Source organism: Beta vulgaris, chromosome 3, assembly GCF_026745355.1.
Source record: "Beta vulgaris subsp. vulgaris cultivar EL10 chromosome 3, EL10.2, whole genome shotgun sequence".
NCBI classification, from domain to species: Eukaryota; Viridiplantae; Streptophyta; class Magnoliopsida; order Caryophyllales; family Amaranthaceae; genus Beta; species Beta vulgaris.
Genome location: NC_079204.1, coordinates 38,985,965 through 39,057,017, shown reverse-complemented (window position 1 = coordinate 39,057,017; position 71,053 = coordinate 38,985,965). Strand labels below are relative to the sequence as shown.

Here is a 71,053-nt window from a genome sequence, read left to right as displayed (position 1 = left end):
ACCAGGCAAATCCAGGTGATAGCCATTGGACTGTTGTTAAGAATATTCTAAAGTACCTTAACAGTACTAAAGAAAAATTCTTAGTGTATGAGGAGAGGGTGAGCTATGTATAAAAGTTCATACTGATACTATTTTCCAAACAGATAAGGATGATTTTCGATCACAGTCGGGATTCATATTTTGTTTGAATGGAGGAGTAGTGAGTTAGAAAAGTTCTAAGCAGACCACTATATCATATTCGACAACTGAAGTTGAGTATGTTGCTGCATCAGAAGCAACAAAAGAAGTTGTTTGGATATAAAGAATTTAATTTCTAAATTAGGAGTGAAATCTAGTATTGCTAGTGTTTGGATGTTTATTGTGATAACGCTATAGATGTAACACAAGCAAAAGAATCAAGATCACACCAAAAATCCAAAAATGTACTCAGGAGATTTCGTCTGATTCAAGAGATGGTTGATCGAGGAAATGTTAGGATATGTAAAGTTCATATGGATAACATTGTTGCAGATCCACTTACTAAGCCACTTTCTCAGCAAAAACATGAGAGTCATACTTCAGCTATGGAAATTAGGAACATTGGAGAATGACCTGTATTTGTACTTAATATTGAACGTTGTTCATTATTGAAATAAAAGGCTTATGTTTATTTTATAAAAATTATATTTTTTAGAGTCCTGTTTAGTATTAAACAAATGTCAAAAGTTTTGTATAGGATATTGAGTACGAGGACTCAACGATGTAATATAACCCTATTAAGTGAACTATAATAACTGATAGCCTTGTCCCTAATCAGGACATTAAGTAGGTACATTAATGACCTACAATGATTAGTTTATATATTGATTGATGATCATGTTTCATGGATCATAGGGGCATTGGATGTCTAATCAATTATATTAATGTGAATTGGTGAATACGCATTGGATTTGACCTACTTAGAGAAATTTTTAAGAGTTGAATGTCATAAGTTTCTCTAAAATATAAATGAGTTTATTCCTCATACTTGAGTTTACCACTGATTCCTTACATTGATGACTAGTACACTTTGTTACTGTCAAACGTGTGGTAAAAGGAGACTATAAAGGCAATGTACATGTTACTATGAGTCATGTGAAGGGTATAGGGTAAATAAGATGGAATTGTCCTCCTATTACACAAGAATGTTGTTTTGGGCATCTCGGAGAGTTCAGCATGTAAAAATGCATGGTCGTGTTCGAATGGATTGTGATTTAATCATGGGTTTGACAATTGAACTTGAAAACTGAGAAATATTGACTTCATAAGGATGACAAGTTTTCTTACCTTATGTTCAGATATAACAATAAGATACAAAGAAATTGTAAAGCACCACTTGCTCTAGGACAAGTGGGAGACTGTTGGAGTATGTCCTCCGATCAACTGCATAACTCAATGTTATAAATAGTTATATAAATCCAATTATGGTTTGGGTAGTCATGATGCTTTGCTAGAAGCCAATATTGACTTGTAATATTAATGAATTATTAATATTTACTACTGAACTATATTGGACCTACAGAGTCACACATAAACTACAACATTGATTAGTTAGTCTTTTAGATTAATATTATATGATAATACCAATATGTTCTTTTGATCATAAAACAAATAATCTATGGGTAGTATCTTACTATTTTGGATCAAAATCAATTATAGGATAATTGATTGATATCACTAATTAATTGATTGAGAAAGTCAATCAATTTATGGTTTGATATCCTCTTAATTGAAAGGAAATTAAGTCCTTCCTTTTATAAGTATGCAAAGCAAAATAAATAAGGATGGAAGAATATTTTGACTTACTACATCACATTTACTACACTATTGCAGTGAGATTGCAAAAGGTGAGAAAAGAGTTTCTCACAAAGTATTACAAAAGTTCATACAAAACAAAATGGCTTGTTTTGAGTTCTAGTAAACCAAGGTATAATCAACATTCCGGTGGTGGACCTTTTAGAGAAACTTAAATTGACGTTCTTAAACATCAACGGGGCACGCTTCAAAGGTATAATTAATTCACCCCTTTTTGTAGATTCATTATAGTATTTTAAGGTGTTCTTGCATTGGGGAATGGATTTGTATAAATTGATTACTTTTCCACATGGTAAATCTGGTATCAGATCCAGGTTTCGATCATAACTTGTTGCCGACCTCAAATGGATAGCTTTGGCTTGGTGAAGGTTGAAGTTAGGAATAGTTGCCCCCGGAAGTTGATTCGTAGGGGCTGAGGGTTTTTTCTCAGCTACCTGGACAATTTATATTTTAAGCATCTTGTTATGGTCTTTGAGCTCTTGAAACCTTTGCTCATGGCTTTGGAGAATTTGGTTCATGGCTTGGAGTTGTTGGAGAATTTAGAAAGAAGTTGGCTTCGGAGATGGGGTAGGTTCGGGAACTCGGTGCGTAGTTGTAGACACATAACCGTTTCTCCCCATTTAAGGGTCTAATGATAAAATATACGCAATATTAGTTAACACGGCCTAATGGAAAAGCAGTCCAAATAACCAGGCCATGTTGTGTCTCGAAATAATATTCTAAAAGCCCAATTAATTATTTATGATGATTAATTGTAAATTAAACCCGTAAAATGTTTTAAGTCCATTTTAATAGCCCGATTATATATTTATTATTTTAATAAAATTTTCATAAATGCTTTAATTATATTTAGTAAACACTTTGAGCATAAATTAGATTTTGTATCCCGTAAAATTCAATCGACTTCTAGGGATAAATATAGCATCTTCAAAGCATGCGTAGAATAAAAACGAATATGCTGGAATATGTGCCAGACGCGACGGATACGCTCAGCGCGCCACGTGCGTCCAGCGCATTGGCCAGATCGCGTCAGGCGCGCCAATGAGCGCGTAACACTTTATATGATTATTCTTTTGCTTAAAATCTATAATGAATCGATATTTAGTATAGGGCAGCAATGGGCAATATAGTTCCTGACAGTATTGTACCCTCACCCCCAAACTCAATTTTTGGGTCCTGACCATCTATGGAGTCATGATGGGCAGATCTACATTGGGTAAATTCCTAAGATGTCCCTACCGTTTCAATATCCAATTAGTTTTATGATTCTTCCTTTAAAGAATGATTGGCGACTTCAAATTGAATTTCAAATAAAATATTAATAATGGAGTAGTCAAATAAACGCAATCACACCGTGTATAGGCTTAAAGGAATAAAAAAATCCACGTCTACAATTGGATGACTTCAGTGGGGGGAATCTACACGACCACCTATCATAAGGCCCATCCTCCACCACAGCACTACCCATCTGACACTCAGTTCGTCATCTTTGAAGAAAAGGGTCCAGTACCTTCAAAAGATATCTTAGTGAAAATCATATTCCTACCAATGAACCCCTTTTTGTTATACCTCTCCATGTTCTCAGAAGGATCAATCAGCCTCAAGTGTTCCATCAGTCAAATCTGCATCAACATATACAATATTATTAATAATAATATTAACACAACATTATTATTTCTTCCTACCCCTTTGTGTTATACCTCTCCATGTTCTCCGAAGGATCAATCAGCCTCAAGTGTTCCATGAGTCAAATCTGCATCAACATATACAATATTATTAATAATAATATTAACACAACATTATTATTTCTTCCTAACGAGTAATAATACAAATACATTACTATTTTATTATTGCTTCCTAACGAGTAATAATACAAATACGGTACTATTTTATTATTGCTTCTTACAGAGTAATAATTTGTGAAACGATGTTCCCAACAAGCACTATTAAAAGTCCAACATATCGCTTCATATAGAGTAATTGTCATACCTTACATGAGCCCAACGCACGACCTTGCGCCAGACATAACTCGGCGTCCGGCGCACACTACTGTTCGATCTTTTGTTGTTTTGTTTTATTTTTTTATAGGGATGTAATATCATAATTCCATTATTCATTATTGACATAATAATAAAACAAAATATTCTTTAGTTCATGACTAGACTAACAAAATATTTTTAATTGCAATAGTAGGGGGCTCCCTGAAAATTTCCCTTTTGGGTCCTTGTTCCCAACATCCAGACAAGTAATCATCTCCCCTACGCAGAGTGGCATTGGCGTCCGCTCTACCTCCAGTTGCTCTGCTACAGTAATCAGGGAAGAAAACCCAGCACCATTGTCCCCATTCACAATAAGAAACGACTCAACAGGCAAAATACCAATGCCCGCATATGATATGTCTGCTAGGCTTGTTAGTAATAGGATTATACGCTGCTGTCAGTCTGGTTCAATTCACCTGCCTCCCATACACTATTTCCGACATCAATTCATCTTTCAGATCCATGTACCGCTCAAAATCCCTAAAGAAATAATCATCTAAATTAGGGAAACATGGTAGTTGACTATGAGGCCAATCTATTATGGCACCAAATTTCTCAGGCAAAATAGTCAGTTCATGATTCCCAAAACAAAAACAGTGATGGTTAACATCCTAGACGTTCACAGCTGCAAAGGAAATTATAATCCAGTTGCACAAACCTGAGGGATGTCGGCACATGCAGGTGTCGCTTTTCCAATTCTTATTTCTCCGCATTGGTCAACACGGATAGCCCCCACTCAACATTGGTTCGAACGCCATAGGGAACAGTCAGAATTTTGCAAGGAAGTGTTATAGAGAAAAATTGCAGAGGGAAATAATACTGAAATCGCAATACTGAAATAACACATAGAGTCTTCTATTTATAATAACTCCGCGTCCCAACTCTAAGCGGATTCGGTTTCAACATAGCACACGGAAACCACATCACGCGCTAAAACCTTCACCCGGCGCAGGGTAGTGCGTCGGACTCAAGACATTGCATCAGGCGCAAGAGCGTGCGCCAAGCGCACATATTCCTTAGTGCATATTGATTCGGACTATCATGCATATCACACGCTTTTGACCACTCCTACCCACATTTTTGGTTCATTCAAAACCCACCTTCCCAATCCTTTGCTTCCTTCTTTTCTTTTCTTTTTTGTTAGGAGAAACATTTTTTTAATGATTTTTTCTTCCCCTCCCCACCCAACCCAACCCAACCCAACCCTATTCAATGTCCTTTTATTTTCTTTCTTTCTTTTTGTTGCGAGAAGGTCGGCTACGCTCCATTCAAACTGTTCTTTTACAAAACAAAAACATGTTTCGTTTGAGTCAGTTGCATTCCAAAATAACGTCAAGACACATTGAACATGTTGTCGTGCATCCATACATTGCATTTTAGAATATGAGTCACATTGCTAGCAAAAGTTCATCAACAACATAAAAAAGAAGCACTAATAAATTGAGAGTTTGAACAAAGGCCCAATACATATCAATGTGCAAAATATATGTATCATAACAAAATGTAGGTCACAAGTACCCAAAAGAAAACAATGCAGACATCTAAGAAGAAGATGGATCCTACTCCCTTGAAGAGGAATCCTCCGGTTCCTCGATCTGGCCCCACTCGACTCACCCATCTGATAAACTATACCGAGTTGCATGAAAGGATGGATATGCGGCATCTGCAACATAGGAGGCATCTGTTGCATCCGCAACATCTGTTGTTGCCTCTGCAACATATGTTGCATCTACTGCATCCACTTCGAAGATGTCTAGGAATATGGATCGGGTCTGACCACCCCCCCCCCCCATGCATTCCATACCTCCCATGCTAAACTGCCCAGCAAACGATCCCATCTGAGGCCTCTCAGACTACAAATCCCGAGGAGTCTGGGTCGAAACCCTAGACTGAGTCGATACCCTCGCCTCGGGACGAGTCCCACTATCATGAGGACGAGGCTGCACAATATGTCATAAAGCATTAAAAAACAGGTGCAATAAAAGAAAAACAACAATCAAAGCACAGTATGTCAGTCTACCTGGCTATATGCACATCGCTACGGTGATAGGACATGCTCCTCTTCAGCTTCGCTATCCCATGCTTTAGCGAGTCAACCACTCGGAGGATCTGGACGACAGACTCTCGAGGAACCTGAAAATAAACAATGCATAAAACAATTCAATCAAAATGAATAAATGAAAGTTCCTGTCTTTCGACACTTACCGAGCTCACATGGGTTGGTATACCACGATCAACATTCTCCTCTGCCTCTGGGGAAACATCAACCGTCTCCTCAACAGGTTCAGAATCCCCAACGTACCGAATTCTCAGATCCTGAACAAACGAGACACGAGCCGCAACAACTCCTGCCCAAAAGAAAACAATAGGAGATAATGTTTTGATCATGTCAAAATAAGCAAACTCAAACAAATACAAACACATACCTCGTCAAAATTAATAGGAGGGGACAAGCGATGCAAGAGGTCAGTCTGGTAGTCATGATCGCGAAAAACAAAGTTGTAGTAGCTCTCCCGAATCACTGCCCCTCACTCGATAGCCCGAACGAGGGAGCCCCTGTCCATCATAGTGACATGGGGTCCTGAGGCGCCAGTAACAACTGTGAAACATCATATTGATGCCTCACCCGCTCACCTAGATACCACAGGGGGTCCCCCTCCCCATAGAAAGTGACCCTCTCATGGGTAGAAGGCGAGCTCTTTAAGCCCAATCAGGCACATCTGGATACAACTCCTAAGGGTAAAAAGTAACATGCAGAATAAACAAAAGTCAACATTTGCTACATACACGAAGCGATAAAGGTGGTTGATTATGATTACCTTATCGTCCTTAACACGCCGGATCACCTTTCAAACACTCTCCACAACACCATATTGCGCCCTCCTACTCCGCGCCCAGTAGAGGCCGACAAGGAAAGAACGATCCAATACCCTTTCCGACGCCAACCCCATAAAGTACTCATAAAACCAGATCTGCAACAATAAGATCACATCAAGTCAATTAGGATAACAAAATAAAAGACGGACTATGTATACGATCATACCTCAGATGTCTCCACGGATCGAAGAGGGAGACAGATCCATTATCTCTCAACTGCCTACAAGCAGCCTAGCTCGGCGGAGTCGTAGGTCGACACTCGAGATAGGTTCTCCAGAGGTTTTAGGTATTTCGTCGAAACACGCAATCCCCTGACAGTGCGCAACAGGCCGCAAACATCCAACCATAGCACAATGCGTACAATCTACTCCTCGGAAGGTCCTTGCATAACAAGTCCTTTGGCCACCGCCGACTGAGAAGCATAGGACGTGCCCAAAATAAGAGTATCAGCAAACGGGCCAATCATATCTTTTATCTTTGTCGAGTTGAACGACAATAACTAACCCAATGACACTCGGACGTCGGTGAAAGACAAATCGGAGATCAAAGAGAAATCCAGCGGGGTGATGGTCAACTCTCCCCGAAGCGTGTGAAAGGTGTTGATGGAATCCCACCACCCACTCCAATAAGCTGCGAACCACGGTTTGGGAGGAATGAACATCTTCCATACTCTCATAAACATCAATAAAGCGGGATAACCTACTCTGCTCAATCAGGACAGCTCGATCCCGGACCTTTCGGAACTTCTTGAGCAAGTCGAAGTCGAAAGCCCCTAAATGACGAGTCTTACACTCGTCCTGAAAATATAAGTACAATTAATAAAGGTGCATAAGCCTTAAACTAAAACGAGGTCGGAGTAAAACAAATAGCCTGAATTTTTAAGCAGGCTCAAATATTTTGTTAGTTATATTAAGTCTTCATCAGGCTTTGATCCTTTAAGTAGTTAGAATTCTCTCCAACATCATACTAGGACAAAAGTGGATAAGAACCATCATTCTTAGTAGTTAAAAAAGCTTGTGGATAAGCACTATCATTCTTAGTGCTTAAGATAGCTTGTGGATAAGCACTATCATTCTTAGTGGTTAGGAAAGCTTGTGGATAAGCACTATCATTGTTAGTGGTTAAGAAAGGTCAAAGAGGATAAGAATGATCATTATTAATGGTTAATAAAGCTTTGACAACCAATAGATAAGTTATAAATCCCTTGAGAGACTATTCCTTAAGATTATGAAAATTGTTTGGAGATTGTTTTATCGGGTAACGATGAACTTCTAGTTAAAGAGCCTTTCGGGGTTGAATCCGAGCTCAGAACCTAACCAATCTTGATATCGGAGATTCTTGGGATGTATTAAGGTTAAAATGGTCGTTTATGCCTATGAATTACGTGGCTCAATAGGGTAGATTGTCTACATAGTAAAAACTGGCCAGCTGAAATTACAACTTAGACCTATGCTCAAAGAAAGCTGCTTAGCAACTACTTAAGTGTCGATCTCTCAAAACCCTTTGTATGCATGTAATCCAACACCTAAGGCTAAAACCTAAGCAAGATCCTCCCAGAAACCGACCTTGCCCAGAACCCATTTCCCTCCTCCGTGGGTACTGCCAGAACAGACTATAAAAACTTGTTCTGGGTTTTCGTCTCTTTTCTCTTATTTCTTCCTCTTGGAAACCCACTTTTCATTACATATAAACTCTTCTGGACATCCATACCAAGTAGTTCAAGGCTTTTTTTTCAATCTTTAGACCTTAAACTCATATAGAAAACCTTGCTGAAAGATCACATAAGTTGTTGTAAGTTCAACAGATTACACCTCTTGTGTTTAAGCTTAGTTTTTCATATCTAATATCTTGTTTAAACTAATCTTTAGCATTTTTACATATTCAGGGAAAGTTGTAGGCGTAGATAATCAATTGGATTTAGAAGTTTCATTGAGTTAAGCATCTTTAGTGAAGGTACACACTTAGTTTGGATTGTAACCTAGAGATTTTTCTACCTGTAGTCAAATGATTGTTTCTTTCTATTTCGAAGCATGATTGTGAAATGAAATATATTTTGATATGCATATTAGTATGTGTTCTTTGAATATGTGACATGGATTTGGCATGCTATGGTTCACTTGAGATGTTTTACTTATCCTAAGCTAGGCTCAAAAACACGAAATTGCCATGTTTATGCTTCTTAATGGAATGTGTTTAGTACATGGACTTGTATAGTAATAGATAATTAGTAATATCTATAAAATGTATGTCTAAGTATTATTTAAGTCTCTAAGACATAATTGGTTAAGTTCAATTAAAGTTATTACGTTAAAAACTAATTTCAAGTATGAAAACCCTAAATCTTCTCAACTATCAAATAGGGTAATTGAAAGGAGTTGATACGAATTTTGAGTATTAAGGATGAGTTGATAAGAATTTTGAGTATTGAGGATTAAAGTATGAATCATTAAATATCTTAAATTAACAAATATGAAAGTGAGGTGTGAACATGCACCCGAGTTAGGGCGGGTAGAATCCCTAACTATTGCCTTCCAAAAAGGGCAAATTCCTGGCATTATAGGACATGTCCGGTTAAGTCTTGCAAGCAGAACAGTAAAAGGTGGGGCGACGACCCTCAATAGTTTGGAGACAGCTAATACTGTGTGGTACCCCTCCCCATTCGCGTTCATGCCAAACGATTTGATTTTGTGAAACTATAGTAACTGAGTTGAATGTGATTATTTGTTATTATAACTATGTGTTAGTTTTCAATACACCTAAACTTGTATTTTCTATTATACAGTGTGTACTCATATTTGCTGATAGTGTTGCCATTTCTGTGGCTTGTCACTTGGTGGGTGGCAGAGTCAAACTTTGTTGCAGGATTGTGTTGGGAGCCAGAATCGAGGTGAGAGCAAAGTTATGATTCGAATTGTGTATTATGGGATGAAGTCCGAGATTTAAGTTTGTGTATAGAAGAGTTTATTCAGAATTACTTACAATATAGATTATTCTTTTGCTGTGGAATTTGAGATTGAATGACTATGTAATTGAAGTCTTATATAAAGGATTTTGTTTTGTGACCCACAGGTCCATGATCGTTTTATAGGTTATGTTTCCGTTGCTAGTAAATATTTAATTCTAGATTTATTAAGCGTTGATTGTGATTAGTAAATCTTAAGTGTGTTTAACTAGCAGCTCGAGAATCGGGCTGCTACATAATAATAATAATAATAATAATAATAACAATAATAATAATAATAATATTATTATTATTATTATTATTATTATTATTATTATTATTATTATTATTATTTCACCTTTTCCTCTAAACTCAAAACTTATTTTTAAAATTATTATTTTACAGAATGGAGTCGAATTACTCAGTTTTTATTTTTATTTTTGGGAGTTGTCTCTCTCTTGTTGTCGTCTTTTCTATTACTTTGCAGGTTGGACTTGGTGATGGAATCTCGTATGAGGAGACTTAGATAATTCACCTAGATGACTTATTTAGTGTTTATATCATGTAATTATTTATTTTAGTATCATTTAAAAATTTGGTTGTAATATTATTCTTAGTTTCAAATTCTCTTTTATAAGGAACTTGAGTTAATTAATTTTGTTAGTTGTTCATTTACTCTTAGAGAGTAAATAGGCGGTAATATCCTCCAAGTTTAAATAATTGTTTTTTAAAACTATATTTATTTGATCATATATTTATTTAAATTTTGGAGGGTGTTACACTTAAAGCCTCACATGATGAAGCCAAATATGAAGCAACATTAACAGGTTCACTACTATGCTTGGCAGCAGACGCCAAGAAGGTTTAGTTGTCGACAAACTCACAACTAGCCGCTAGCCAAGTTAAGGGGGATCAGAGTATGAGGCTAGGGAGCCGATGAAGATGAAGTATCTTGAATCGGCAATGAAGGAGATAACGTCAGGACTACAAGGATTTGAGATTATCGTCATTCTTAGAACGGAAAACAACCAAATTGATGCTTTGTCAAAGCTAGCAACCTCATCATTGATCGATATTGAGAGAACCTCATAATTGAGGTACTAAAAGGAAAAAAAAAGCATTGAACAAAAAGTGACGGTCAGTATGATCAAGAGAGATGATGAGTGGTACACTAATATTGACATGTTGAAAATGACGGGATAGTTGCCATTGACAAAAAAAGGCAACAAAGGTTAACAAAGGTGCTAGTTGGTTCATCATTTACCACAAAAAGGGATTCCAACTGCCTCTCATCCAATCCTTTAAACTCAACTTCTAATGTTTCGTCCGTAATCATCATCCATAATCACTTAGGAGATCTTATTGATGCTCGTACTTTCGCCTTATTTATCAGGTATCATTGTAGCTTTTGCATAATCATATCAATCACCTGCATATAGAAAGTGATAATCTCTTGATCATCAACGCCATAAAAAATATTTGGGCCCCCACCTGGGTAGATAGCTAACATCATCCATGACATCAAGCTCCTTTTCTTACCTTATGAAAAATAATTTTTTTTTGAATCTAGAGTATGAAAATTCAAATTGGCTTGAATCAGATACAAATGCTAATTGATTTGGATTCGGATTGGTGAATTGAAATCTAAATTTTATTCAAATTAAATTAGATTAAGCCCTAATCTAAACCGTACAATGAATTTCACCCTACTCATAAGTCCTAACATCTTTTTTTTCTTACCTTATGAAAAATAAAGAAAATTTGAAAACAGGGTGACACAAGTTTTTTTGCGGGTAGACCGTAGATTTATAAAAATTTAGAATAAATGAATTGAAAACAAACAGATAAGGCAAATTAAGGGTGACTCTGTGTAGGTTCGTCTCCATTTTCCTTCAACCAGAGAACATCAGTTTGCACTTTGCAGCAGCAGTCACCACCAAAACAAAAGAAAATGTTAGCAAATTCACCATCTCTAACTCATGTTTGTCCACATTCTTACACACTTCCCTCTTATCATTCAAAAAACTGCAAGCTTCTTCTATCTGCTTCTGCTTTATCTCGCTTTAAACCTTTCAAAACTCTTCCTTCTCTTAATTTGCTTCTCCAAAGAAATTTCCATGGCAGAAAGTTCAATTTTAGAGCTCTGGCTGAAACCCAAGTTTCTGAGTCTCCCCAAGATGCTCTGCAGCCTCATTCTGTCAAAATCCCTTTTGGAGATAGACATGTAAGTCCCAGTTTTTTTATAAGCTTTTTATTTTTTATTTTTTTGTGGGTTCTTTTTTGTTTTGTGTAATTATAGGAATTGGTTCATTGTGTTTATCTAATATGAGACGGTCTTACCGTGATATTGTCTCACTATTTCTTTTGTTTACGTTACTTTTTAGGTGTTCTCTTTAGCTTAAAGTGTAATTTAAGAAGGTATTTTTCTTTTGTAAACAAATTATTGTCTGTGTGATAAACAAGGAGCATGAGAAAAGCTTATTTGTAAAAGACAATTTTGAACATTAATATCTTTACTTATGTGTAAGTAGAAATTATAAAACCTTCATATTTTGATAATATATTGCCAGACTAGCTAACAAGACCCTACATAACTATGTTTTATGTATAAATGATGCAACTATACAAGAAGGACAGTGTAGTATGTGAATAGTGTCAAAAGTCGTACAACTATAAGAAATGGAGGTAGTATGTTTTCCAAATAATGCTGACATATGGGCATTACTTGATTTATTGGCTTCTGTAGCAGTACATTGTGTAGACTTATTTATTGCCATCAAAAGGGCTATCTTTTGAAGTTCTCTACTTTGTATAGCTGAACCTCTTTCTGAAAATTGCTCTTTGAATACTTCCACCCATATGTGGAAACTGGATAGTACATTGACCAAGCTGAGTGACCTTAATCACAACATTCTATTTTCTAGATATAATCTCAGTTAATGAATTGCGAATTCCTGATTTGACTAATTTCTAGCTGCTACAAGCAATCCAATTATAAGCTTTGATTAATTTGTGACAAATATGGGCTGTTACATCAAAGTTAGTTTGTTCTACAAACCATTGCAAATCCACATGCGGCATGCCTGTTATATTGCATAATGTCTATGTTGGAAATTCTACAGGACCTTACATTGTGTAGGTGGAGATACTTAAAATGAAATGACTTAATGAATCACAGGAACCTAAAAGTTCTCCAAAAGTAGGTTTCAAAAGTAAAAGTTTGCCTAACCTCTTATACTCAAAATAGATAGTCTACTTTTTTACCTTTTTCAATAATAGTTTTATATTGGATACAAACACCAAGAATGATTATATGCTTTTTAGGTTTTTGAGGAGATTGTACGAGTTTTATGAACGCAATGGCTGTGTTGTTCAATTTGAGTTTATGTAGTACTCCAAGACCCTTGTGAAGGTCATTCCAAGCGACAGATTGAAGACTTTATTCAAGAGATCCTAACAAATAGACAAGCCTCCTAGTGTTTGGACGCAAATGCATTACTCACAAAAGAACTAGGATTTGCTGTCCACTTTGTTGGATGTGTACAATCAAATCCATTCTTAAGTATCGGGGCTGTGAGAGAGCTGAAGATACCAATAACTTCCAGTGGCACTCTTAAGGTGCTTAGATGCTACTCTAGATGCAACCAACATGAAGCTATATTTCTTGAATATGTGAGTAAGAGATCTCATCATTCATACATTATAATGGGTAGATTTCTAGTAACAAAAATTATTGGCAAACTATTAGGTACAGAAAGGAGCATGTGTGCTCAGATTATGTGGAAGCAATGAAGGGAGACACATGCTCTTGAGTGCACTTGAAAGAAACATTTCAAGGTCTAGAGATTTTTGAACTATAGGCCAATACTTTTTTCTGTTACGGAGGTACTTTACTGGGGTCGTCACTTTTGAGTGCTTGGTCTAATGCACTTGTATTTTTCTTAGCAAATAGCCGGTGCTTCCTCGTCTAATACTACATCATCCTTGTTTGCGAGCTATTGCAACATTGTGGAGCATCGATGAACCCATATGTTGTGAACTTAACTCATGGTGGCCTTCAGGTCGATTATGAACTATAAATCTAATAATAGCTCATTAAAATATTTGGCTGCTTACGTATTTTGAAGAATTAGATGGTCATTCCATATCACACTAAAGTCAATGGTTATTGCATATCGCATCAAGGGTCCATCCAGTATGGCCTCTTTGTTATGGGAGGGATGATAGTTCATCCGACCCACTACCTTACTGTAGATAGCAGCCTTTTAAACCATTAGGTTATGCTATGTTGACTAAATAGACTTGCAATCTTTTAGGGTGTCTCCCCTTCCCCAACTAGTATCTTTAAGTGCCATAATGGTTTTGTTGAGCTCAAAGCCAGCCTCCTTTACGTTTATGGAATCATGAAGCTATGAGCTGGTGAAATGCTCCTTTAAGAAAGGTTCAGAACACTTAGAAGAAGTTAGAAGATATAAGATAAGAAACAATAAGCTGAATAGAACAAAAACATATATATGTTCAATATGTTTATTTTCAATAAGGGACAATATCATCTTGTTTCCTTTAGAAATTTGGGAGAGAAAGAGAAAGTGCACATGATGTTGATTTGAGAAAATGTCAAGGACATGGTATTCCAAGTTCCAACTGACACATTTACACAATCTTATAAACGTTTAATTGTTGACAATTTTATTGTTGGCATTAAGTGGTTTATTATGGTAGATTAAGCACTGTACATCATTTTGGGATTATGTTAATTGATCCATTACATTAGCCCAATTTGTACTTATACTTCCTCCGTTGTTTTTCTATTGCGCCAATTGAGTTTTCACGCTTGCTAATGCACAACTTTAACTATTAAGATCTTTCATTACTTTTTAGTAAAAATTATAAAAATTTGGTAACTTGGAAGTATATATCGAGACGAATTAACAAGACCCCACATGACTATATTTTTCCTTACGTAAAAGTCACAATAGATAGTGAAAGGGTGGTAGGTGAAGTGCAAATATCCAATTGTTGTATAGAAAAAAAAAGGTGGAAGTATGTAATTGGAGCCTTATGTAACTTTTAAGAGCCAAATGGATAGAAGTTCTAGAGAAGAAAGTAAAAAAGTGCATTGGAGAATGAGGAAGAATTTGAAACACCTGGCAAGTTAATATGCTCCCACAACTACCAATCTTTAGGATTCAAACTAAAGAAGTATATCATTGAAGAGGTTCATTGATTATAAATCAAGCTGAAAGTGTTTTTTGGATGTTGTACAGATCTTGGTCGAGACAGGTCATATGGGTAGACAAGCTAGTGGTGCTGTTACAGTGACAGATGGCGAAACGGTTAGTTCAAAAATTCGTCTCCGTGCTATTGCATTTGGTTGATATTTTTCTGTTGATGAGTAATGAATATGGTTTTTTGGGTACTGATGTATAGTCTTCGTATGCATCTATTTGATTTCTTATCCTTTTTGGTTATTTTATCTGTAGTTTTTTTGCCAATATTCTATTTTTTTCCGCAGATGGTCTATACTACTGTTTGTTTGGCTGATATTCCTAATGAGCCATCTGATTTTTACCCTCTTTCTGTGAACTATCAAGAGCGGTTCTCCGCAGCCGGTCGTACAAGGTAATCTTCCTTTATTTTCTCAGTGTTTAATCCAAGGTAATATATATCTGAAAGCACACAGTCTTTGATGGGGGGCTTTCTTTTCTCTTTGCCTCACATTAGGTCTGTTTTGTCCTCAAGAAATCACTATGGAATTCTCCTTGCAATTTTTCGATTCTCTGGAAAGTACTTGTTCCAGGACACTATACTGGCCTAGGTTTTTATTCTTTTGTCATGCTCCTTCAAAAGGTCCTTATAGTTGTAATCCGAACTTAACCGCTAGATATGTGGTCTAAGCCTTCCCAGAAGGACCTTTCAACTCTGTTTGTGGCCATTTGTAAAAAATTTGACGTGCCTTATCTTATCTGGCTTTGAATTATCCTTTTGCAGTGGCGGATTTTTCAAACGTGAAGGAAGACCGAAGGACCATGAGGTATGTAGCTCTGCAATTTGATTGATAAGAACCTTCCCGTGTTTATTGACACCACCATCTTATAATTATTAGCTCGTGAAGTTTACTCATTTACTCACGAATAGTCAAATAAGTCTTCATTGACGAATCAATAAATTTAATATCTACTGCATCTGGTTCTATAGGAACTTATTCATACTTGTTAACTTCTGGAAACATTGAATTGACGATAAATGAAAAAGGTTTTTTTCACAATTTACGAAAGGTTTGAAAAATTTGAGGTGTCTTGCCACACAGACATATGTTTATTCAACCTATGAATTATGGTTCCTGCATGATGTGGCGTACTAAAACTCAGACATATGTTTATTCAACCTATGAATTATGGTTTATCTTCATATCCTTTAACTTCATTGTTTAAAAGTGAGATCCCCAAACTGAAGAATGTTGTAATCATGTACTTTACATATTCACATTTCATATATACAATGTTTTCTAGAAGATGACTTCAAATATTTTTGAGATGTGTAACATAACTTTTATTGGGTATCAAAAATTTATTTTCATGCTTTTATATTACATTTGGACAATGAGAGTGGTAATTTCTTGTTTTTATCTATCTTTTCTTTTGAATTATAATGCTTGAAGTTGAAGAACGTTATCAGGGTTTTAGAGACCTTGAATTCATATGTCATGTGGCCTAGGTAGGCCTACCTCAACATGTTTGATCATGATCCTTTCAGTATGATTACATAGGTTGAACTGATGGACACTATGCAATGCTGCTTGTTATTGGTTAGTCAAAATAGGAACACATTAAATGGTTCGGATCATTTTCACTTGTTACATTGTCTTTTTTTATTTTTTTATTTTTATCAAAGGTATAAAGAAATATTATAGAAATTGTGGAGAAGGGGAGTTCCAGAAATCATGAAGGAATAATTTTTAGAACTTTGTGCAAAATGGTGTTCCAACATGCTGTACATCTGACAAAAGTAACTGAAAAACCTGACAGCTTTAGTCCATGAGGAGGTTAACTCTATGCCACAGGATTTTATGAAATGCAATCCTATCTATTGTGCTCCATTACAGATTGCTAGTCTCTGAATAGAGAAATGTTTTCTAAAATACTGGGACTTTATGGTTTTATGAACTGTTCATCATAAATTCAAACTGAAGCGGATCTATTTTGATCAAAACGTTTTGGGTGGACCAGGGCCACAATAATTTATTGTGAACCCAAACTAACTTTATCACACAGAAGTCAAATTTGACTATATTAGAAAAAACGACTAGATCACACGAAAACTGACTATATCAGAAAATTAACTATATCATACAAAAACTGACTATATAAAAGGTGATTATATTATACAAAAATTGACTATATCATATGGTTTCCGGTGCACAATAAGTTATTGTGAACCCTGTTCATTCATGTTTTTTACTATTTGATTATGTCGTGGCCCTTTTCTGCTTCTTATATCATATGATCGACTGTGGCTTAACTTGCAGGTTCTAGTTTGTAGATTGATTGATAGGCCATTGCGTCCTACTATGCTTAAGGGATTTTACCATGATACTCAGGTGTTATCTTGGGTATGAAATTCTCTTCTAAGTGCCTTCTCATCGTGATTTTGTCCTTTACACTGCAATTACCATCTCCGTCCCAAATGTATATCTGGAGTTTTCTCTCTCTGGAATAGTCCTCTTTACTTATTGAGGAAATATCTCATATTAGTTGATCATTGCTTCTATGAAGTCATAAGGTTACAGAATTATTTGGCTGGCGGATGGTAAGTGTTCTAAAATATTTGAACTCTCGAAATTATAGAATGCAATGCGTATATAGAAAGAGTCTATATTTAAAATTCAAAAATTTCTTTTGTTTCTTTACTTTGTTTTATGAAGAATGCTTTATTTGTGTTTAAGAATTGTTGGCATGTTTAGTTTATGAGAAATTTGATCTCAGAATTATAAATCTTTAAGATTATGAAGAAAGAAAATCACTGATATCAACACTACAAGTGGTAACAGTAATGGTAGTGGGTCACGAATCATCGAAGGGGTAGTGTATAATGGGCGGTGAGCGGGGATGGTACCCGTAGGTACCAAGCGGAACCAGATATGCATCAAAATGAGGGGGAAGACCCTTTTGAATTTGCAAGATCAAAACTGATGAGAATAGAGGAATATAACCATTTCTATGGGTCAGGGATCATAATCCCTATACTCGTCCGGCAATCCAAGTGTATACCCTGGCCAAGACTCTGCCACGCTATGAACCATGGATAACCTTCCGCCTCACTTATTGGAAATTGTTAGCTTTATATGTAGCAACATCATCCTTGTTGGACGATGATACCACCATGGAAACACTTAGCAAAAATTTGATAAGATGGGACGGGACACATGAGGAAGTGATAAATGAGATGGAAAGAACTAAGCAGGCGGCAGGTACTCGTGACATGGGACTGGGAGCTGATTATTGGATATAAATGTTCAATCGACTAGCTTTACATGAGTATAGTAGGACAAGTGAAGGGAGAGGGTCTACCCTTACTCCTCCTAGCTCTGCCTCTAGCATGGCTCCTCCCCGACCACGAAGGTCGGAAGACTCCGCTACTAGCATAATACTTCCCCGGTCATGAGACTGTAGGGGATCGAGTGGGGTTGTGTTTCAAGGTAGTAATTCCCGTGCTAGTGATCGAGATTATGTTCCGAAAACCCCCTCGTCCAGTAGTGATGATTGTGGTTATGCGTATGATCCCCGCAATATCCGTTAGCTTGGACGGAAGAGATGAGTTAGTTGAGCTGGGAGAAGTTTGGTTCAGTTGTTGCCTTCATTTTAAGAAAATAGTTATGTTTAGGTTGTTGGTCATGGGTCATATGGTTAATTTAGTTCCGTACTTCCGTTAAGGGCTGCAAGTGTATGTACTACAGTCAAGAGTTATGTCACGTTGCATGTATGGAAGTTATGTATTAGGGGAATTCTATTTCCTTTGGAGTATCTAAGTGATGAATGGAATATGTTATCTGAACTACTTGTGAACAAACTATTTACAATCAATCAATATTATTTGATTGGAATTACTAAGAACCTAGAAATGCTATCTTATAGGTTATGGCATACATTGAAGTAAGCAACGAAATCCAGCAAAATGTAGAAGGGTCCGAGCAAGATGGCTCGCTCAATAACTTAAGAGAAGAACAAATTTGCCAGTTAAGGGAAATGAATACCCGATTACCGGCGATTCCAGAGAAGTAGGAACAAAATAAAGACAATGATGAAGGTAAATTTTATAAGCGGCTCGCGGCTCGCGGCTCATAAGTGACGAGGATATAATGGTGAGGCAGATAAAGTAAAATTTGAGGACTCGGTAGCTAATATGGAAAAGGCGCTGGAATCACTCATTTAGTTTAAGAATTCAATTACCAAAACAAGAAACTTTTTAACTATTAACACATATACTTTCAACCTCTCAATCACCATCTAATCTACCGCCCAATCAAACTAACACCATTCAAATACACAAATTCTTATGAAAAATTGATTAAACGCACTTAACTAGTTTTCAGTATAGGAAAAGAACACCACTTTCACTTGTTTCCTTAACATGCAATGGTTACACCTTTTTAATACCAGTATAGTAGCTAATAATAATCTAAACCAAGATATTACATCCTCAAAGATCGTTCTTAAGGGTTTTCCCAATAATTTACACTAAACTAGTTCTCAAAGGGGGTTGATTTTGTGTACCTTCTCCTCCAAAGAGTGTAACTCAACTTCTTCTTCTCCTTAAGTTGTGATTCTGACTTCGTTAGGATCCTAAAAGACAAAGTTGCATTCATACAAAATTTCATAAGAAAATTCCTGATGGAAGTACCTTGATTGAGCCAAAAAATTCAATATACTTACTGTTTCCTTAGTTGAAGAAGATGAGCCTATTTCTTGAACTTGAAGCTCGACTTTTTCCCTTCCCAGTATGCACATACATATAGAGAGTAAGAGTAAGGATTAGGCCTTGCGTGCAAGATTTAAGAAAGAGAAAATGGGAAAAACGAAGCTGGAAACCAACCCCTCCATTATTGCAAAACAAGTTTCCTTGGCTTATTGTGATGAAATTTTTATGAGGGTTAGGGAAACATGTGAGGAAGGCTTGGACGCATTTAACTCATGTGAATCATCCACTAGCAAGGTTATTTGGGGTCTCTCCTAACACCTGATCCAATACAACAATTTTGTGCTCTTCTTTTGTCATAACCTAATTCTTAATTATTATTATACTATATGTTAGTGGTCTAAGGCCCCACAAGGGTGATTATCGCACTCTAAATATCCTTGACATAGCTCCCCTTGATTAACTTAGGTCCCCCTTAGTTAAAAGAAATCCCAAAGTCCATTGTACCCATTGGAGTGCTTAATAGTCGCTTCTTGATTTCTTATCCTTCCACAATTTTGTACGATTACATATCCTTAAATAAGACATCCCGGACCCTAATACTCAGTTAGTATAATCTAGTTGGTTACTTATCATCAATTTAGAATTTTACTCATTTTTTATTATCACTTTTCATGCAACCATTACACGTAAGCACAAAATATTCACATCACATTTCCACACACGACTTATCATACGTATTAATCTCGTACGATGAAATTCTAATTTTGTAACTTAAGTTACTTAATCATAGATTCAATTCTCGTCATTTACTGGCTGTTACATGTTTCCCCCCTCAAGAAGTTTCGTCCCGAAACTCAAGTCGTATCTTAGTTGCGGATAACAGTCCCTCATATCCGCTTCTTTCTCCCAAGTAGCCTCTTCTGAACCATGGCTTGACCATAAAACTTTAACCAACGGAATTGTTTGATTTCATAGAACTTTTTCCCATCGATCCAATACCCTTATCGATCTCTCCTCATAACTGAGGGTTTCATCAAGTTGCAAGGGTTCATATGATAACACATGAGAGGGATCATGCACATATTTCCGAAGTTGCGATACATGGAACACATTATGAAAGCAGGACAGTTCTGTTGGTAATGCAATCTCATAAGCTACCTCACCGACCCTTCGGAGAACTTCATAGTGCTCGATAAACTTCGGGCTGAGCTTTCCTCAAACACCGAATCTTTTTACACCCTTCGTAGGGGAAACTTTAAGGAAAACTTTATCACCTTTCTCGAATTCCAGTTTCCTCCTCCGTGTGTCTCCATACTTCTTTTGATGATCCTGGGCGATTTTTTTTTTTCTCCCGATTGATACGGACCTGATCCATGGTTTGTTGAACCAATTCTGGCCCCACTGGTATCTCATCTCTCAAATCATCCTAACAAATCGGTGTTCGACATTTCCGTCCATACAAAGCTTTATAGGGAGCCATTGTAATCGTGGTCTGATGACTGTTGTTATAGGAGAATTCTATCAAGGCTAGATGATCTTCCCAAAACCCTTGAAACTCTAAGACACATGCTCATAGCATATGTTCTAGCACTTGAATTCTCCGTTTGGCCATCAGTGGCAGGGTGAAATGCAATGCTAAATCATAATGTTGTCCCGAAAGCCTCTTGAAAAGGATCTCTATTTGAGATGATGGTTACCGGCACTCCATGGAGCCGAACGACATTTCAGATATAAGCATCAACCATTCCATGTCTCCTTCATGGCAAGGAACCACGTTGTTTTAGTAAGTCGATCAACTATTACCCATATCGAGTTGTTCCCCTTCCTAGACCTCGGTAACCCGGACACAAAATCCATAGAAATCGAATCCCATTTCCATTCTGGAACGGGTAGTGGTTCCTGCCTCGCTATTTTCTTTGTATATACAGAACGCCAGAATAGTATGCCAGCCCACAGAAGAATCATAATTTTGACATGTTTATGTAGTTGCTCAAGTTCTAATAAATCAAGATTACCATATGTTCTGTTGTTCTTATTTTTCGCTTCCCATTTTAATTAGGATTAAGGCTCTGACATTGTTGTTCTATTTCGATATTATGCTTTCTTATTCAAATTATTGTTTGTGTGCCAAGGTTTTGAGTTATGATGGGCTGCATCCTCCTGATTCTTTGGCAATCACGGCAGCTGGGATAGCAGTGTATGTCTGATAAGGACTATGATATGATACGTGTTGATATAGTGTGATTGATGCTATGTGGATTATGTAAACTGTAACTGATCATTAAATATGCAGAGCTCTGTCAGAGTTGCCGCATACAAAGCCAATTGCCGGAGTCCGTGTTGGTCTTGTTGGTGGGAAGTATATTGTAAACCCTACAACTAAAGAGATGGAAGATTCGGAGTTGGATCTGGTACTAGCAGGCACTGATAGCGCTATCCTGATGATAGAGGTTTGTATTGCATTTCTTTAGTCACTGCCGGAATTTGTATTATTGCTATCTTTTCAAGACCTTTGAATTTGATTGAACCTGCCGCAGGGTTATTGCAATTTTCTGCCAGAAGAAAAGCTGCTACTTGCTGTAGAAGTTGGACAGGTGGTTTATACTATCTATTTGGCTTGCTCCTGGTGTGTTAATATTAATTACCTTGTGCAAAATGGTTTTCATTTCATTTCCTGCATGCTCTTGCTGTATGTTATAATAAAGAAGTTCCATTGGCTCCCGTGAGAATCGAGTGGAGAAAACTTCTCCTGTCTCTTTTCTTCTATTAAAATTTCGGGCACCTTCACTGGTAGATGGTTCATAGTTCATACAGTTATGTTCACTTAACCTGACCTTGAGCATTCTTATTCTTTCTTGGTCAGTTGGTCTTACCATTTATTTGTAACTTGCCAGTCACGGAAGCAAAAGAAAGAATTTCTCTGGAAGTCATGCATTTTCTTATCCTTGTCAGTGCTGACCCCCCCCCCCTCTGGTTTAACCGTGTTCCTGGTCTTGAACCAATCGCCTAGTTTAACACTCCTGATTGTGGCTATGTGATCTTATGTTTCTCAGACATGGTCGAACAATCGATTATGAATATAGTTTTTGGTATCTCAATTTAGAAGAATATTTATGTCAGGGAGAATTGCACAAGATAAACTTTGGATACTTTGTGGGCATTATGGGATTTTTATATAGCATGTCTTATGCATAAACATGCAAGAAACATTTTTATTCGAAATGATGGAACTGAAAAGTTGAACAATGGAATTATAGTTCCTCAAAGTACTGGTGGCATGGGATGACAAGGATTTTGGGTGAGCCTAGTGATATTGAGACAAAAGTTCGTTTTTGTCCCTTTCTAGTTTATACCTAGGATTAGGTGCCAAGTACAGATTTTGCTGAAAGAATTTATCATTTCAGATAAAGTTACATACTTACATCTACTGATCATAGTGAATTTAGGCCATTGCTGCCAAAATCCAGGTATAGTCATAATGAAGAGATTGCTTTAAGGAAATTGACTTCTTCAAGACCTATAGTTTTTCTCCCCCTTGTGTGTGACTGTGTGTCTGCGCTTGCTTCCATCGTGTGCGTGAGGACTTGTGGTTTTAAAAACTGTATTGTACGTGCATCAATCGTTAGTCATTATCTTTATTTGTGTACATGTAATCTCAGGATGCAGTGCAGAAAATTTGCAAAGAAGTGGAGACTTTGGTCGAAAAGTGCGGGAAACCTAAAATGGTTGATGCCATAAAATTGCCGCCTCCAGAGCTATACAGGCATGTTGAGGTATATCAGTCGAAGCTAGCACGTTTCATCTTATGAAGTTATTTATTTTCAAGACTGGTGCATTTTTCTCCTTTTAGATTAGTTTGGATGACACATTATAATGTTTTTTTTTTTTCCGGGAGGAAGTTCTGTAAAGGTATGTTTTTTGTCATCTTAATTCCCATGGTACAATTCGAAACCATTGGTTGGAACTTCTTTCCTGTACCTATAGCACATAAAAAACTAATCCAGATAATTAATCCAGGGGTCAATCTGTTCGTGACTTAAATATTATCCATGTTCTATTGAAAGTTGATGACATTTTGCTTTGCTATTGAAGTTTTGCAAACTTCTACTGCATGTGTCATATCCTTAAGTAGTAAGCCAACTTAGCTGTCCACAGAGCAGGACTCCCTCAGTCCGCTAGTAGCTGTTAAATGAATGGAATGCAAAAGAAAAATAAGGAACATGATCAATAGGACAATGTGCTACATTTACCCAAGCACCCTCCCATCAGGTTCACATACCATGGGTGCAACAAGGGTAATTAAGTAAGTCCAAGGAGATTCCATTAGCAGACAGTGGTAAATAATTGTCATGGAAAGTTAGTTATATAAAGAGAAAGATAAAAGCCTCTAGCATCGAAAGGGAAAGGCAACTCATAATTGTTTTACGTAGAGAATAGTGAAAAAGAGAAACGCATTCAGAAATTTATAATGAGAACTCTTTTGTAATTGGAAAGAATCAGCCTTTTGAATGCTGAAAGTATTAAATTCCTCTTTGGGAAGGTTTTCAATACACGAATAGCTACTGTTACTACTAATCTCTCTTTTCTCTCTGCTGCAAGCCATCTCCTTCTTCCTTATCTTCAGAGTTCTCTTCTTCTCAGATCTTCAATACAGTAGACATTTAAGTGTCTCCCGCAGGGGAAAAAACGCGGTCGCGTTGTCGCTGGAATGGCTTGTAATGGGGAAATAAAATGTTTTGCCGCCGACGTGGCGTGAATTTTTTCTAAAATTTCACATTAATATGTCCTAACCTTATTTGCTTTGTTTTAGTATATGAAGCATTATTACAACATAATATAATCCAATCTATCATAATATCATGTTTCATTAGTTATATAATTAAATCGTAAAATATTTTTGGCCAATATTTTTAAAAAACGAATGTAGCGGGGATAAAAGCGTCCTAACGCGGTGATTTCGCATTACGGAGCGGACGACACGGCAAGAAGTATGTGATTTTAATTATGGCGTTCCGTAACGGGATTTCGCGGAACGACAAATCTAAAATCCGTTACAGAACGACCCTTCTACAATGGAACTGGAGAGTTTTAATTCCATGGTCTCCCGTCATTAGCTTAACTTTTGCCAAAAGTAATTTCTATTATTGGCATATTAAATGCTAGAAATTATCATTTCTAGGAATCTAACAAGTATTATAGGATATCCAAATGAGGAAGATTGGAAAATATTGGAGGGTGGAGGGAGTATGAATTAAGGATGAGACAAGCTATGAAAAGATAACATATGGCTAAGGATAGACGGCAAAATGGCAAGCAGGTGCAATCTACATAAAAAGGTGATAAAAAGCTTAATGAACTCGGTGTATTTGCTAATGAATACAACATGACTTTTATTTTTAATTTTTATTTTTAATTTTTCCTATTATCTTTTTTGTAACTTAAATTGCTGCGTTAACATCTCCTAAGTCCTCCTGTCTTGTTCAGGTCATGGAGGAAGGTATATGCGAGATCTTCGTTTGCTATATTTATCTTGATAGTATAAATTTCATATTTAATTGTGTGCTATAAGTTGGGTAACAAGGTTGTCCTATGTAACTACTTTCTGCTATCAATGATAATTTATATGCAGATAGTGAAATTTTTTGTTACGTGGCAATTGCTCAAATTTTCCCCATCTTTATGTTGTATGATAGCATCATTAGGTTGCAAACTCTAGACCTGTTTTGTGGTATTAGTTTGCAGATGTCACTAACTTATATTATATACAAGTAATAAACATGCATAACTGAGGTTTCCTCTTTCTTGTTCTGTTCACCCCTATTTAAGGAAATTGCTGGAGATGAATTGGTACATATACTGCAAATAAAGAAAAAAATACCGAGAAGGAAGGCTCTTGCGTCATTGGAGGAGAAAGTTGTGGATATTCTTACTCAAAGGGGCTATGTTGGAAAGGGTGGGGCTGCTCTAACTGTCGAAACTGAGCCAGATTTGTATGTGGATGATGATGATGAAGATGAGGAAGTGGTTGTAGATGGTGAAGTTGATGAAGGTGATGTTCACATAAAGCCATCTCCGAGAATTTTTACTCCCTTGGTAAAACCTTCTCTCTTTTTCATCCTTTAGTTATTTTTGGTTCATGAATGTTTACCTCTCTACCTAAGTGTTTCATTTGCCGTGTGCATGAAACTAATGAAAGTTGAAGTAACTATAACCTTAGCATTATGTTGACCAAGAGATATGTAAAAAAGGATCTCAACATTCTTGAAGCACGCAGCTGCCACCTCGGTTGGATTATTATCTTGTTGATGTAAGGGTCTTGATGCTATCTAGGAATGACTGTTATGGTCAGGATTTTCTTCTCATATCTGTTTTTTTGAACTTCTCTTTGTGCCAAAGAAAGCTCCCACATAGCTATCTTTCCCTCCCCCACCAAAAATTTGACTGTTTCTCTCATTTCAAATGGTGTATACAGGGAAGGCTTTAATATTTTTAAATTACATGTGGATCAGAAATTCAGAATGCACTATGTCATACTTAAGCAAATCTTATGTAGCTTTCTTTGTACTATTGAGAGAAAGGGGCATTAGAGGAAAAACACTTCCATCCTTGATCATATAGTCGACGATGGTGTGGTATGGTCTTATCTAATGGGATCTACAAATAGTCCCCTTTTTTTGAGTTTTCCATATGATTTTTTTTGATTGCTTCTAACAACAAAAACAACAAAATTGTATATTACTTCTGTACACCCAACGTCAAATGAGTATGTATATGTACCTTATCAAATGAGTATGCATCTTTTCAAATGAATATGTATCCTTTCAAATGAGTATGCATGTATCTGGTCAACTGAGTATATGTTTGATCAAATGAGCATGCATCAAATGTGTACATATTTTTTTCAAATGAGTATAGATTTTAAAATTAACTTTACAAGTAAAGAGCCAAATATTCAATTGAGTACGTAAATGTTCAAAATGAGTGCATTTGTTGAAATGGGTATGTCTTAGTTTAAACATGGATGGAATTTTTAATTGAATATGAAAATTCTATAGTGTCCACAAGATTAGGATCAAATATTTTACATTAACTTCTCATGAGTACAATAAGTTTTAAACAAGCACAAGATGTTCCTTCTATATAACTCAACTTAGACCACATAAAAGGATCAAATACTGATATTAAAAAAGCTATCATTTCCAAGAGATTGTAGACATCCACAAATTTTCATAAATATTTGTTTAACAAGAATCACTGACATTGACATGTAATAATAATTAATACATATTCCCCATATATAATCATTTGGAATTTTTTTTTTTAAATAAATGTAATCCTCTGCAAAAATATTATGCTTATCTATAAAAAAATGTATATATACTCATTTGAAAAGATACACTCATTTGTGGAGATATATATAGTCACTTGAAAAAATGCATACTCATTTGGCAAGATACATACTCATTTTGCCTTGGATGTACGTAGATCTATGTACTCCAACGTGTACGGTATAGGCACCGCAAAAATAACCGCCTGAGACGCAAGGTCTACATTCTGATTTTGTTGAGCTTTTTGAATCAAATCAATGTTTCATGATTAAAAACATGTTTTTATGATGCAAAAAGAATCCCTAAATTCCTTTTTTCCAGCCACCAACTGTCGAACTTCTTCCTGTTACGCATTTATGGAAACTTTTGTTTTCTTCAGCTTTCTTTATCCTTTCTCGTTCTTCTTCCGCCGCTTATGTTCTTATGTTTTTGAGGGTTGTAGCAAGATGGTACCACTAGGGTGCTTGAGAGAACAGTTAAAAGTTAATAGTTGGCGGGGTTTAAACAAACGTTTTCTGGTTCAGATTAAAAACCAATTCTTTTATTTATTTGTTTTGTCATAAAAAAATTATTAAAAGTTACACTCCATGTCCCCCTCTTTCCTAAATGCTGTGCACAAGTTGATATTTGGTCAAACTTAATCCACTTTAACTGTATTTGTTATCTATCTGATTTTTTAAAAGGTTGCACCATGGCTGGGGTAGATACATAGCAATTTAGGATACCTTCTCTAGTCCCTTTGTTATATTTCCCCTTGTTGGACAAATATTCCAATACATATGTTTCAATTTGCATTGTTGATATTTAGTCGCTTGGTCATATTTTCCCTTGTTGGACAAAATTTTTCTATAGTTAATACTTTAGTTCTAATTAGAGTTTGGTATCGAGCCTTTCAAGATGCAAAATCAACATGTATTGTGGATATTGCTTTCTTTTCTTTTAGTTTTCTTTTTCATTTTTTTTTTAATATGTAACTCGTAATTGTGTTGCAAGGGCACCAAGGTAGATGATATGAAAAGTAAAGTATTAAGGCTCCGTTTTGTAGGGTGTAAAACATTGTCCTGGAAAACTATTTTCCTCTATTTTTAATTTTACATTGTTTGGTTTGTAAAGGAGTGTAAAATCATTTTCTCTACGAGTAAAATTGTTCTCCCAATGTTGGAAAACCATTTTCCCTTCAAAAACGAAGGGAAAACTGTTTTCGTCCTTTTCCTTATCTCTCTTGTACACTCATCTCACTACCTCCTTACGTTCCCTCTCAGTTTCATCATTTTTTACATGGAATCAAAGAATGGAAAACTAATTTCAGAATTGTGTCTTCTATTGTAAACTTGCTTTCCATGAAAATCATTTTACACTGAAAATATTTTACACCCTACCAAACGAGTTTAAGATGCAAATTCTATAGTGTGGCACTGTTACCAAGCGTATATTGTTTTTCATGGCAAATCACGTTTTCCTCTTGGAATATTCAACTTGTCTCATAATGAAGATCTATTATTCATTTTTCAGCTGTCAGAATTCTGTGAGAATTTCACCTAACCATGTTTGTCAAGGAAGAAATCCATATTTGGATCCCGAGCAATGTTTGTAGAGGATAGGGTATAGGATGGCATCGAGGTTGTGGACTCCTACTTATACCTTTATAAGACAAGAATCTTCTGAGCTCTGCCAATAATCTTCTGAGAAACTTATGGGCAAGAGAGATCTAAGGTTGAGGAGACACAAAGAAAGAGAAGAGGGGGGGGGGGAGTATTGCTTACATGATTATGAAATATTTGAGTATGGTGTTTAATCTGACCGAGCTTGTGAGAATTTTCATGATCCCTTGTGAAATCCACTGTTTAAGTAGCTACGCCTAGTCTCTTTGTGCTAGAAAAAATAATCCACGGGAAGGACTTATTTGAGGATGAAGAATTCGTGTTACCCACTCGCTTTCTTCCTTCCTTCCCCTTCTTAATTCGAAGGAGAAGTGTTGCAACAAGGGAGGGGGGGTATTTCGCAATTCACATGAAACCTAGTTCCTAATTAGTAATTCAATTCCAATAAGTTAAGTGTTATTCTTATTGGGAATTTTTTAATCTCAATTAAAAAAAAAACAAATTCATTTCGAAACTTTTTTTCTATTTAGGAGCAAAGAAATGAAATAATACAACGGTTTTGGAGTTAATCTATAAGAGGAGATCATATGAAAATGTTACCGATTCTTTCGTTTTCTTGGGTCACTGGCCATCCGCCGGGAGTTTCGAGTTTAATACCGATATTTTAGCAACAAATCTAATAAATCTCAGTGTAGTGCTTGGTGTATTGATCTTTTTTGGAAACAGAGTGTGTGCGGGTTGTTTGTTTCAAGAATAGGTTGGATTTAATCAACTGTACCTCTTTTCTTTATAATTAGGGCAAAAGTTGCATGATTTCACGAATGACTTCTGAATCAATAATAAATAAAGAAATCATTTGTAAGAACCATAGCATTTCGTGATTTGTTGGTAAATATACTTTGATTCTCTATCATGTCACTCAATCCTTTATGCTAAGTTTTGACTGTGATGGATAAATTCATTTTTTCCAGTTGTTCGCTGAAGTAGATGTGAAGCTGGTTTTTAAAGAAACTACATCAAAATACCTACGAAAACGTATTGTTGAGGTACGACCACTTTTCTTCGTCATTTTGTTACAATGTTAATATCCTTTTTACATTAGGTTGCTAAATACTTCATCTGTTTCTTTTACTTGCGACATTGGAGCATCGCACAAGAAAATAGGAGAAGAGAGAGATAAAATAAGCGATCCCATGAGCTAGAAGAGACTCAAGAGAGAAAGAGATAAAATTTGCAACTTCCAAAAATGAGGAAGTAAAATTAATTTCTAATTCTGCATGATTTGATAAATATGGTGAACTGCTGGGAATGAAGAAGTTCTCTTAAAGAAAATTATTGCAAAGGTGTTATTGATTTTTATTCTAGGTAGATCACATTAAGGAATCATAGAGTAGGAGGGAACACCGAAGTGCAAAGGTTCTTGCTAGTGCAAGATCTTGAGAGGCTAGATCAATGACATAGCCTTTTAATTTGAATAAGGAGTGTTGGTTCTTTGATCCCATCGGTCATGGTTTTCGGATGAAGGAATCTATTACAAATTTGGCTGCCATATGCAATAGTAAGTAGAAGTAAAATCTAGGAATGTAGTGTTTCTTTAATGTTGGGTCTTGTGTTTGATCAAGATTAAGAAGTGGAAAATCCTATCTGGTAAACCGACCTTTCTATTATTATTCTGTTTAGTAACTGGTTTAGATTTTGTTCAAGTTCCTTGAATATATTAATTGTATCAAAGAACAGATACTTCTACATTAGTGGACTAGAAGGAGACAGAACATGTGCAATGGTGGACAAGCTTGGACCAAGTCCTATCTTCTCTCTCCTCTGCTCCTCCTTCGTACACCTCACACTCCACAAGCTATGGACCTTACTTGTTTCAACCCTCTTATTTTCCCCCAATGGTGAACTTGCTCACCCATTTCTCCTTTCTACTTTTACTATACCCCACCATATATTCTTCATCATACCCAATTATTTTATACTCCATCCGCATTTTTTATTTGCTACATTGTTGCTTGGGAAATAAACCACTAACTTTGACCGATTATTTTGATTTTTTATAAGTAAAAATATAGTCATTTGTGGTCTTGTCAGATCGTCTTGATGTGTAGATCCATAATATCAAATTTTTCTAATTTTTTCTTAAACAAAACAAGAGATATTAAGGGTTAAAAAACATCTTGAAAACCGCGCAACAATAATGTAGCAAATAAAAAGAAAAGCAGAGGGAGTATTCTTTAAAACTATATTTTATGTTTTTTATTCACAAAAACCAATTGTGGGGTTGATCTTACATCTAGCACCAACTCCATCTTCCTCATAGTTCCCCTTAGTGTATGAATATTGGTAGTCTGGAGGGGAGTCTTGAGCAAAAACTTTGATAGTCTTAGAGTAAAGACTATGCAAGAATGTTGAATGTAAAACATGGGAGTCTTGGAGTGAGTTTGATATTTAAAGACTCCATCCAAGACTATGACATACAAGGGGTTAAATTTCTAGCCACTTAAAAGTTGACATTTGTCTTTTTGAAAAAAAATCCATATAATACATAGTCTGTAGAGAGTCCGAGGGATAAAGTATAAAATTGAAATGAGTTCGGAGTGAGTATGTAAAATTAAAAGTTAGTGAAAAGCTGACGTGGCAAAATATGAAGTTTGGAGTTGAGTCTGAAGGATAAACTCACCCTTACTTCCCCATAATAGGTAACTAGCTATGCCTTAGTCTTTATGATCTTAGATGCTATGAACCACCCGACTCCACCCATACTCTATACATACAAGAGGAAAGCCAAGGGTAAAAAGGGGGACACTGAGAAGAATGTTAGAGAATACTACTGAGATTGCTGACATCAAGGAATAGTACTGAAAATATCTAGTAGCTTTTGGAAAGGATAAATTTGTCATGTCCTAGTAATTCAGTTAGTGGCCGCTATGAGGTGTAATAGAAAGGTTGTAGTAAGAGAGAAGGTAGCAAGGAAGTAGTAAGAGAAAAAACTGTTAAATTATGGTCAATTTCAATCACCTTTCTCGTTCATCATCAGAATATATTTATACAACTTAGTTAGAGAGTCCTACTAGGAATAATAATCCTATTCCTAATACATATCGTATATAGAGTCCTAACAAGCATACTTGGGAGAGCTCTCAACCTTTCAATGTTGAGATTTGTATTGAGTTGGTTATTTGCTCACTAGTAATACAAACTTATCCCCCTTGGTACTCATTTGCTTGTGATTTTGGTGTTTGTTTTTTTTATCTGAATTTATAGCATCAGACCAACTAAAGACACGACTTCCCCATTGTACATGCTCTAGTTTTCAAAATAAGGTTTGTCCAAAGGGTTAACCATTGGCGTGCAATATTTCAAATGAAATTTAAGGAAATGTTTTACTCCTATGGCACGAGGCCTTAGCTAATTACAGTGTGGTAGCCCAAAGGGAATATACATTAGCTTCATCTCTCCTCTGTAAAGTACGAATATCTCACATGAGCGGTGCCTTATTTCTCTTCTTCTTGGAATATGGTGCTGCAATAAGTGGGTTGATCGTTAAGAAACGGAGAACTTGAAAAGTAACTGAAACTGTTTCCCCTTTTCCTGCGAAACAGAACGGGGAGTCAGAGGGGGTTTGGTTCCTTTTCTCACCTCTTGCTTGAACCAAACAGCTGCATAAACTTGTGTGTACAGGGTTGACCTTTCTAATGCATGAATGCATTCCTATATTACTTAGGTATGATATCTGTATTCACTTGAAAACATTTTAAGATGGCATGTTGATGCAAACATATTTGGCTTTGAAACAGGACACATTGCTCTAGCTTATATGGTTCATCCTTAAATTTTCACATTGCAAGTAGCGGTATCATTGGAGCAGTGAACTGTGTTAAGCCTGTCTCTATGTATGGATATCAATTATTTAGTTCTATCTTTCTTTTCAGGGAGGTCGAAGAAGTGATGGTAGAACTCCTGAAGGGATACGTCCTATCAGTTCTAGATGTGGGTTTCTTCCTAGAGCTCATGGAAGTGCTCTTTTTACACGAGGAGAGACACAGGTTTTCTTTGATTCTTCTAAAGCATAATTCTTTTAGGCTCGGTGTTACTTTCCACGAGTTTGTTTGCAATGTATTTGCACTCTAGACACATCAATATGCCTGATATCACGTTTTTTAATATTGCTTTCTCCAATTCTGCCATAATATCCAGTGATACATCAACCTGTTTGTCTATAATTTTACATTTCTTTGATCCGAATACCAAGTTAGCTTTTCCTATCTTTTTGGCACGAATTTCATGTAGAAAATTGTATAGCAGGAATGAGAACAACAATTACATCTGAAAATTGATTTCGACCCTTGGTCCTTATATGAGGTCGAAGGTTGACAAATTCAGTCCATAGTATTTAGGGCTACACAGAATTTTCTGAATCTTGTTGAGAAAATGGGGATACTAATATAAAGCACTTAACAATCAGATTGCAATTGTTGAAAGTAAAAAAATTTAGACTGTTAAATTGCTGAGATAGCTGAGAAAGAAGTGGAGCTTGACTTTATTTTGCTTCATGTATGTAAATACTCGTTAAACTTGCATTTCTGAAGAATTTATTATTTAATAAAAAGTTATTAGTAGATATCTATGACAAAAATTATGTATCTTTTTTCGTGGATGACACTTTGTTGGTCGATGACACAAGAGAAGCTGTGGATGGCGAGTTACTTAGACCTTTAGAGGGTTTCGATACATGGAATGCAACATTAGGAAGCACAAAGAAGGCCCAGATTAAGACTTAAGGCAAGTGACACATGCTACACCAAAGAAATATTGTTTGAAGTATCTTTGTTCAATTATCCACGATAATGGTGAGATGGAGAGAGATGTTGTTGTGATGATAGAGAGAGGTCCAGATGTACTTTACCATTACCTTGGATAATTGAATGATGATGCTTCAAACAATGAAGATACTTCAAACAATCTTCTTCACCATTGCCTCAGATAAATCTAAAGTATTTCTTTGGAAGCACCTTTGTTTGATTAGCCAACAACTATCCTACGAATTAATAATATGTCACATGTTATTTAGTATCTATAGGTACCTTCAAATTATTACCCTTAATGATATCCTTACAAGAATTCTGAAGAAAGACTATCATTGTGGTGTGATGTAACATTTTCTTACTAGGATAGTTGTGTTTAGCTAAATTCCTTTAGATGACGCTTGATTTAATTTGACCTATCTGCTTGGGCCAACATAATGTTTTCATAATTTTACTCCTATTACAAATATTACCTTTCTATTTATATTGTTATATAGTTTACATTTTAAAGCCATTTTCAGTATCTTTTGTGGGTTTCTCAGAAACACTCACTCTTTAAGTTCGATTGTTAGGCTCAAGGTAATGTACATCTAGTCCTCTCTAGACCTTGCTCTAGAGCAAGATACTTACTGGTTTTGCTGTTGACCTTTTGTTTAGAGCATTTTATGTCTTTGTAAATATTGTCACGATGAATGCTGGTGAAAGGTTCTTTTACATCCTAAGAGACATTTGGGTGTTATGGGTTTTTGGCTTGTAACTTTTTTTGACACTTTTATTTGTATCTGCTGACTTCTGAGTCATGTTGAAGTATCCTTCTTCTGTCCTTTGGCCTTGTAGCACTGTTAGGCCTGATAAAATATATAACCATGCTGATGCTGTACTTGTATCTAGTTCAATGTCAGTAACCTGACACGATCTGTGTAGCTGCTTCAGTTTGACCATTGTTACTTTATCTTTTCATTTGTGGATTATGGTTGGTCATTGGCGATTTTGCTTTATACCGTTCCCATTCACTCCTCTTTCTGTCACATTGATAGATTCTGAAATCTGTAAATATGCATCTGCCAATCATCTCATGTCTCATCGTCTGAAATTATACTGGTTCTGCTGCATCCATGGTTCATAATCATTCACCTTTATCATTATCTTTTGTCTTACTTTCCTGCATGCTTTGATGGAATGTATTACTGTAACTCTTGTTATTGTCCTAAATACCAAGGGTTTTGTGATTTTACTTAGAAAAAAATACTATGTTTTGCAGTCTCTGGCAGTTGTGACTCTTGGCGACAAACAAATGGCTCAAAGAATTGACAGCCTAGACGGTGATGATGAGTCAAAGAGATTTTACCTTCAGGTACATAAAATATTATGCTTACTTTATTTATTTTGTTTCATTGGATCTGGACCGGGTCCTACCAGATCTAGATGCAAAGATTCAGACCCATCAAGTCCTTGAAAAAATGATCCAGCACCAGATTTACTGGACCTAGCAGATTCATGCATCCTGTACCAATTCATATGTACTATTCAATCAACTACCTTTTTGATTTTGGATGAAAATCTATATTGTCAACGTGTCATGGTATTGTCAAGAAATGTCCACACATCCGAGAAAGTGTTCAAACATCAACGCTAAGGAAATTTCCCAAACCTAGGAGTCCAGATAAGTGGGGGAGCTGAAAGTAAAATGGTAACAGAAAAGAAAAGTTGTTGATTTTAATATTTCATTTAAACGGAAATGTACAAGTATGACTAGGATGCAAATCATCAGGTGGAAGAAGATTTTATCTCTTAGTCTCTTTATCCAACCAACAAGGAACCAGGCCAAGTATTTGCTCATTCAATTTACTAAAACTAGGAAACTAGCCTACAGTTTGTTAAAATATAGAGTGAAGCTCAAGCTCCAAGAGCCATACACATCCAATGTAAAAAAAATCAAAAGGGTTAGGATGTCTTAGACAAGATTTACTACAGAATTTTTAGGTGGTTTTGGAATTTACCAAAAAAGAATGAAGTATTCAATTTACTAAAACTAGGAAATTTTAGTATTTTGGTATATTTGACCACAAACCTATTTTAATTTACCAAATTGGAATTGAAATATATTTTTATATATGGAAATGTCAAGAAAGTTAATTGTTTTGTTACCAAATCGTCACCAGCCCCTCTTTTTTTTTTACCAATTTGGTGATTTAAGTGGCAGGCTGGCAACATCCTGTGTATCTATATTCTTGACATTACTTCATGTGGATGACAGATGCATTTTTTTTAGGAATGGTAATAGTTGATGTTAAGTTTTGGGCAAATCTAGTTATCATCTCATTCAACACAATATCAATTTATACATCCTATCAAGTCCTAACATGAATCAAACTCTACTCAATAGGAAAAGGAAATAGACTCCTAACACCCCCCCCCCCAAGTTGGAGTGTGCGAATCCCGAATGCCCAACTTGAATAACAAAAACTCAAACTGAGTCCGCCCAAGAGCTTTAGTGAAGATAGTTGTTAACTGAAATTTAGTTGAAACATACAAAGGGATAGCAAGACCCTCAGTGACCGCATCTCGAGGTAAGGAAAAGTTGCTTTCATATTGGATTCTATCGCAATTCGCTAAGCCAACTCTGAACACCTTCTATAGCCTTTATCCTACTCAAGTGAGAGCCTATTCTAACTTGCTTTCCAACACCGTCATTGGATTGGACATTTTGAATCCCTTTTCTTCGGGCCTTTCTTTCAGGGATACGATGTCTGTTGTTGAACTTGCTATCGAAATGACAGTGTGTTTCAATGTGCTTCATACACTCATGAAACACTGGATTCTTGGCTATATATAGTGCATATTGAGTGTCACAATATAATCTCATCCCTCTAGGATGCTCAACTCCAAGATCACCCGTAACTGCTTTAGCCATTTCAATTTCGAGACTACAGCTGCCATGGAGCGATATTCTGCTGCTGTAGAAAAATTGAGAAACTATAGGTTGCTTCTTAGTCTTCCACGAAATAGGAGAATATCCCAGATTCCCGGTAGCACAAACCAACTACTCAAGGAACGCCGAGTGATCGGACAACTAGCCCAATCTAAATCATACCGCCCTTCTAGGCGCATATCACTATCTGAACGGAATAGGATGCCCACTCGTGAATTTTTCTTCAAATATCTATAACCTCTCCAAGCCGCCTCCCAATGCACAATTTTCGGTGCCTGCATAAATTGTGACAAAATATTTACTGTCTACGCTAAATCAGGCCTATTCACAACCAAATAAATCAACCTACCCATTAATTTGCGATATTTCTCGGGATCATCAAACAATGGACTATGTGCCAGAGGTAGGTGATGATTGTAGGCGATGATGCTGCTGAAGAGGAAAATCGCCCCCCTGAAGCCCATAAATAATATATAGGCATATTTGCATTGGCTCTTAAAAATTCCAACCAAGAAAATATTTCAGAACATGTAAATCCTTCATTTTAAAACACTTACCCAAGTAAGCTTTGAAGTTCAGTAAAGCTTTGTGGTCATTCCGTGCAATGATCATATCATGAATCATCCACATAAATCAAAACATTCACCTGAACGTTCTTTCGAGTCAAAGTGAACACAGAATTATGAACCCATATGCCCGAAGAGCAATATCTAGTTTTGTAAACCAACATATAGGTGCCTGTGTCAAACCATACGACTTTCTTATCCTGTAGACTAAATTCGAATTCTTGTATCCAAAACGAGGGGGATTTTCATGTACACTTCTTCTAGATCACCATGTAGTAATGCATTATGAACATACATCTAATGTATTTCCTATTTCACTGCCCCAATAGATAAGAAAGTATGTACTATCGTCATTTTTGCTACAGGAGCAAAAGTTTCATTATAATTAATCCCTTCTACTTGATGATGACCAAATATAACCAATCTAGCCTTCAATCGTTGCATCTTTATGCCCTGCTCATCATATTTTTGTGTATACAGTTATACACCCACTTACTCCCTAATGCCTTTTTACCACTAGGAAGAGGTTGTAAAACCCAAGTGTCGTGATCTGATCTTCTAGAGTATTTCAGCCATGGTTTTCCGCCATCCTTCATGTTGCATGGCTTCATTGAATGATCTAGGAGGCTTCCCTCTAGTAATAGCAGCTAGAATCTGCCGTTTTTATGAGAAAATTTATCATAACTCACAAAGTGTGTAATAGGATATGGAGTACGTGATACGAAGTATGGACTTTTCTTTTTCTTCTTCAATACAGTGTGAGTGGCATGTCGTTGAGTCTAGAATTTGTCTAACTTTACACGCTTGCCACTGCCACTCTCCATAACTAACTCCTGAGCTCAGGCACACCCCGAGCGAGCACACCCTCTGCCAACCCGGGCACCACGCCAGCCGAGCCACACTATAACCAGTTAGGCGTTGCACGCGGTCCTCCATGACACCATCAGGAGGCTGTTGGACATTCTCCTTGCCACCAGCAACACAAGCAGTGGTGGCACCCCCTTCAGCCACCAAGGGGTCCACCGCAAGGGAAGGGACAAGCTCCTCCCCTCCATCACACATCGCGCCGCCGCATAAAACATACAAAATTTTAGTGAACTGAATGATACAATTCTCTTAATCTAATAATTGAGGAACGAAAAATTAAATTACAATGTAGTTGAGGCACAAACAAAACACTAGTAAGTTTTAAATTTCCGGGAACTATAACATATCCCTCATAAGTTGCATCTGTGGAACTTCCATCAGGCAATCCAACTGGATAATCATGATTCTTTTGACATCTTTTAAATGGTCTAAATTTCCCGTCACATGATGTGTGATACCCGTATCCAAGATCCACATTGGGTTACCATTTAAGCGGTCTTTATTCTTAGGCAAATCTACCAGATTTAAGAGATGTTGTCATTGTTCAGCACTAATGCCAATAAGTGTAAAATTTTCCACATCACGTGGCTGTTGGGTGGTGCTACTACCACCACAATGCTCAACCCCCGTAGTTGTCGTGTTTGTCGAGCCGTGGGAGGGACTGCACCACTTCTGCCGCCGCGGAATGGTCTGCCTCCCCATCCTCCATGGGATCTGTCCCGCACCAGTAGGGGTATCCGACCAAGTGGAGGCCTCGTGGCCCTCACGATTACAATGTGAACAAGTGAGATTCGAGTTAAAGGCTCGACCTTTCCCCTTGGCGTCGACCTTGAAGGTAATCATACCACTCGGATCGGGGAAAGTCGTGGCTTGGGATCACGGAGGCGCTCCTCGTGCGCCGCCTGGTACGCTTTAGTCACTTTCGGCAGCGAGTCATGAGATAAAATTGATGAGTGCACATAGGGTGGGTCGAGATCGATCATGAATTGGTGTAGCCTATCATGTGCACATAGTTATTCGACGAATTTCGAGACTTGACATCCTAGGCCACCTGTGAGAGAGGTTGGCGCCACCTCGTGGGAGGCTAACTCATCTCATAAGCGAGAGAGATGGCCAAAGTAATCAACCATTGATTCCCCGGGAGTTTTTTTGCACTCACTAATCTCAAAGATGGACAAATACGTGTGTCGTTTTACATACAAAAACTTTCTTCAAGGTGCTGCCACAAGGCGTGGGTATCGTCAAAAAACGATAGGATAGAATGGAGACTTGGAGCAATAGTATTCAACAGCCATGACACAAGCATAGAATGAACAGTGATCCAATTCGCAAGCTCTAATACCAGTTTTGTAACACCTCCCAAAATCCATACTAAGTCTAAACTATGTTGCATCGACTTTGGGAGTTTTAGCGTCGCGGTGAAATGCAAGAATTATTTGAAATTAATATATTTACTTTTCTCCTTAACATGAAGACTAAATTGCAGCGGAAATAAAATGTTAACTTAATCATACAACTTGGTAATCACCATTAACCCCTTTTATTCAAACCATTAACTAAGTAGATTATAAATAAACTCTATCAACCAAAATATTTTAAAAGTTCATAAATCAAAGAGTATCCCCCTCATGCTCAAACTCATGCAATATCATCAACATAACCTAATCTGCTCCCCATTGAAATATCAATGGTTCATCACAGGGTCAACAAGCAAACACAAATAACAAACACTAAGCTAGGCTTAGTACAAGCATAATCAGAATAATAATGAAAATAACTAAACATGATACTACAAGGGCATTACGTTTCATTTTTATAATTTAATTGGCAACGAATGGGCATCGTCATCTTTCTAGAATCATATGGGTTATTTAATCCTTAATAGACAACTTGGTCTATTAGATGCATTATAAATGCGGTTTCGTTCCGCTTCACACCCATCACCTTAGTATACATACCTCGAAGATCATACGGAAGCTTCCGCCTACTTGAGTTATCAAAATTTATATGAACTCTATTGTCGTCGCAATAGCCCTGCGTAGGAGTGTAAAACATGTCCCACACTATTTGTAGGGATTCTGGCTACAAGTTTATCGCCAACTATCCTTCTCAGTGATACTCATTCATAGAACATTAAACATATGATTATTTTATTTTCCCTTCTTAGGTACATTGCTCTTTAATTATCTGTGTTTAAGCCTTTAGTTTAGGCAACCTCTTATAAAATTCTTGCTACATCAGTTACTCATAGGATTCCAATCCAATTCTCATTTCATGCTTGTGATACGATAGAATTACACATTCAAATAACAATTCATTGCAATTTACAAGTCATACAACAAGGAAATACATTCAAATTTCCAATTGATTTCATGTTACCAAACAATATCATCAATCATAACCATACAATTGTTCTCTATCATGATTATAGGTTTTAATAAAAGAATTAATAACTTAAACATGATAATATCGTATCTAATTGAACTAGTAGCGTACGTACCTTATAACGGAGAATCTTCAATGTCTAACTTAAAACATTCTGCTTAAGAAATTGGGACCTAATCGAATAATAGAAGTATTTGAGTGCTAAGCCATTGATAATATTAATAAAATCAGATTATCTAATTATGTAAAATATGGTGTTTCAAATAATAAAAATAATCATTCTTGTTGTTTAAACTTTCTCTTCATAATCTTTGTTGAAACTAACATATGTAGGAACTAATAATAAAGTGCTTGAAAATCTGATTCTTTTAACTTATATAATACTTTGTTTATCATAATAAAAACTTTGAACATATATATAAGTATTATAAAATCAGAATTGAAAAATAAAATCATCACAAGAACTAATAATATATTTGTAAATTTGTTTTGTTTTAGCTTATACTATACTTTATTTACAATACAAACTTAACCAAAGATATATATAAGAATTACAAAATCAGAATCTACGATTAAATTAAAGTAGAAAAGAAAGATTTTTTTTTTTTTTGTATATAGTACCGAAGCGACTCGCCGGCAACAACAACCGGCGATGCGACAACGGAATTCCCGCAGCAACACCAGCCACGGCCACAACGCTCGAAGACTCGAGCCCACGCACGCACCACTCGGCCTCGTACCCTCGAGCCCACGCATGCAATAGAGCCCCGACGCACCGCACACCACTAGAGCCTCGCACACGACGCACAACACTCGCGTTGCACCTCGCAGCCTCGCCCAACACTCGCGTCGCACCTCGCAGCCTCGCTAGCACCGCGCGACCCTCACACATCACACACTCGACTCGCACGTCTCTCGACGCACATACGTTCGCACTCGATCCTCGCACACATAGCTCATGAACCACCGGCTAGTGGAAGCCTCAGACGCAAGGGAAGGAAAAAGAAAACTAGTGCAGGAGAAAAGAAAGAAAAGGACGCAGGAGGGAGAAGAAAAGAGGAGAGAGAGAAGCTTTTGGGGGAAAATAATAAAAAAACGGCTGATTACGATTGGATAGGGTTTTGTTTCCTTTTTTTTATACCATGTGAAACCTATCTTCACTAGGATTTGTTTTCCAAATCAAATTTTTATTTCTATTTTATTTATTTGGAAAAAAAAAACATCAAATTATTATATAGCTAGGTACAAAAAGTCGTCTGTATAACTAATTTATAACTGTAGGTTTATTGAAACTATACTTTTGTGTAATAATATTATTCGTTTAATAAAAATACTTTCAACCTTATTCTTTATATTTTCTTATTTATCAAAAAACTCCTAAAAATACGGAGTATTACAAGGGAGGTGCGAATTGCACGTGACCACTGCTCAAAGTTGTCACCTTTCAATTAAATCGGGGTGATTAAATCATTAAATTGCTTGGATGATCATTAGATTCCAAAAAGTAGATGAGATCGGATTTGGCCGTGCTGGGTTCTCTGGTTTCTGTCATCACCACTCGTCTAGGACCACGAGCTAAGGTTCGAAGAGGGGAAGTCGTGGTGGTGCCGGTGAGTCAAGGGTGGAGGAGTTTAGTATTGCCGAAAAACAATTTGAGGGTTTTAGGTTTTAGGCTCTTGATACCATGTTAAGTTTTGGGCAAATCAAGTTATCATCTCATTCAACACAATATCAATTTATACATCCTACCAAGTTCTAACATGAATCAAACTCTACTCCTAAATATTATCTGAATAGGAAATAGAATAGGAATAGGAAATAGACTCCTGACAGCTGACCAAGGCACGTCATATTTAATGGCAATAGGAGATGGCAATTGGGTATTGACCCAATGAAAATGTCAAGGTTGTTGGTGCCTTAATCTCACCTTAAATATCTACCTCCTCCATTTCCAAAAACCCACCTGTGCTAAAGCCAAAAACAGTTTGTAATTTTTCTGAGCTCTCCAACGTAGCACAGGATAGGCATCCAGACTCAAAGCTAAGATGTTCTAAAAGCAAAGGACCTGCATAACCCCAGAGCCATGGTATTTTGGTTTCTGGTTCTGGCATACAAGAGTTTGCCTTGAGTATATGTGCAAAAGTTGGTACACTTGGATTTCTGAGCAACTTCCTGAAGTTACAGCATTTCGTGAAGCTGCAGGCCTGCAGCCGTATTATAAGGTTTGAATGGGAGAATGTTTGTCTCCCATTACACTAAAGTGATGGTGGTGGTGCGTACCATAGGTGAATCAAATAAAAAATTAAGCTTGAACAATTCCAGTGTAGGAGGGAAAAGTTTATTATTCATTGGAAGACATCTTGACAATAGAATATTGAAGTCAAGAGATATTGACAATAGAATATTGAAGTCAAGACATATTGACAATAGAATATTGAAGTCAAGACATATTGACAAGAGCATTGAAACTGGACTATCAATAAACTTTTAAACATAGATTGATTCATGATAGTCCAGAGACTGAGTTTTTTGTCCCTATCCTTTATTTTGCATGTGGGTGACCTGACTCTCTCTGGTTCCTTTCTAATATCCCCTTTCTGTCTCTTAGAGGATTGTCCATTTTTCCATTTTAGTTTGTCTTAATTAGACTTCATATTTCCTTGTTTAGATTGAATATGCTATCTCAGCATATTCTCTTCTCAATGTTGTGTTACCTAGTATCTCCCCTGACATCTAGTTTTACCCTCTCCTTTCTATAATAAATTATTCACTACAATTAGTCTAGTAACTTTTGTGTTTTTCCCCCTTGTTTTCTGAATATAACACTATCTACTATCTTCGATCATACTCCCTCCGTCCCATATTGATTGCAATACTTTCTATATCCGGCCATCCTATATTAGTTGCAACGCTTCTATTTAGGTATGAGCCCACTATGATTTTATTATTTATCACTCTACAACAATACCTACCACTTGTATTGAAAATGAATAAACAACAATAAAATAATACCTACCTTCAACCCCAATAAAAGTACCCACATAATTTATCTATTTCCTCCGTTTTTTTTTGTAATTGCAACATTTCTCTTATTTGGAAGTTTCATATTAATTGCAACATTTCTTTATCTGGTACTTTAATATCTTCTCTCTATCTCTCTCCTATTACATGGATCCTATCTTTTATCTATCTCTATCTCCTCTGCTTTTCACATGGCTTTCTTAAAAAATGTGCCAAGAGCTAATGTTGCAATAATAATAGAACGGAAGAAGTATATTCTATAATATAAAAACACCCACTATCTTCTTCTATCAAATTAACATTCATAATAAGTTAATAAAATGCATGTCCCACTTTATGTACGTAAAACTTTGTTCATAAGGGTCTATTGCGCGGTTAATATGGGATGGATGTAGTATCTACTTTTTCTCTCTCCTTTTAATATAATCTTATTCTTTGTAATACTATGTGTCCAAAAAGAAATGACAATACTTTGAGGGAGAGAGGATTATTTCTTTGCTACTTATTGAAAAAAGGGAGACATGCTCTAAAACTAGTCTAAAAACGAAGTCACAAACTTCACACAATAATTCTCCATTCTTAGTCCACGATTGGGTATGTGCGTCTAGTTAGTATTAGCTGGTTATTCTATGCTGTTATGGACTATGGTCCTGAATTGATGATTGATGAATAATTGAAGATTGAATCTAAAATATACACCTTGACATATGCAAGTCACAACTGTTTCAAGCCATACCATGGATTGAAAATTTCAGGTGAATTTTTATTTTGCTGCTAGTGACATGTACTTTTGATAGTTAGTCAAACCGAGAACATTTGATTTTTTTCGTATTTTATTGGAATTTGATATATTATGTAATACTGGAAAGGGCTACTGATGTTGCTCTGTATGAAATATACTGCAGTACTCATTTCCACCATCGTGTGTTGGAGAAGCTGGACGGGTGGGAGCACCTAGTAGGAGAGAAATTGGCCATGGAACACTTGCAGAGAGAGCTCTTGAACCTATTCTACCGTCAGAAGACGAGTTTCCATATACTATACGTGTTGAGAGTAACATCACTGAAAGCAATGGCTCTTCAAGGTGAATTGCATTCCAAAGTGTTTGTTGTATGCTATAGTTAAGCGTTTTAACTCATGAAGCCTATAAAAATGTTAATCAGTGTTCCTACTGATTTTTCCTTTTTTGTTTGCTGTGTAACTACATGTATGTTTCTCTAATTTTATGCTGCTGTTTGAAGCATGGCATCTGTTTGTGGAGGTTCATTGGCGCTACAAGATGCTGGGGTTCCAATAAGGAGACCTGTTGCAGGGATTGCTATGGGTATGGTTTTAGATACGAAAGAATTTGGAGGTGATGGAACTCCGCTCATTCTATCAGACATAACAGGATCTGAGGATGCCTCAGGAGATATGGACTTCAAGGTGAAGTCAGAAAGTTATCTGTCGTGATTTTATTGATTTTCTGTGATTTTGTAACACTGTGGTGTATTATTCATGCTATCCTGAAACTAATTTTGCTGCTGTAGGTTGCAGGAAATGATGATTGCATAACAGCATTCCAAATGGACATTAAGGTTATCTATATTTGATTTTATTATATGAGACAAAAAGATCTTTTATGCCTCTTTCATTGATGGGAAGTATGTTAGGGACTTGTGTTGAAGGTTCCCTAAGGTTGCATTTTTCTTTTGCTAACGACAGGTTGGAGGTATTACTTTGCCTGTTATGAAGCAGGCACTTCTGCAAGCCAAAGAGGGTCGGAAGCTTATTTTAGGTATATGTTTCTTGACCTAATAATGTTGTTAATGGGAACTTCGTTGGTGTTATCTTGTTATCAGAATTGTTTGGGGTATCATCGATATATCAGTATGTCAATTAGCTCAAGCTTTTCTCATAGACAAAGTTTATACACTAAGGAGAATTTAGGTCTCAGTTGCATTAAAAAGTCAAATGCAGTTGATTTCTTCATGCCTAATTTGATGGATTTAGAAGGTTCTGAAATGTTCCTTTTGGATGTAGAGTAATTTCAGACAACGTTCTTTGAGTTTAATAGAACTCACAAATTGTTTATTTGTTACCACTTCTGTTGATGCTTCTTTGCTAGATTGTTAATCTACTTTGGCTTTTCAGCTGAGATGTCGAAATGCTTGCCACCTCCATCGAAAAAGCTTTCTAGATATGCTCCGTTAATTCATGTCATGAAAGTAAGTAGCCCTTGATATGCTACTTCGTTGCTGTCAGCTATGTGATAGAATTTTCATATTATTACTTTATTATATATTTTAGGTCAGGCCAGAGAAGGTTAATCTTATTATTGGTAGTGGAGGGAAGACAGTGAGACAAATTATTGAAGAAACTGGAGTTGAAGCAATTGACACACAAGATGACGGAACAGTGAGCACAAGCTTCATTTCTGTTTATATTTGTCTCACGCACTAGGGTTGTTAATCCGACCAATGATACCCACATCATTAATTTGCAGGTAAAAATTACTGCAAGGGATTTGGTGAGCCTTGAAAAATCCAAGGTCATAATTGGTAATTTGACAATGGTTCCCATCATTGGGGACACCTACAGGTTTGTTTTGCTGGTGTAGCACTTCTTAACTTACTTTGTTGGGTTACTTGACTAAGTTTGAACCCATGGCCCTCAATGTAGTCGATTTTGCTACATCCTTAAACACAACAAATATTTTTTATAGGAATAATTGACACCGCAAGTCTTAACTTTTGATTATTTCACAACAATGTCTTTCTAAAATGGTCTGTTACCTTAAATTGGTTAATTGTGATATATCAGTCTTCCATTGTGTTTAGTTATCACAGAAAATATTTTCTTTTTCTTTTAGGGGAATTTTCTTTTTCTTTTGAGTGAAAATACACAATATTGATTAGTTATCATTTGAGTTTTTTATGTCATCAGGTAAAGATAATTTGAAATCAAAATGTAAGAATCCTTCGCAAACTTGCAGTCAAGTCATAGTTAATGGTTCCAAATTTCCAACTGCTCATGTTTATCACGAATTTTCACTTTTTTGATTGAAAGTCCATTCTTTTTTTGGTATGGAGCGAATCTAAATTCAAAACAAAAGAAGATAGATTTCGTTTTAGTAAGTAGTGTAAGGGAAAAAAAAACGCGGTCGCGGTCGCGTTCGCGGGAACGGTCGCGTTGTCGCGGGAACGGCTTGTAACGGCGAAATAGAACGTTTCGCGGCCGACGCGGCGTGAATTTTTTTAAAAAATTCACATTAATATGTTTTAACCTTATTTGCATTTTTTTAGTTTATGAAGCATTATTAGAACATAATATAATCAAATCTAATAGAATATCATGTTTCCTCAACTATATAATTAAATCATAAAAAAAATTTGGCCAATGTTTGAAAAGAACAGATGTAACGGGGATAAAATCGTTCTAACGCGGCGAGTTCGCGTTACGGAACGGACAACGCGGCGAGAAGTACGTGAATTTTATTATGGCGTTCCGTAACGGGATTTCGCGGAACGGCAAATCCGAAATCCGTTACAGAACGGCCGTTCTGTAACGGAACGGGAGAGTTTTAATTCCATGGTAAGGGCTAGCAAAGAAAGGGACTCAAACTGCAAGTACAATAAATAAGGGCATGTTCATTATCGTTTTTTGTTTTCAAATCTCTGAAAACTAAAACCATAGACAGGAAACCAGAAAAAGTGGTTCACTTTTTAGTTGTCAGATTTCAAATGTTCGCAATAAATTTGACTAATTTTTTATTCATTATAGGACATATATCATATGACTCTGAAAATCAAAAAAACGAAAAACAAAAAGCCACAGTAATACTGAACGGGTCAGGAATCGGGAAATCATAATTATATAGTATTAACTGACTGTTTTCTTCTTTGCCAGGAATCGGGAAATCAAATCAATTGCTCCATATGGTGTTTTTGTTGAGATAGTACCCGGACGTGAGGTGATTTATTCCGGAGTATTGAATGGCCGAATTACTTAATTTGATAATTTTGTCTGGTGTTTGATGTCTGTTAATCTGTTTTAGTTGTTAGTGTAGTAGTCATCTCATTTTACCTTGTTGTGAGGACTTCTTGGGTTTTGTAAGTGAGCCTTCCTTTTTCCAATTGATTGTCTTAAGATAACATAAGCAAATTCAACTGATTCTTTTTGATCATTTTTATAATGGCAATACATTATTATAACCTTGCCTAACTTTGTTCATTCAATTGATTTCACATTTTGCATGATAAGTCCCCAATATGGGACGGGAGAAGTATATCGAAAGCTTATTAACATTGTCAATTTTTTTGAAATTACTGTCTTAGTTGAGCTTGAGGGATAATCTGCGAGACGTGAGTTGTGATATTGTATGACGATCTTCTATTTTCCTTTCAGGGACTTTGCCACATAAGTGAATTAAGTCCTGGTTATCTTTCAAAAGCTGAAGATGTAAGGTTTGGCTGAATTTCACAATCAATATATCGTATTTTCGAAATTCTAATATGAAGGTGGTCATTTGTAGGTATTTAAAGTTGGTGACCGCATAGATGTCAAACTCATTGAGGTTTGCCCTCTCTATTTGACCTTACTAGAGAATATATTTCTCGTTAATGTGGCTTTGTTGATTGTGCACAATATTTTGGTTAAAGATTCTTCATTGTTTGCTTGGTATTTTGTTGCTTTTGTAATGAAATGTTATGGAAATATTGGAACAGAAAACACAAATAATACATTAGCATCTTTCATCTCCTGTTGATTGTTGTTGTTGGCTGTTGAAGTAGCCTTTCTTGTGTCTGGCGCTCTGATTAGCCGAGCAACTTTAGCTGTGAAGAATTTATAGGTTTTTGGTAATAACGTATCCTAAAATTGTACGTTAATATTTCATTTCCTCTACAGTATTCGCAAGAACATATTTGGTAAATTGTGAATCGGAAATAGTTTAAAAGTGGAAACTGGAAAGCTATAGATCCCAATTCTTGCCTTGATCCGCTTGGCTACAGCAGAAACATCTCCTGATTGGGTTTGGACTGGGGATTGAACCTCCTTGTAGGTCCAGAAAGTACGGATATTGGGAGGGCTTCCTGCCCATATCTGCTCACTATATACATAGACTTTTTGATGGCATCTTCAAATCTATCTTAAGTTCTTCAAGGAATTGTCAAAAGACAAAAGGAAAACAAGGATGACGGTCATCAAAGCTTTTAACCTTGTAAAAATAGTGGAACACATCTGCCAATAGCCATACAATGAGGCCTTTCCCAACTACCATGAATTATATCCACAAAATTGCCGAGTAGATTTTTCAACACTTACCTGAGCCCAAGTAATGTAGTAAATGGCTGTACACAGTGTGATGCTTCTGGCACTCCGCTTCGGTTAGTGGGCCTCTGTTGATTGAAATAACTTTTCTCCACATGGTGCAGGTGAATGAGAAGGGGCAGCTTCGCCTTAGTCGCCGTGCTTTGATTCCTGATGCAGATCCATTGGTACCGAGCACAAAGCAAAACACTAATGCCAAGAGTGCTCCAAAAAAATTTACTAGTGTGGCAAAAGACGGACCGGTGGAAGAGAATGTTGAGCTAACAAAAGTCAAATCAAATGCACCAAAGGCCACTTCAAAGGGGAATTCAGAGGAGGATATTGTCCCTCCAGGGAAGGTTGTTAAAAGTAGGCCCAAAACGGAAAGCAAAGCTATAAGTAGTGCCTCTAATGAAAGCTGAAAGTGGAGTGGTAAATAAAGAGGCTAAAATTGGAGTTTGATTATACAGAAGTCTTCATCTTCAAAGGAATCTCTATTGAGAACACTAAGAATCAAAAGTAGCTGTCTTTGTGCTATCAAGAGCTAAGGTATGGGCTTGTATAGTTATATTTCTTTGACTTTTTGGTTAGTAATTCTGAGCATGCTGAACTTAGAGGGATCATGTGCTTTGGGCTTGTATAGTTATAAAATGATTTAGTTCCACTTTGACTTTCGTCGTTTGCTAATCCACAAATTTGACCCTTAATTTAAGCAGTTTGAAAGGGTGGATAACTTGTGATTATACAAGGTCTACATGAATTGACGGGTCATTGTATAATATATATATATATGTATATGTATACATGCAGAACTAGTTGAAAAAAAAACATTACTCACCATTCTTTCGCCATAATCTGAACGTGCTATTCATATCCTTTTGTTCATTTTGTCCAACATAAACTATCTAGATTTATCTCTTCCAATCAAAAAATTTGGCAGGACCTCTAGACTGAACTTCACAGCTTAACTAGGTTGGGCTTCACCTTTAAAGCCTCATGTTCTGGATAGGACAAGGAACTCGGTTGCGACACGGAACACACTAAAAACAGCTGACTGCATCGGCAAGACCAGGATCTAAAAATGACACCAGATTCTTGCACCTTCATCCAAGCATTGAAGTTGGTAACTAACTAGATTGATTGTCTATTGATTATGGAGGTTGCTAGAAACCTAGAACAGAGAGATAGTCCTTTTATTAATTTTGATACGTAGCTCCTCTTGTCAAATTTATATATTTTGGTACCAATAGCAGCCATTTGCAAATATGGCTTGAATTTTGATCTTTGTGTGGATAACTGTGTATATATTCAGGTTAAATTGTCGCTTTTTTTCTCTTTCCCTTTTTTGAATTCAATTGAAGTTTCTCTTCTTTCTTTGTTTCTCTCTGTTTGGGCTTATTTCCTGGGTTAGGCCTACCAGGGATAATTAAGCCCAATAAAGGCCTTAAACCTCCAGAGGGCCCCACCTGTGATGGTGCATCCCAGCTGTCAGTGCCCCCAGCTGGCCTACAGTTGGGATATCCCCAGCACTATAAATACCCAACCCCCTCATCAACGAGAAGGTATTGAATTATTACCTAACAAACCAGAGCATCTCTCTCTAGACTTTATCTCTCTAAGCTTGATTACTGACTTGAGCGTCGGAGAGGCGATCCCGGAACAACCCCCGGGGCAGTCTAACCGTTACTTTTGCAGGATTCCGGCGTACGGACTTTGAACTCAGGACGTTCGAATTTGACCCGGTACTCCCTAAGCAAAGGAATCAGAACCCTTAATTTCTAGACAGAAACAGTTTGGCGCCGTCTGTGGGATAGTACAAAAAGTTACTTCGCCACCACTCACTCAGATTTATTCACTCAGCTACTCAGCTCAGAACGCCAATTGACCATGGCACCAACCAAAAACACTCGCGGCAAGCCAGCCTCCGATCAGGTCTCTCGGCCAGAGAGAGGCCACCTGCGCATAACCGGGAGGCCGAGCGGACTCCCTCACCGGCTCGGAGGTCACCTACCGTCCAAACTCTAGACCCTCGGTCGGTATCCCAGCATATTCAGCATGTGGAGCCTCAGCCGCTCTTTGCGTCTGACCTGGCCCTTATCACGGCTCAGCTCCAGGAAACTTTCCAAAAGGGTATGATGGACATGATGGCCATGCTCCAGCAGAGGCAGCCACAACAAGTCGTCCCGCTCAATCAGCATGAGCCCAGGGAGCGCACGGTCGTCCGCTCTCAGAGGGACAATTCTCGTTCCAATCGAGATCCGCAGCCTAGCCGGCCACGGTCCGATGCGAGAGACCCGAGCCACCGGGAAAGAGAAAAGTCAGCGCGACAGGGGTCGGCCCGTCAGCATGCAGAGACCCATGTATCTAAATCCCCAAGGGGGGTGCGGGTCGGAAACCCCAAGATGCCCGAGATTCCTTAACAACAAGAAGCGCCTCAGCCAAGGCTATGACGCTCGGGAGTTCCTCAGGAAGAAAGCAAATGACCGAGAGGGCCAAGGAGACTCGGCTCATTCTCAGCCCCCTAAGCTGGCTGGAGGAGGGCTCAAGTTCCTGATCCCCTTCAGTCAGGAAATCCTAGGCACTCAACCCCAGGTAAAATTAAAACCCCCCTGATCGAGCCATTCGCGGGCCTAACCGACCCAGATGATCATATGGCTAGTTACAAGGCTCAAATGAGCGTACAGACAAGCTGCGAGGCCACTTGGTGTCGTTTCTTCCCTACCACCCTCAAAGGTTTGGCTCTGAATTGGTTCCAAGAGCTGCCGGCGGGGGTCATCACTGACTTCGCCATATTGGAGCACCTCTTCATCCATAGTTCGTAGCGGAAAGAGGCAAAGAAAAACCAGCCTTCACCTCATGGGGGTGAAGCAAGACAAGAATGAATCCTTGTCGGACTATATAAAGGTTCAACGAAGAGTCTCTCAAAATAACCGACCTACAGGAGCTGTAGCCTTGCTGCCCTCATGTCCGGCCTCCAACCGGTCGGCTAGATGGTCATTGGCCGAGAATGAAGTCAAAACTTACTCGGAAGCCATGGCTCGGGCCCAAAGATTCATCCAAGCAACGGATATCTGCCGTTACTCGGACGAGGGTGGCAAGAAAAGGAAGGATGAAGGGAATCACCGGGTCAGCCTAAACATCAAGAACGGGGGCCGAGGGGATCGGCTCACCGATAATGGCAACGACCCCCGATTCAATAAAAACCGGAAGGAAATCTACTTTGACATCCGGAACAAAAATTGGCTTCCCAGGCCACGCCCATCCGGACATCATCGTCTCGGAGGGATAAGAGTTTATGGTGTGACTACCACAAGGAATGTGGAACACCACCACGACTGTCGGGAGCTCAAGAAATCCTTGAACGGTTTGGCCGACCAGGGCAAACTCAACCCCTACCTAAAGCGCTCGAGCGAAGAAAAGGGGAAGCAAAAGGTGGGTCAGTCGAACAGTGGGGACACGGAAGGATTCATCGGTGTCATCGCTGGAGGATTCGCGTCGGGAGGCCTAACCGGCCGAGCGCGCAAGGCTCACCTCCAGAACCTTAAACATCAGGTACTTGATGTTCAGCTCCCCCGAGCAGTGCCCCGTCATGACATTTGGGGAACCTAGTCGGACGTTGCGTGTTCCCACGACGACCCCTGTCATTGAGCTCAAGGTAGCGAATACAAAGGTGAAGAGGGTATTGGTGGATAGTGGGTCATCCGCTGATATAATCACCCTTGACTGCCTCAAAAAGCTGAAGTACACCGAACGGGATGTTACCCCCATGGCTCAGCCGCTCATAGGCTTCGGGGGCAACTCTGTCCCCCCGGTCGGATCAATAAAATTACCCACTCGGATGGGTGAAAAGGGTAAGGGGAGAAGCCTACCGATCGACTTCTTGGTGGTAGACATCCCTTTGCCTTACAACATAATAATGGGGAGGCCCATGCTAAACAAGGCCAAGGCCGCCATCTCCACCTACCAGCTCCTCTTGCAGTTTGAGACTGATGACGGGAAGGTAGGAAAAATTCAAGGCGACCAACAGGCCGCAAGAGCATGCTATGTGAATAGCCTCAAAAATACCGACGTCCAAAAGGACTCGGACAACGACGTCCAAAAGGACTCGAAAAAAAGAAAAATGAAGGGGGTCAGCCCTCAACGAGCCTCGGGGTGTACATAACTGAAAACCCCAAGCAATACGAGCTCCTCAGCCAACCGAGGATGACGAAGAGTCGCGATCGGCCAGGACCCCGGTCGGACTGTCAGGGTAGGCAAGGCCATGGCCCCCAAACAAGGCAAGATATCATCCAAGTGCTCACGGAGTACCAAGATGTCTTTGCCTATGAGGCCACAGAAATGCCGGGGCTCGACCCGAAAATCATGTGTCATGAGCTTAACATCAAAGAGGGGTTCAGACCAATCAAGCAAAAGCTCAGACACCAAGGTCCCGAAAGAAATGCGCGGCAGCAGCAGAAGTCAAGAAGCTGCTCGAAGCGGGTTTCATAGAAGAGTGCAATACTCGGAGTGGCTGGCCAACGTGGTCTTGGTCAAAAAGCCGAGTGGGGCATGGCGAATGTGTGTCGACTTCACCGACTTAAACAAAGCCTGCCCAAAAGACAATCACCCTCTGCCAAAGATCGATAGGCTGGTCGATTCAACGGCAGGGCACGCCCTTCTCAGCTTCATGGATGCAAATGCCGGCTATCATCAAATTCCCATGGCCGAGAAGGATAGGGTTCATACGCATTCATCACTCCTCAGGGTGTCTACTGCTACAAAATGATGCCGTTCGGCCTCAAAAATGCCGGGGCACATATCAGCGAACCGTCAACAAAATCTTCAGCGACCAATTGGGTCGGAACATTGAGGTATACGTTGACGATATGATAGTCAAAAGCAAGGCCCAGTCGGATCACCCTGCAGATCTGAAAGAAACGCTGAGCACCCTAAGGAAATACCGAATGATGCTCAACCCTAAAAAATGCGTCTTCGGATTAAAGGGGGAAAGTGCCTCGGATTTCTAGTAGATGAGAGAGGTATAGAGGCCAACCCGGACAAAATCAAAGCGGTCTTAGAAATGAAATCGCCTCGGAATGTTCGGGAAGTACAGCGCCTAACCGGCTGCTTAGCGGCACTCGGTCGGTTCCTCTCCCGGTCGGCCGATAAAAGCTTGTGTTCTTCAAGGCCCTGAAGCGAAAAGAGTTCGCATGGGATGACGAAGCCGAGCAAGCCTTCGCTGACCTCAAGAATCACTTGGCATCTTTGCCCAAACTGATCTCCCCCTTGCCGGGGGAACCCCTGTTTATCTACTTGGCTGTCTCGGACTACGCTCTTAGCGCCGTCCTAATAGCCGAGCGAGAAGGAAAGCAACATCCTGTACTTCATCAGCCACGCCTATAGGGGGGCCGAGGCGAAGTACAGCGATGTTGAGAAAATGGTCTTTGCCTTGGTGATGGCGAGCCGGAAGCTCAAGCCCTATTTCAAGCCACCCCATCAAAGTCCTAACCGGACAACCGCTCCGGAAGCTTATTGAGAATAGAAATCACTCGAGTCGGATGAGTGATTGGGCAGACCAGTTAGCAGATTTGGGCTCGAGTTCGAGCCCCGAAGAGCCATCAAGGCCCAAGCACTCGCTGACTTCATCACTGAATGCGCAACTCGACCCCCGTCGGTTCGCAAGAGGAGTGGGAATTGCTTGTTGATGGATCTCCACAAAGAGTGGTTGTGGAGCCGGATTGGTCATCAAACCCCGGTCGGAGAAAAAATTGAATATGCTGTTAAGTTCGAATTTCTCGGATCTAACAATGAAGCCGAGTATGAGGCTCTCATCCTCGGAATCAGCTATGCATCCTAGCTGGGGCAACCTCAATCATAGCCAAGTCCGACTCACAACTCATAGTGGGTCAGATTTCCGGAGACTATGAGGCCAAGGAGGACAACATGAGGATGTACTTGGCCAAAGCCCGAGCTGTCATTGCGAAGTTGTCCGGATTCCGGATTACTCACATTCCTCGCTCGGAAAATCAGCAAGCAGATGCACTGGCTCGGATGGCTAGTTCTGCTGAGGGGTCGGCTCCCAGAACCATAACTTGGGAAGTGTTGAAGGAGCCTAGCATAAATGCCAAAGAGCAGCTCGTACTCAATCGATCCTCAAACTGGATGGGTGAAATTGTGGAGTACTTGCGAGACGGGACCTTACCCAGGATCCTAAAGAAGCCGACCGGGTTAAGCATAAGTCAGGTTGGTTCCTTTGGCATGAAAGGCAGCTCTATAAAAAGTCTTTCACTCATCCCCTCCTCAAGTGTATAACTCCCGAGGAAGGAAATTATGTCCTCCGGGAAATACACCAAGGAGCCTGCGGAAGCCATCAAGGGGGTCGAACTATAGCCGGAAAGGCGCTAAGAGCAGGATACTATTGGCCTACTTTGAAAGCTGATGCTTCGGACTTAGTTCGGCGGTGTCCCTCCTGCCAGGTTCACTCGGATATTCCAAGGGCGCCCGCCACTCCCCTCACCACCATTCAAGCAGTCCTGCCTTCGACAAGTGGGGCATGGAGCTGCTCGGACCTTTTCCCCCGGCTTCTGGGCAAAGGAAGTTCCTAATTGTGGCAATTGATTACTTCACCAAGTGGACCGAAGCCGAGCCACTGGCGTCAATTACTGACAAGCAGGTTCAGTTGTTCATATGGAGGAATATCATACCCGGTTCGGAATTCCAAGAGCCTTGGTATCAGACAATGGCCGACAGTTCAACAGCGGGCCGACTCGAGATATTGCGCCCGGTTCGGCATTCAAACAAGGTTCTCGGCAGTCTCCCGCCCTCAGACCAACGGGCAAGCCGAGTCGGCTAATAAAATTGTCCTAAAAGGCATCAAGAAATCCCTTGATGCAGCTAAAGGGGCATGGGTAGACGACCTACCTGGAGTACTCTGGTCGGCTCGAACAACGGTGAAAGAAGCCACGGGGCACTCTCCTTTCGGCTTGGTCTATGGAAGCGAAGCTGTCCTTCCGGTCGAGGTGGGAATCCCCTCCCTCGGATGACGTTCTATGAGTTCGACCAAAATGAAGGAGAAAAGCCCGTCAACTTAGACCTATTGCCAGAAACCCGAGGCAATGCTTTGCTACAAGCCATCCGGTACAAGCAAAGAATCACGAGGCACTTTAATCGGCGAGTAAAGCCTCGGCCAATCAGTCTAGGCGACTGGGTCGTCCGAAAGGTCGAAGCCACCGGACTTTCCCATCTCAAAGGGAAGTTGGGGGCAAATTGGGACGGCCCTTACAAGGTTACAGAAATCATCAAGCCAGGGACATTCCGACTCGAATCTCCCGAAGGGGTCCCCCTGGCTCGGCCTTGGAACCTAGACAATCTCAAAAGATTCTATGTGTAACTTCTTTTTCGTTACTTGCACTAGGGGCATGATGTAAGGCCAGCACTACCTGGTCGGTTTAGCAAGCTTATCCAATTGTAACTCGGACTTAACCAGTCCATGTAACTCGGACTTAACCAATCCATGTAACTCGGACTTAACCAGTCCATGAACCAAGTCGGGTTTCTACCCCAGAAATAAAAAGACTTAGCCAGTCTCATTATTTTGATCAAAAAAGCAAAGACTTAACCAGTTTATTATCTATTAAATGCTGTAATATTGCAAATAACGAAAAATATGCGACAAATGACAAGTTGCAAAATAATAGTTGTATTCCAATTGATCAAAAGTTGTAAAATACAACCAAAAGTTTACAAAAATACGGGGTCGAAAGCAGAAAAGCTAAAAGGCCGACAAGGCCAAAGCTAAGAAAAATCCTAAAGCGACTAAGTAGAAGGACCGGTGGCAGGTTGCTCAGCAGCAGGTTGCTTTGGTGGAGGTGGCTCGGTGCTTCCAGCATCTTCTTCATCATCATCATCAGAATCGCTGTCCGAGCTCATCTCCTCCGCCATTTTGGCTTTAATTTCAGCTGCCTCGGCCTCAGATAACTCCTGGTAGCGAGACCAGATTGAATTCCAGTCAGCCTCAGGACAGGAGTCAGCCAAGGCTACCTTTAGCCTAGAGAGCGCCTCGTCCTCGCCCATCTTATGGGAGGATTGGCCCACCTCGGCGCAGAAATCGGTACAGTCGTCCGACTTCTGCCAGGCGTTGAACCATTCCTCCTGAGAGCGAGAAATGGCCGCTTGAGCCTCCTTTAGTTGAGCCTCGGCCGCAGAGAGCTTGAGTTGGACTTCCTCCAAATCCTTCTCGGCCTGAGCTTGCTTAGTTTCGGCCGTAACCTTGGCCGACTCAGCATTCTCCTTAGCCAAGGAGAGGTTGGATCTCTCTTCCTTCCACTCCTCTTGCTCCTTCTGCCAGGCCTCCTCGCCCTATCTTCTCCTCCACCTCTTCCTTGCGCAGCTCGGCCAATCTTTTGTCCTCTCTGGCTCTGTATAGCTCGTCAAAATGTGACCGAGCCGCGTCCTTCAGCTCCTGGACTTCTTGTACTAAAGCGAGCCGGTCCTCGGCCACTTTAGTCATCCGGATAGAGAACTGCCAAAGCAAAGCTAGTTGAGAAGAAGAAGTTGAGAAATAAAAAGCAGGATGAAATGCAAAATAAACAAAGTTCACTTACGTCCATCCAGGAGCGAAAAAGTTCGCTCGATTCGTTTCTCCCATTTACCGCGTTGATGTGATCTCGGTCGGTTTGGGTAACCAGTATCTCCAAGGCACTGGCAATCCGTTGTCTCTTGTCCGACTTGGACATCTCGGTAAAGGGGATTGGCGCCTCGGATAGGGTCTGCTCGGTATGAGAGGTCCCCTGTACATGGCTCGGGCTGCGCACAGGCTCGAAGTCCTCCGGGTGAAGGGAGATGTGGGTATTGTCATCCCCAGAAGCCTGGCGAGGGCTGTTCACCTCCCGGAAGGCTCTTGCCTCGCCTTCTTTGCCGAGGCCTCCGTTTCGGCTCGGGCCTTCGCCAAGGCCTTCTCCGTCATCTCCACCCTCTCCTCAGTGCGCTCCTTGCGCTTCCTCGGCTTAGGATTGGAAGGATCCTGCAAAACATATAAAGAGTTGGTGAGAATAAGGAAAGACTAAGGATTAAACCGGGTCGGATAAAGAAGAATCTTACCTTTGGCTTGGAAGGCTTGTTGATCTTGTTGGCCTTCATCTCGGCCCTAATCCGAGCCGCCTTCAGAGCAGCAGAGGTCAGTCGCTCGGCCATGTCTTGGTCGGTTTCTTTAAGGAAGGCTAGAGAGGCTTCTGCAAAAGGAAAAAGAGTTAGACAAAATGTCAAAAAGACACAAAAATAAACCGGACCCCCTTTTGCCGAATTACCCTTAGGAAAGGCCGGACTCAAGCCGAAGGCCGCCAAGAAATGCTCGTTCTTGAACAGTTTGCAGCTCGGGAGCCAGTTCCCCGCTACAAACACCTCGCCACCATCGACTATCTTAGCCTCCAACTGAAAGTAAATAGCGGCCACAGCTTCCTCGTCGGATAGCTCAGGCACCTTGAAATTCAAGCAGTGGTTTGGCTCGGCTGACGGAGGCACGATGGGGATGCCCCATTCCCCACCATGGTACACAAAAGCGAACCCTCGGCGGAACCCCTTCTGAGAAGTGGGGAGGTCAAGGACTGTACGGTAATCCCCGCCGAGCCTGAAAGCACCACCAGCCCGGACCATGATCCCCGGCTGGCATTTCGAACAACTTGTACATATGCCGCCAAAGGGTAAGGGTCGGCTTGACACCGATGATGTCACAGATCACCTGAACCGCTAAGATGCCGCCCCAAGAATTTGGGGAGAGCTGACCCAAGCACAAGTTGTAAGCGTTCAGAATGTCTTTCTCAAATTGGGTCAGCGGGAATCTTAAGCCTAGTTCCATCGCCTTATAATAAAATACCGTGCAGCCGGGCGGTGGAGACAAGATGGTATGGCTTGCATCGGGTCGGACCAACAGATAGGGGTCCTTTATTTGGAACTTTGCCGCTTGGCCTCGGGCATCCTCCATCAAGGCCTTTATTAGAGAGGGAAGTGGAAATTTCGCTCCCGGACCGCCTTTGGGGTCGATCTCAGGATACGCGAGCCGACCGGATGTAGAAGCTTCGCCTTCTTCTCCCGGCATAGCTATCCAAACTACACCATCAGACAGATATTTGTCTAAGTAACTCCTCGAAGAGGGATAGGCCAGGGACACCTCCCAGGGTAGGGGGATGGCACCCTCGGCTTCCTCCTCCTCGGCTTGCGAAGGAGTACTCGGGAGGGAAAGCGCCTCAGGCACAGCCGAGGGATCTGGGCAACTTATTAAAGTTGACACCAATACCATTCCCATACCCCTCACTTCCTCGGCTAAATTGTAAGGAGGTGAGGGAGGGGTGTCACTGACTCGGACGAGCTCCCCATTATTTATCAACAGAAGGGGGTCGGCCGATTTTATTAAAAGAAAGAGAAGAAAAACTTAGCGAAAAAAACAAAACAAAGGCGTACCTGGTCGGACGAAGAAGATGAAGCCCGGACTTAGAGAGAGAAAATGCTCTAAAGTAGAGAGAGAGAGAGAGCAGAAAACTCAAATTTAGAGAGAGAGAGAGAATTGTAAAGTGACAAAAATCTCTCCCCTCTCTCCTACTTATAGGCAGAATCCTCGGTCTCCGTGTCCCACGTCACATCTTGGACCGGGCTCTGTGTTTCCACCACCTTAATGGGCCTCCCAAATGCCCAAAACTGTTCAAAAGACACAACTCCCCGGAATATCAATCGTCACAAAAGCCATAAATGTCCAGAAGTTGAATCGCCACCATGTTTTCAAGCACCCCAATAATCCACCGTTGTCACGTGGCATTTGGGTTTTCAAGAAGCTATTAAGTTCACCAGCTCAAGATTGCCAGTTCATCAGCTCAAGGTTACCCACTCGGTCACCTCAGCCAGTGGTCCAAAACCTTAGGCACCGGCTCGGACAAACATGGGGCTCATTGGCCCCTCATCCGAGCCGCGTCCAACTAGCTCGGCCCAAGGAGGCACTCCTCCTTGGTTGAGTAAGTCTCCTAAGTCCCAGATTGACTTAGCGAGAGCAGGCACCGGCTCGGACAAGCATGGGCTCATTGGCCCCTCATCCGAGCCGCGTCCAACCAGCTCGGCCCAAGGAGGCACTCCTCCTTGGTTGAGTAAGTCTCCTAAGTCCCAGATTGACTTAGCGAGAGCAGCACCGGCTCGGACAAGCATGGGGCTCATTGGCCCCTCATCCGAGCCGCGTCCAACTAGCTCGGCCCAAGGAGGCACTCCTCCTTGGTTGAGTAAGTCTCCTAAGTCCCAGATTGACTTAGCGAGAGCAGGCACCGGCTCGGACAAGCATGGGGCTCATTGGCCCCTCATCCGAGCCGCGTCCAACCAGCTCGGCCCAAGGAGGCACTCCTCCTTGGTTGAGTAAGTCTCCTAAGTCCCAGATTGACTTAGCGAGAGCAGGCACCGGCTCGGACAAGCATGGGGCTCATTGGCCCCTCATCCGAGCCGCGTCCAACCAGCTCGGCCAAGGAGGCACTCCTCCTTGGTTGAGTAAGTCTCCTAAGTCCCAGATTGACTTAGCGAGAGCAGGCACCGGCTCGGACAAGCATGGGGCTCATTGGCCCCTCATCCGAGCCGCGTCCAACCAGCTCGGCCCAAGGAGGCACCCCTCCTTGGTTGAGTAAGTCTCCTAAGTCCCAGATAGACTTAGCGAGAGCAGGCACCGGCTCGGACAAGCATGGGGCTCATTGGCCCCTCATCCGAGCCGCGTCCAACCAGCTCGGCTTAAGGAGGCTCTCCTCCATGATAAGTCCTAGCTTGACTTAGCGAATGTGGATACCGGCTCGGACAAGCATGGGGCTCATTGGTCCCCGGTCCGAGCCGTAAACTAGCCACACACTTCCATATCTTTACGAGACTGGGTCGGCACTAGCCACCCCTCTCTTCGAGGAGACCGGGTCGGCACATGCCACCCCTCTCCTTGAGGAGACCGGGTCGGCACATGCCACCCTTCTCTCCCGGGACACCGGGTGGCACATGCCACCCCTCTCCTTGAGAAGACCGGGTCGGCACATGCCACCCTTCTCTCCCAAGACACCGGGTCGGCACTAGCCACCCCTCTCCTCGAGGAGACCGGGTCGGCACATGCCACCCCTCTCCTTGAGGAGACCGGGTCGGCACAAACCACCCTTCTCTCCCAGGAGACCGGGTCGGCACTAGCCACCCCTCTCCTTGAGGAGACTGGGTCGGCACGTGCCCTCCCTTTTTGCCTAAAAAGCAGATCAGCCTGGGTTCAAAACTGTCTAGGTTCCGCCACGAACGGGAGACACTTCAGCAAAGCATCGATGTTTCCCATTCCTAGCGTGGGGCTAATTGTTTGGGCTTATTTTCCTGGGTTAGGCCTACCAGGGATAATTAAGCCCAATAAAGGCCTTAAACCTCCAGAGGGCCCCACCTGTGATGGTGCATCCCAGCTGTCAGTGCCCCCCAGCTGGCCACAGTTGGGATATCCCCAGCACTATAAATACCCAACCCCCTCATCAACGAGAAGGTATTGAATTCTTACCTAACAAACCAGAGCATCTCTCTCTAGACTTTATCTCTCTAAGCTTGATTACTGACTTGAGCGTCGGAGAGGCGATCCCGGAACAACCCCCGGGGCAGTCTAACCGTTACTTTTGCAGGATTCCGGCGTACGGACTTTGAACTCAGGACGTTCGAATTTGACCCGGTACTCCCTAAGCAAAGGAATCAGAATCCTTAATTTCTAGACAGAAACACTCTCATATTTACTGTTCCTCTCTCGACTTGCCGGCAACAAGGCACTGTCAAATCTTGCTGAATAGTGGTTCTTATGGAGTTTTTTCCCCTGATATTGCTAAAGCAAATAATATTTCCCACTTTGTTCAAATTGTAAAATAATTCCGAGCATATAGTCCACGTAGAACATAGAGTTGGGGATGAGATTTCTTTTTGGGTTTTTATTATTTTCGCCAAACTAAACTGTTTGTAAGAATAGTGGTGTAACACCCCTAGATAATTTTCTCTTTTCAGAAATACCCTTTTCAATCTAAAACATAGAGAATTATCCAAGCATTATCGCCCGTGTGATAAAGTATCGGCTTATTTAGAATTTTGCAGCGGAAAACAAATACCTAATCTTTATATTTTAATATAATAAATAAATAAGTAAATAAGTACTTAAAACCACCACACTATAAATATCTACTTCAAACCAAACTTATTATAATAGGTTCATATTAAGGTAGTAATTATAATAATAGATTACACAAGCTCTACATTCCCACATTCCCAATGATTTTCCAATGATTCAACATCTGCGAACCTGTAAATGTCAACGCTCTTAAGAATTTGGTCACCAAAATGTGTCATTACAGGATTAATAAGGCAAAGTCAAGTCATGATCAACAATCACAAACAAAGCACGTAATCAGCAAAGCTGAGTACTACATAGTATTACATAGATATCCCTAACATGATACTAATAAATAACATGTAGGAATAAATAATAATATAACAATATAACATTCTGCAGACAACTTCTACTAAACAAAACTTTAAACATATTTTTATTACTTTATTGGAATAGTTATTGGACTTGAGTTGTCTTATCTAAACTTACTTTCACCTAGGAAGACGAAATACGGGCGCTATTTCGTATTTCAGAATGACATGCGATATCGATGAACTTTTGAAAAATAATAGGGATGGTGATCAATCCATCTCCCAGAAAAATTCATGGGAAATGTTCTTGTAAACATCTAAGAGCATATGATATAAGAGTGAAAAGGAAAAATGAAATAAGTTAGTACTAAAAAATTATTAAAACTACAAAAAGAAAAATCAAAGGAAAAACTATTCACAAGAGAAAGTTAAAGAAAAATGACTCAAAAGGAAGAAAATAAACTAAGTGTACATTAGTTACATGATCATGAGAGTTATTCAAAAGGGAAGAAAGAAGAAACGATGGAGGATATAGTATAGAAGAAGAAGGAATAAGGTCAAGTGTTTGAGAAAATGGAACACGAGACTCAAAAATAGTAAGTGGAACCGACAAAAACTCATGCATTATCTCGCTTTCAACTTTAGACTCATATGCAAATTAAAAGTTTATCGAATAAGTGTAAGACACTTCATTCTCAACTATGGGTTCGTCGACATAGAGACACTCACTACCAACTTCACTAATTACACCATTACCTTCTACTAAATTATCGTGAGTCAGAACAACACCATTCTCCTCTGAAGTATTTTCAACACCAATATCAGTATCATCAAGTATCACCTATTAGTTGGTATATTGCTGCACAACAAGTAATTCAATAGATTGTTTCGTATTTTCGTAATCATACTCCAATTAATTTTCATGTTGTTTAACAATATACTATTTCATTATGTTGAAAATTTCCTGACACTCTGATGTTTCGGGTTGAAAATAATTGTTTACTTCAGGTTGATAACATTGGGTATAATCAGGCATATAAGGCTCATTAGGATAATGCGAATATTCATAGGAATTCATGTCATATTTTGTAAATATGGACAATCATATAATGCATCATAAACATAATCATTTGCATCATAATACCTAGAATAATCATATTGACCTTGATAATCGGAATAAACATCTAACTACAATTATACCACTTCATGACAACAATAAAATGGAATATATATACATATAAATATACAGTTGAGTCTCGTGACAGGCTAAAGTCGTATAAGCTAATCAAAATTAACCTAAGGTCCACTAACTAGTAGTCAGGGAAGTCAGGATCGAATCCATAGGGACATAGCTATACTATTATATCTAAACTCTAATTTTAGACTAACTGTACTAAATCAGATAAAAGGTTTGGTTTACTGAACTAAGTAAATAATCAAATTTGAAAATATCAAATAAGGGAAAGACTATGGAATGATTCATCATATATGCAATTCAAGATATCAAGAATGATTGAATAACTCAAAGAAATAATATAACAATTAAATAAAAAAGCAATATGATGGAATATCAAGAAGAATTGAAATGGGAGTAGTATGGTATGAGAAATAATACCAATTGAAGAACAAAGATTGAAAACAATTACTCTATTAAATCTTGAATGAATTTGTAATGTAGAATAAACTAGGGTTCTTGAGAGAATACAAATGCTTAGAAAACTAATGACTGAAAATAATAATAAGAAAACGTAGTTTTTCTCCACTAAAAGGACAAGTATTTATACTAAAGTGACAATTAGCGCAACACGCACTTCAAAAAGCCTAAAAATCACCCCGCCCGGGTTACTGGGGCGGATTCCGTTGTCAGGTCATTTTTCGTAGAAGTGAAATAGCGCCCCGCCCAGTCGGGCCCACAACTAAATATTTTTCGTAGAAGTGAAATAGCGCCCCGCCCAGTCGGACCCAATGCCCAATGACCAAATCCTTCGAAGCCCAAACAAAACAAAAAAAGCCTAGTATTATTCTCTCCCAAAATCAGAAAATAAAACAAAAATTAAAAAAAAAGCCATAACTCCATCTTCTTCCTTCTCCATATGTGGAAGGACAAGAATGGAGATTTCTAAACAAAGTCAAAAACCATCTCAGTAAACTTAATTGGGTTTTCACCTTCTCAACCACCCTTAATCCACTGGTTTTCTCAAAACCCCTGAATTTAGCCACTTGTTTTCTTGAATGGTTTTGGTAATTTAAAATTATGAAATTCATCTACTGAGATGGAAGTTTCTCTATAAATAGGGAGGAATGGATGAGTTTTTCAATCACAAAATCAACAACAAAATACAGAAAAAATGCAATCAATGGGAAGAATTTGAAAACAAAAATTCAATCTTTCCCTCCTCTGTTTTCGGCCACCATTACAACCACCATACAACAACCATAGCCCCACCTTTCTACCACCACCGGCGAGCCTACAGCACCGCCAAGGCTGCCACCCAGTGGCAGCGACACCACCCCCACGCCACACCTCCTTCCTATCGTTCCCCCACACCCGCCTCACTCTCTCTCCTCTGCGTGACACCACCGCACCACCACCCAGCACTACTCGCCTTTCTGCTCGCCGCACTTCTGTCGCCTTTCGCCGCCTCGGAACGCTGCCCATTCGCCGGACCTCCGGCCGCGTCGCCAAGCCCCTCGTTTCTCCATGCGTGTGTGTGTGTGTTCTGTTTTAGGTGAGTTTCTTGTTTTACATTCCTTTAAATGTTGACTCGAGTTTCTGGTTTTACATTTCCCTTAAATAATGACTAGAGATTCTTGTTTTACATTTTTGTAAAAATTGACTTTGTCAAGATGAATGAACTCCTACTTACTAAATGGTGCTAATTAATTCATGCTCATAACTAGTTAAGTGAGTCACTTAATATATTATAGTTTAATTACCTAAGTTTAGTAAATTATTAGTCTATACTAAAATATAGATGGCCAAGCTTTTATTTATCTAAATTATAACATGTTTTAGCATATATTCCTAAATTAGTTTAAAAGTTATAACACTTATAATTTTAATAACTAACTCACTTATATGAGTACAACTATTAAATTCTAAGCTTTCATAACCTGATAATATGACTAAAGTATGGTTAACACTTTTAATTTGATTTCTAAGTAATATCTATCGATTATCATAAGATAAGTGTAAAGGTTGTGGATAAACTATTATAACATCAACATATTACGTAATCGTTAAATAAGTAGACTTTATAACTTATATAAACAATAGTATAAACTAAGAATCATACTTAAAGAGCACTTATATTAATTTCTAACTTATAAAAATACTCGTTTTGAAACTTAAAAGAACTCGTTCCTCGGAGCTCAGTAAGGACGATATCAAGGACATAAGAAGAGGATTATTATTATTCTGCAATCAAGGTAACACCTACTGCTAGTACCCGCAATTCCCTTTAAATGTTTTAATGAACATGAGAACAATGTGATTTAGTGAAAGTTTATCAAAATGTTTATTCTTGAGTTGCGGGATGATTACTATGATTTATTTGTAAGTAAATTTTATGAGTTTTATGAACTGGATGGATTATCATGAGCTATGGTTTATGAAAAGATAATATGATATGAAAGGATTTTGCTACCTTAATCATTGAGGTAGAGCTGGGATGAATGACTGATGATTATCACCTATGCATATTAAAAGTTACGGAACATGATAACGTAAAGTGAAAGAACTGGTTTGCTGAGCTGATTGGCGGTCGTATACGTACCGAGCTGTTTACTGGGGCACTGGCCCGTTACTGTTATTAGGGCACTGACCCGTTACTGGTGTAGGGTAATGCCCGGGACACAGGTTCTTGCACAGTGGTGCATACACATGGCTGGGAGACGTCCCAGAGCTGACTGATTTCGCAGCAACCAGAGTAAAAATGTATAAAAGGATCAATGGATTATAAAGGTGAAGTTGAATAAATGTTATTTTGACAAATGTTTGAATTATTCTTTCTCCCTGTTTGCAAATAAAATGAGTTGAAATGAGTTTACGTTGCTGGGGTAGTTTGTTACTGAGCCTCGGCTCATAACGTTTTGCTTTTATGTTTTAGGTATGGTCAGATAGTTGAAAGATCGTTGGTAAAACGGATTTTGCTATTGAGTGTTAAAGAATCTAGTATGGCACTAATAGTAAGGGTTCGTAAGCTCAAGCTAGAAGCACTGCAAGAGAGAGAGTTCAGGATGGATCTCGTGTATCAATGCTGTTGTCTGTATTTTATATCTTATGGGCTAGGAAGATTATATATATTATTATAGCTAATATTGGTGAGTTTAAGAATTATAGTCTTTAAGACTATTTAAGCTAATTATTATATTAGTGGGCCCATAACCCACAGGTTTAATTTTCTAGTTTACGCTACCAATTATAAGTATATGTGTTTAAATGAGGTTATTATTTTTCGGGGTGTTACATTAACTTTGCCAAATTGACTCAATTTTCGATCCAGCAAACAATCAAACACGTGCACGAGGTCTTTCTCAGGGTTGTAATGGGGCTGAGGAAGAGATAAGGAAATTAATTAGGGAATGTGGTGGAAAAACCAATAATAGGGGAGCAAAAACACTAGTAACAGGACTAGGTGTGGCCGAAACAACTCCCATGACATCAACAACATGACTAAAACAATAACCAACTTTAAAGTCTTATGAACCATCCAATACTTGTCTCTTTCAGCATAATTTTCAACACATTTTAAAATTTAATGAGTGAAGATCATAGAGGTTTTTCAGATTTTTCACTATCATTTTTTTTTCTTTCTTTTCTTTGTATCACATAGACATTATTTCCAACCAATCACAAAATCAACCCCACATCATAGTATCAACCTAACGAATGTTCCCCCAAGCTAGGCTTGGGACACTAATCATTATTGTAAAGGCTCAAGGTGTGTAATGTGGCTTAATATCAAAATAAAAAGTCATTAGGTCCAGCAGGGCTAGGAGGGAAATTAATTCATTTATCAACTCCGAGGCTTAAAATTAAAGAAAAGAAATCAACACATGTCCAAAGTTATCAGAAATCAACGATCAAGATCAGAATGCTACGAGAAACTAACACACAAGAATAGATTGGATATGGACGTAAATCCATAGGAAACAATGAATCCTCACAGTATAACCACTTCAAGTATGCAGTCAAATTCACTCAAGACTGAGGCAGTCAGAGATCACATCACAATCACAAATGTCCAACTATCTAATATAGTGAGTTAAATCATTTTTTTCCAAAGCACAGTATGAGGCACAGGGAAGCAATCGATTCACTCTATATTCAACTCATATTTTTGGTATTTTTTTCAGCAAATTTTCATTTTTTTGTGATTTTTCATTTTTTCAAGGAAATTAAATTAACTATACTAAACTAGAAAGCAGTAAAAGAGTAAAAGAAAAGCAGTACTTACAGAAATCCTCCCCCCCCCCCCCCCCCGAGCTGAAATTGACAATGGCCTCATTTCAACAAGGGAAAGGAAAGGGACATGTACATCAGTTATCCATCAACCTGCATCCAACAGTTTCGTAACTTCTTGCTTTACTTCCATCCCGTGTTGGACTCGAATGCTGGGGTGGTAACCCTCATCAAGAAGAACTCGATGTGCATTAAAGTCGGGGCTTAGTCCTGTCAAGTCATCAGTGTTATACCCAACTACCTTTTGTGAGTCGTCAAGACCGTTAGAAAATGTTCGTCACCTGCACTAGGCTCTAAGACAAGCACATCATCTGAAGTATCACAGGAGGGGGAATGGGGTAAGTAATCATAGGTCAAGTCATCAATAACATCAACTTTATAGCATGCTTCCTCTAACATTGGGATTTTAGGGGCAGTGGTCAGGCTAAAAATAATTTTATCATACCCCACAATCAATGTCAGTTTCCCACTTTTAACATCTATAACTACTCTAGTAGTGTGGAGGAAAGGTCTCCCGAGGATAATGGTTGTTTGGCCTGGGTATGTTTTGTCGTATCTAATATAACAAAGTCCACTAGGATAAATAATTTACCTACTCTAACAGGATCGTCCTCTAATATACCTAGGGGGTATTTCATAGAACGGTCAACCATTTGTAAAGTAATGGTAGTACATTTTAAGTCACCTATGTTCAGTTGCTTGCTGATAGAAAGAGGCATGACACTCACAATGGCTCCCAAATCACATAAAGCTTTGTCAATATATATGGTGCCAATGTGACAGGGGATGGGAAAACTCCCTGGATCTTTCAATTTAGGTGGAGACTGGTTTTGTAAAAGAGCACTACATTCAGCGGTAAAAGCCACAGTTTCCACCTCATTTGAGAGTCCTCTTCTACATCAAAAGTTCTTTTAAAAATTTAGAATAAGCAGACACTTGATTTAATAATTTAGTAAAAGGAACTATTACCTGCAGATGCTTTACCACCTCTAAAAATTTACCGTACTGGTGGTCAAGCTCCTTTTTAGCATCCGATTTGGGAATGGTAGCTTGATCACCAGAGTCATAGTTTTCTCCTTAGTCACCTCTGTAGTCTTGTCTACAGCTCCTTGCTTTGCCTGAGGTTCAGCATCCTCAGGACGCGGTTTCTTAGCAACTGATGATTCCACTTCTAGCATTGCCGGGGAATCATACTGCACTCCAATTCAAAGGGTAATAGCATAGGCAGTGTCCCTTGGTTGCATTGGTTGTGAAGGCAATGACCCAGATGGCCTACTAGTAGAAGAACTAGCTAGCTGAGCTATTTGTGATTTTAAGATCTTATTGTCTGTCCTCGGTAGCTTGTTTTGAGCATGCAAGTTCTCAAACTGAGACCTATTATCTGCTTGAAAAGAAAGGATACCCTTCTGCATCTGCAACATGAGATTTTGGAGTTCAACAATAGCTGGGTCTGAAGGAGGTGTGCTATGTTACTTTTGAAACTGATTTCTCTGAAATCTAGGAGGAGCTTGTGGTTGTGACTAATACTGCTGAAAATAGGATTGCAGTATGGACTGTTGTTGCTGCTGAGGCAATGGATAATGTTGGTGGTGAGGATTTAACACATTATTGCTCCTATATGAGAGATTTGGATGATCTCACATCCCAGGATTGTATGTATTGGAGTATGGATTGAACCAGGGCTTGTGTTGTGACTACAATGTGTGCACTGTCTCACTAGAAGCTAAGAGAGCGGGATTGAGAGTTGTGTCCAGCTATCCCATAAGTGTCACATATGAGAGCATTATATCCAGAAGCACTATCTATCACGTTAACACTCATGTGGGAGGAGGAATCATTACCTAACTTCAAAGAATCGATCTTCTGGTTTAGAGCAGCTAGTTGCTCGGATAGTAAAGAATAGGCATCAACGTCATGTTTGCCTCCTTTTTTTTTCATAAAATAACCAATAGTAAACGCTTGAATAAAAGCAAGTTTCTCTAGAAGTTCATACCCTTCTTCTTTATATGGCTTTATCCATGAAAAAACCCACCAGACGCTTTATCAATTATCTGTCTCGTATCTGCATCAACTCTAGTGTAGAAAATTTGACACAAATACCACTTGTCAAAACCATGATGAGGACAAAGGCGTTGCAGATCCTTGAACCTTTCCCAAGCTTCATACAATGACTCTCCTGGATCGTGGGAGAAAGTCACTATCTCATGACGCATACCTGCAGTCTTTTGATATGGATACCATTTGATGAGTAAAATTTATGATAACTCTACCCAAGTGGTTATGGAGGCAGGCAACTTTTTATACCGAAATAGAGCTTTGTCTCGCAGAGAAAAGTCAAATAGAATCATATTCAACTCCTCAGCAGAAACACCTGCTTGTTTATGAGTAGCACAACATTGTGAAAATCGTTGTAGGTGCTGGTTTGGGTCTTCAGAAGATAACCTAGCAAATTGATTATTTTGAACCATGTTCAACACATGAGATTTGATTTCAAATATTGCAGCAGCGATAGTACACATCCTTACCTAGTGGGTACATTATTAGGGGATGGTTGTGCATAATCCCAGAAGATTCGTGTAATATTCTCACCCATTTTAAGAGAAATAGGTGTGACGGGGAACTCTTGTTGTGGTGAGGATGGTAAAGAAGGTGTCCCTGCATACAACTTTGCTTGCTTGGTTTTCTTTCTGGGTCCACGAGCAGTCTTTTCAATCTCCGGATCAAATGGAATGAGATTTGGGAATTTTAATTTCCTCCTCATACACCAAAAAAAATAAAACAAACGTGAGATGCTCCGAAGAACATGTGTTCTTTAGAGTCAGGTAGTGTAATACTATAATTTAGATACAATAAAAATAAATCGTCTCCCCGGCAACGGTGCCAAAATTTGATAGGCTAAAGTCGTATCACCTAATCAAAAATAACATAAGGTCCACCAACTAGTAGTCAGGAAAATCAGGATCGAATCCACAGGGAGATAACTATACTATTATATCTGAACTCTATATTATACTAACTAAATCAGATGAAAAGATTGGGTGACCTAAGCAAATAATCAAATCACAAAAATCAAATATCAAATAAGGGAAAGACTAGGGAACGGTTCACCATATATGCAATTCAGGATATCAAGAATGATTGAAGAGCTCAAACAAATAATCTAACCAGGGCACATGTAATTTCTCTCGAACATTACCTCCCTCGAAGCTCACTAAGCCGCTCTCGTATGGTCATATATCGCTAAGCCTACTATTGAGAGCTTATACAAAATCCTACCTTTCGATCTATAACTTTGTATTATGACAATAATCGATACAGTTGGTCAAACTTGTAGATTAACTGAAACAACACAATAGCAAAAATCAAACAAATAAATGAATCAAATAATCATTCAAGCTATCCCTCATATGCATACATAGATCCCCAAAATCCTTAGAAAATAAACTACTCATCACACATAATTGGAGAAAACATAATAACAATTAAATAAGAAAGAAATATGATGGAAACACAAAGAAGAATTGAAAAGTGAATAGCAAGGGATGAGAAATTGTAACAACCCTGAATTTCCAATAATTCTAAAATCAACTTAATATAAATAAACTCGAAAATCCAAAGGTGCTACGCCGCGATAATTATTAATAATAACCGCAAGGCTAATGGTTCTCACTAAAACAATAACCAATAAGTTTTAACTAATTATTACAGACCAACTAAATAGAATGTAAAATAATTATTACAAACCAGAACATAAATCTTATAATCAAATGAATAACA

The 71,053-nt window shown here is 39.0% G+C and overlaps 1 protein-coding gene, 1 long non-coding RNA gene and 1 other non-coding gene across 4 annotated transcripts in view; 2 read left to right on the top strand and 1 right to left on the bottom strand.

The window, feature by feature from the left end:
* The first annotated feature begins 11,529 nt into the window (after positions 1-11,529).
* On the top strand, positions 11,530-49,788 carry LOC104884515 (polyribonucleotide nucleotidyltransferase 1, chloroplastic). 2 transcript variants are annotated; one of them, XM_010669180.4, is made up of 25 exons: positions 11,531-11,914; positions 14,958-15,026; positions 15,206-15,312; positions 15,682-15,724; positions 17,219-17,302; positions 21,741-21,805; positions 21,902-22,058; positions 22,146-22,202; positions 23,268-23,381; positions 25,435-25,701; positions 29,509-29,583; positions 32,470-32,583; positions 34,604-34,696; positions 44,019-44,197; positions 44,355-44,538; positions 44,643-44,690; positions 44,818-44,890; positions 45,247-45,320; positions 45,403-45,510; positions 45,599-45,693; positions 47,002-47,065; positions 47,500-47,553; positions 47,627-47,668; positions 48,528-48,951; positions 49,343-49,788. In XM_010669180.4, exons 1-24 carry the CDS (start codon positions 11,642-11,644, stop codon positions 48,822-48,824), a joined length of 2,736 nt encoding a protein of 911 aa, XP_010667482.2. In that variant the 5' UTR covers positions 11,531-11,641; the 3' UTR covers positions 48,825-48,951; positions 49,343-49,788. The 2 variants fall into 2 exon arrangements, with proteins under 2 accessions (XP_048497417.1, XP_010667482.2); XM_048641460.2 differs by lacking the exon at positions 49,343-49,788 and having other exon boundaries at positions 11,530-11,914; positions 47,500-47,558; positions 48,528-48,617.
* Positions 49,789-69,385: 19,597 nt separating this feature from the next.
* On the top strand, positions 69,386-69,489 carry LOC125496144 (small nucleolar RNA R71). The gene has a single exon (XR_007272846.1). It is a non-coding gene; the product is annotated as a small nucleolar RNA R71 (small nucleolar RNA).
* A 1,398-nt stretch (positions 69,490-70,887) lies between these two features.
* Positions 70,888-71,053, bottom strand: part of LOC130590731 (uncharacterized) — a 2,846-nt gene continuing 2,680 nt past the window's right edge. The window contains exon 2 of the long non-coding RNA XR_008968579.1: positions 70,888-71,053. This exon is cut by the window's right edge and continues 85 nt beyond it. This is a non-coding gene — a long non-coding RNA (uncharacterized LOC130590731).

What these genes read in the sequence shown, in the direction of transcription:
- LOC104884515 (XM_010669180.4), top strand. Translation starts at nt 11,642, where the DNA reads ATGTTAGCAAATTCACCATCTCTAACTCATGTTTGTCCACATTCTTAC. An exon ending in CAGTGACAGATGGCGAAACG is followed by an intron (nt 15,027 to 15,205) that starts GTTAGTTCAAAA and finishes TTTTTTCCGCAG; the next exon opens with ATGGTCTATACTACTGTTTG. An exon ending in ATCTTTCAAAAGCTGAAGAT is followed by an intron (nt 47,554 to 47,626) that starts GTAAGGTTTGGC and finishes GGTCATTTGTAG; the next exon opens with GTATTTAAAGTTGGTGACCG.